Here is a 50,579-nt window from a genome sequence, read left to right as displayed (position 1 = left end):
GAGAAGCACACGTCCCCAGAAGCCACTGCCCGGTGCCACTACAACCCTTTCCCATCCCGTTCCCTCACGGGGGAGGCGGTACATTCGGAACCGCAAGACAGCGTGGGGGCAGAGTATGTACAGGAATTACAGCGGGTGTGGGCAGGAGGGCTGGGGTCATCTTCAGCTTTTTAGGTTCTTGACGAGAGTATCAATTTTCCCCTGTTGGGCAGGTCTAGCATCATGAAAGGGAGAGGGAGATGAAGCGGATGTGGCAGCCCCACACTCCTCAGGAGCTGGGAGCCTGAGATGAGATCGGCATTTACACAAAGACAGTCAAGCGCCCTGACGCAGTCAGCCATAATTTCCCTCTCACATTTTATTTCTCTGGCCTTCCCAAGGTCCTTAATGCGGGAAGAGGCGGGCGCCTGGGCAGCATGTTTGTCCCAAATCCTGTCGCTCCAGAGGCAGCCATTTTGTCTACTCCCCATTGTTCCCCTTCCCCCAGGGATTTACCCCCATCGGAGGGGTAAAGGTCAGAGGTCGTTGGTCAGGAGCCTCCATGGTCTTCAGGGCTCCCTGGAGGTCACTGCCGAGGGCACCAGCCCAGGGGCCATCTTTACCAGACAGTGTTAGGAGCTTCACAGTCAGACCATCCAACACTGTACTGGAAGATGGACCCAGGGTGGTGGACGCGCGGTCCGGGCCAGAGCTGACCGCCGTACGGGGACCCTGGCAGCAGGCCAGGTGAGGTCTGGAGAATACGGGAGCCAACGCCAAACTCAAGGTCACAGTGGGTTCTGGAGCCACCGGACAAGTCGCACTGGATTGGGGGAGGGGTTCGGGGCCATTGTGTCCCTTCAGTGGGCAGACAGCCAACCGAGAGCCACCCCTTCTGCAGCACCCTCCGCTCAAGATGATGGGCTTCCCAGTGTGTGGGAAGGGGGTGCAGCCAGCTGGAGACTGGGGGCCTGAGGCGACGGGTGCCGCTGACACAGGGGCAGGGGCCTCCATCATTACCCGGCAGTATTAGAGACTCCCAACCAGCACCCAAACACTGCTGGGTAAGACGGGGGCCCCCACCCAGCCTGCCGGCCTCCAGGCCCCACTGTCCTTGGCCCAGACCCCTGAGGAGAGGCTACAGCACCCTGGTTCCCATCCCCCATGCCCCGCGTCCCCAGGGACACTTCCGGGTGAGTCCTGCAGCCCGCCACCAGCCCCACCCTGAGTTGCTATCCACTGAGGCCCAGACAGGATTTCCGCAGCCCCCTGCCCAGATGCCCCTTCTCTGCCTCTGAGACCCTTCCCGCACCAGCACCCAGCTTGTCCCAGCCCCCACACACCAATTTCCCGGCCTTGTCCCCCCTCTGCAGTCCTGAGCTCGGCCCCAGAACCCCTCTCCCGCTGGCTTTTACCTGTCACCAGGCCGCCTGCCCCCCACCGAGCGAGGGCCAAGGAGAAGAAGGGGAGTCCAGGCCCGGGATTTAAGGGCCTGGAGCCCGCCCTGGCCTCTGCTCTTCCTTCTTCCTTCCCCACCGACCAGGCAGCGCAGGCTCCTCACCTGGGCCCCGCCCGCCGCCCCTGCGCACAGGTGTGTCCTGCTGCCATAGGCTGCCCCCCCACTGCCTTAACCCCTGCTCTCCCGGGGCCAGCGGCAGGCGCCTCCACGGAGGCCTGGCCGCCACACCAGGCCTCCCACCCTCTCCCAGCTGCTCCGTCCCTCCTGCCGGCTGCCTGTGCCCCCTGGGCCTAGACTAAGGAACTAGTAGGTCTCCAGAGGAAGAGGGAGGCCAGGCCTTTGGGCCCTTTGCCTCTCCACCTCTCCCTGCAGCTGCTCCTGTCCCCAGCCAGCCCCTTCCCCAGAGGCCTCACACCCTGTCTTTGGCCAGAGTTGGAGGGCCAGAGATCCCAGAGGTCATCAAGAGGTCAGCTCTCGACAGGGATTGGGTTGTGCCCCACCTGTGCCCGGTTCCTGTGGAGGGCAGACAGGTCCCAGCAGGCACCTCCCTGTGCTCGGCCCTAGTGTTGGGGTTCCCACGATTCGAAACTGAGCTGCTCTTGAGAGGGACTGAGCACCCCTCAGGCAGAACTGCTCCTGGGCCCACCTCAGTACCCTGAGTCCAAGTCCCAGCCCACTGGTATTAGCTCAAGGGCAGTGAGAAGGTGGCCCCTGTCTTTCTTTTGTGTGGCTCTAGCTGGGTAGAAAGGGCGTGTCTGGAAGCGGGGCCCCAAGGCCCACAGGTGATGCTCCACCCCCCCACCCCCTCCAGGGCACAGCTCCCAGGAGTTATTGTGTTGCCCAACCCCTGCTCTCCTCTCCCTCTCTCTCTCCTTTGTTTGCAACCCTCTTAATATCCGTACATTTTGTTTGTGGACGGTTTCAAGATCTGTCTCCCCTACCAGTCTCCCGAGTCCCACAAGGACAGGGACTGACGTGCTCACCCAGCCCTGCTCAGTGCCTCTGTCACAGCGGACACCCGGCAGAGCGCATGCGCTCTGAGCCTCCCCTGCAGCAAGGAACCGGCTCTCCCAGGAGCCTCGGGCTTCCCTCCCCAGGGGAGGCATTTGAAAGCAAGATAAAGCCCTAATACAAAGTAGGAGAGTAGTCTACTCTGGACCTGGAGAATGGGAGAGGATCCAAAAATAGAAGCCTGGCTAGGAGCACATGGGCAGAGTGCCCCGGTGAAGGGAGGAGCAGGTGAGCGCTCAGGAGCTGAGACGGGAGCTGGAAGCCACATCAGCAGTGCTAGGCAGGTGCTTCGGCTTTTACTGAGCTGCTTAGCTCATGGATCTACAAGTCAGCACCAGGTATGACTGTGTACCCCTCGGGGTGACCCCAGCTGCATCTCCAGGACTGTAGGTTCTGGGGCTTCACTGCTCATTAGCCCTGAGATGTTGAGCAAGTTATTTAATCTATCTGTGCCTCAGGTTCCCACACTGCAAAACATGATGAGACAGGTTCCTAGACTGAATTAATACTCAGTCTTTTGCAGGGTACCTGACCCAGGGCAAGTGCATAATTACTGTGGCCAGTTATGATCGTGTATGTCCCTTAGCTCAGTGATCTTCACAACCACCCTGTTAGGATCACCCTCCACTTTCAAGGAAACGGAACGTGGCCCCAAAGGTTCCTAGTACATTAAGCAGGAACCAGATCCAGGTCCAACTGGGAAGGCCCAGCCTTCAAGCTCCCTGCCACCTTCCCATCACCTCTGCCCTCTCCCCAGGCACACAGAGTTAGAGACCCGCACACAGTGATCCTAGGGCTTTATTTACAAAAGTAGAAGGTCCTTGCTCAGCTATATACAGGGTCAAGGCCAGGGAGGTGCAGACACAGCCATTTAAATTACAGTGGAATGGGGGCGGGCTCCCTAGGTTTGGGCTGCAGGTCAGTCCACTGGAGGCCTCTGCAGGGATCGCAGCTGAGGCTGCAAAGAAGGGAGTGAGGGAGTGAGGGACTGGCTGGACCCTGGGGTCTCTGGGAAGGGCAGAGTGAGGCTGCAGCTGCCCTCCACCCACAGCCAGGGGACTTGGGGGGCAGGCAGGCAGGAGCTGGGAGCAGAGGGCCGTACCATGGCCACCTCAGGACCTGCCCAGCTCACTTCCTCTTGAGGGATCCCTTGCTCTTCTCCTTGTCCGCTGACCGCTGCTTCTTCACCTTTTCTTCCTTCTTGTTCTTACCATGCAGGTTCTCGTACAAGTCTTCCTTGTGTCTGCAGGCGGGCAGCAAGCACAGGCAGTTGGAGCAGGTCACAAGACAGTGCACAGTGCCCGGCACCTGCCACCCTAGGCTGCCCATCTCACAGGTGAGCCACCTGAGACCAGGAGAGTGAGGAGCCCTGGCCACTGTCATCACACTGGTGTGGGTGCTCCCTCGGGGCAGAGGCTCCCCTCAGGTGTTAGTAGACTTCAGAACTTAGCCCAGCCCCAGGGACCGGGCACTCGGGAAATCCTGTGACTACAAAGAGCAAGAACCAAGCTTGCACTTGAACCCGGGTCTCCCCCAGCAGTACTGTCCTCTCAGGAGAGGGTCAGGCAGGGGAGGAGAAAGGCGCAGATGCTGGGAGGTGGCAGGCAGAGGTCACTCACTTGGAGGAGGTGCGCGAGGCCTTGGCATGAGCATTCTTCATGGCTGGGGGGTAGGTGATGTTCCCGTACTCTGACTCCTGGCCTTTCTGGGACTGAGCAGAGGCATGGTGGGAGGGCAGTGGTCCCGGCAGGACCAGATGATGCCTACTGCCTCCTGCCAGCCCACCAGGCCCTGCTCTGCATGTACCTGCATGACCTCCAGCTTCTTCTTGGTGGTTTCAATAAACTGGGCAATGGCCACATAAATGAACTTGTACTGCGCCTCCGTCTGCACCATGCCCGAGCGCTGGGCGCGCACCATCTGGATCGTCTTCTGGATGTCGATGTCACAGTCCAGCCCTGGGCAGGCATGACAGTTGGACTGCAGGTCCAGAGAGGTGGTCCCAGGGGCCCCCCCGTCTCCCACCCCGCAGGCCCCCCTTACCCTTGGTGGAGATGCTCTCCATGAGCATGTCGATGACAATGATGGTGCCTGTGCGGCCAATGCCGGCGCTGGGGAGAGAAGGAGGCACCATCAAGGCCCAGCCCAAGCCTCCCCTTGGGGCAGCCCCCTACGCTCAGCTCTAGGATGGGACGCACAGGGAAACTGCCCAGGCTCCCTGGGCAGGCTAGCCAGGGACAGAAGTGTCCAGCTCTGCTCTCTGCTCATCACTTCAGCCAACGGATTTGCGGGGAAGGGCCTGGTTCTCAAGCGCAGGCTGCTGGCTGCCCCTGCTGCCACCATGGCTTTCTTGCCAACACCACAGTCCCCACCTCCTGCTATACCCTCGTTCCTAGCTTGGGCTGCTCCCCACCCCAGAAAATCCAGGACCCCGACCCACCACCATCCTGCCTGCTCCCCAGGCTCACTGGGCCTCCCTGGCCCTCTCCCCACCTCTCCAAAAACTTCATCTGGATCTTCTTTCTGCAGGGCTTCATTTCCCTTTTTATGCAGACCCCACTGTCAGGGAAAGGGCAGCCCTGAGACAGCTGGGTGGGGGGCGTGGGGTCAAGAGGAGCCATGTAGTAGTGTGTCCATGCTGCCCCTCCTGCCACCACCCTTGGGCAAACAGACCCCAGGAACCCTAGGACTGCACACAGACCCCAGTCCCCACCCTTGGCTGGGCCTGGCAGACTGGTGCCCTGAATGGTGCTGTCTAATTTCAAACCCAGATTGTCAAAAATACCCTCCCCGCACCCACTTCCTTCCTGTAATGTCTAAATAAAGGCCATGGGGATTTCAAGAAGTGTGTGTGGAAGGGGGCAGCAAAAGGGTCGTTCTTGCCGACGGGCCTGTCCCCGGAGGCCTAGCGGAGTCCCTGAGACAGCCTCCAGACCCAGCCCACCCGGCCCTGCCCCAGGACACACGGCCACTGGTGGGCAGGAGGAGGAATTCCAGGCCATCCCAGCCCAGGGGTCACAGGGAAGGGAAGGGAAAGGACAAAGCAGGTTCCCATTCCCTGTTCCCTGCCAGAGGTGATATTAAACCATTAACAGCCCCCATTTCTTGAGGGTTGACTGTATTAGACTATAGTATTAATGTCTCATTTATCCCTTAAGACAGACCTATGAGATCCTGATTTTATAGATAAGGAATCTGAGGCTGAGGGAAGTAAAGTAATTTGTCCAAGATCACACAGCCCATGAAATTAAAGAGCTGGTTTAAACTGGCAGCCTCTGTCCAGGAACCTGTGCCCACTGCCTCCCACCCACCCGGGCCAGGCCAGCTGAGTGGGCCCATCTGTGGGATTCTGCCCCTCAGGCCTGAAGGGACCCCTGCTCCTCCTTGCTGATGCCACCTCCCCAACTTAGCAGGAACGAACAGGGTCTCCTGATCATGGGCAAGGGTCTCCAGTGCAGCCAGTGATGCACATGCCCTTCCTGAAGACACCCATCCCTACCCAGCCCTGGGAGCCAACTTCGGGGACACTCACTGGGAAGGGAGAGGCACGGGCAGCGGTGAAGGAGCCTCAGCCCACTACAGGGCTACGGATGGAAAGAGAAGGGATGGGGAGCCATGCTGACCCTGGATGGAAGGTGTTGGATGCCAAGAAGACACACAGGCTGCATCTCCCTGAGAAAACAGGCCAGGACCCAGTCTCTCCCACTGACCAGCTGGTGAGTGGGCAAGTTGCTGGGCCTGTTTTCTCATCTGTGTTTGGCAGGGCTGAACGAGATGGTGCATCAGGGACATCTCTTAGGAAGCCACCCAGGGCACAGGATCTGACAGTGGAGCCGGTTCCAGTTAAGTCCACCCACGGGTCTGGAGCCGTCAGGGAACCCAGGGAGGGCCGGGGATAAGGAGGCACTGAACCAGTTAACATGTAAACTGCTTACAGTAGTGCCTGACAGGCCTTAGCCATGTTTCCTTTCTAGCAGCGTTTGTATTATTGCTACGTCACTATTGTCATTCTTACCTGCAATGCACGATGATGGGCCCCGCATGAGGCAGACTTTCCTGCCGCTGGTTGATCTGGTCCAGGAAGCTGAGGACACCCCCAGGCTCACTGGGGACTCCATGGTCAGGCCAGCTCAGGTACTGGTAGTGCCAGATCTCCCGAACCAGATCCCCCTGGGCCAAAGACAGAGGGTCAGTGCTCCTGCACCCACACATCACCCCTTTCCACCCAACCACAGAACAGTCCCAGGAGGGTCCCTGGGCATGGGGACCCTTACATTGTCCAGCGGGGAGACCTGTAAGGTGCGGAGTTTGTACTCAGCAGTGTCGTGTTCCCTGCAGTTGGTGACAGCATAGGGCCCATAAACGCGCTGAGAACCCACCTCTGGCCAGTACGGGACACACTTGTTCTGAAAAGGGAGGGTGGAGGTGGGGATGAGCACAGAGGCAGGGTGCAGGGCCCAGCGTGGGCCCAGTTCCGGGTCCAGAGTCCCTGGGGCTGGCCCAGTCGGCCTCTGTTGGATGAATGGATGAACTGGCCACATCAAAGACTTAGGCTCTGTTCTTGGGTCAGCCACCAACAGGTGGTGAGGCCTGACCAGCCACTTAACCTTACAGTTTCTTCAACAAATGTGGGCTGGCACACGCACTGTAGCTGAAGCTATGCAAACCAAGGCAGAGTTAGACGCAAACAGATGCATGCTGTACCCCTGGGCCTGCAGGAGCTCACAGAGAGGTGAGCCAGCAAGGGGAACACAGAGCTGCTCAGGGGCGCAGTGTCAGAGAGACTCATTCCCCCCAGAGGTTGTGGAGGAAATTAGAGACAGCTTCACAGAGGAGGGAGCCTGTGAGCTGGGTCTGCAGAAAGGAAGAGCCTACCAGGCAGAGTAGTGCAGACAGAGGAAGGCACTTGTCACAGAAAATGAGCTTATGTGGCCGTAAGTGTTACAGGGAAGCCACCAGGCCTTCGGTGCAGTCTTGCATGTGAATTTATCCTGAAAGCAACTTGGAGCCATGGCGGGTCATCAGGAGGGAGCAAGCTGGTGCCGAGTGTGCTTTGGCAGCCACCTTGCTGTAGGGACTAGGCGGGGGGTCTGAGGCAGAGGACTGGGGGTCTGTACTGGATGGGGACAGGGGAGGGAGGGATGCTCTAAGGAAGAAAGCCCATTTAAAACCCGGGTCTGGTGCTCAGAAGAGCCCCAGGCAGGAAGCCGGGAACTGGAGTCAGAGTGCACCTGAGACTGTCTCTGTGCCAACGAGGGTTGGACACCAGCCCTCTGAGGTACCTTCTGCTCTGGAGTCCAAAGTTTCTTTGGTTTAATGCTGGTGGACAGCAAGTTCTGGGGAGGGGGTGAGGGGATTGGGGGCAGAGTGGGACTCGGCCTTACCCGGCCTTTCTCCACCTCTCGGGTGGTCATGACGATGACTCGGGTATTCTCCTGCCATACCATCTGCCAAAAGTCATTGACTGTGGCCTCCAGGCAGCCCTGGCTGGCAATGTAGGTCTTAGTGTTCTCATCAGGGCTCAGCAGCTGGTTCTGAACACAAGTGCAGAGAGAGACAGGCCAGGCCCATGAGCCCCTGCCCCCGCCCCCCTCGCTCACCCAAGTCATCAGCCTTGCCCACATGTCCCCGGACCCAGTACACCCACGAGACAGGGCCTCCCCAGGCCGGCCTCTCCTCTGACCTTGACATAGTTAGCATTGATGTAGTCGGACCCAGGGATGTTGCTGTCACGTCCCTGCAGGATCACTCGGCTGTGGTCAACTGAGAATGGGCCGAGAGGAAACAGAAAGGGCCTGGGTCAGCCGGGAACTCACTACCCTGTGGGTCAGACCCTTCCTAAGCTCACAGGCCATTGTCCTCTCAGAAGCCCTGAGGCTTTCAGAGCTCTGTGTGTGGGCAGGGGTGGAGGCTGCAGAGGAAGGAAGGTGGATGGTGGGGTGCAGGTAGGCTCCCCTGGGAGGAGCAGGGGCTTTGGGGGAGAGGGAGACTCTGTTTTGTGGGCAGGGGGGTGGGCCCTCCTTGAACTGGGGTAAACCCTATGAGATGCGGGGTGCTGTCTGGGAACAGGGCGGGATGAAGGCTGCCCGGGGGCGGGGTGCTCACACGGGAGAATGTTCTTGTAACGGTTCTTGCTCTTGTTCTCTGGCCGCTGCCCTTCCAGCCGCTGGTGCAAGTTCTTCACCTCCTGCTTCTGCAGACTCTGAGGGATGAGAAAGGGAAATGGAACCCCGGCCCCAAGACGGGCAACCTAAGGCGGTGATGATGAGGGGGAGATCAGTATAAGAGGCAGGGAGACTGGGGACAGGGTCTGCCTAGGACCCCACACCCATTGCCGGGCTGACCCCATCACACACCTCAAACTCCTCCCAGAAGCCGGCCTTGGCTGTGTCCTCTGACTCTTGCTTCTTGTTCAATTCCAAAACCCGGTTCTCAATATCAGCCGCATTCACCCGAGTGGCATAGTATGGCTGGGGTTGGGGAGGGCGAGAAGTCAGAGACATGCAGGTCGCAGAAGCTCCCAGGTCTGAGGGGCTGCTGAGGGGAAGAAAGGAGGCAGCCAGGCCCACCCCTCACCTGCCGCAGGTAGACGAAAGCACCTGAGGCCTCCTCAATCCCTGTCTTCTTGAAATGCTCCACAAGGTCTGTGAGGCTGTCAAAGGTCTCCGAACCACCCACCGTGTAGCGTCCACCCTGAGAGGTGCCAAGTCAGACCACCCTGCAGGACCCAAGTCTCCCTCCCTGGGTCCCTGGCCTTGCACAAAGCCCAGGCTGCCCATCACCCACACCCACACCATGGGTACAGACAGGAGCCCCAGCAAGATGCCTCCCCCCTGGCCAGCACCTTACCTCACACATGACCTTGATATGTGTGACTCGGAGTGGGGAGCCCAGGCCGGCCTTGGGCTGGTCGCTGAGCACGGACAGCACAAAGTCCCCGGGCTGGCTGAGACTCTCACGCACGAGAAATGTCCACGGCTCACCCTTGGCCTGCAGCAGTGTCTCTGCCTGCCCTCCAGACATGTGACCATGGTACCACCTAGAGAAGGCAGCATGGGGGTGAGACCTGAGCCAGGGGCAGGCATGAGCAGGAGGTCACAGAGAGGGGCAAGAAACCGAGTGCCTACAAAGTGCCAGACACTTGTTGGAGATGCTTTCAAATGCACCACCATATTTAGGTCCGTTACTATCACAAAAATGCTGAGGAGTAGGTACCATCCCCATTTGACAGATGAGGAAACTGAGGCTGCATGATTGCATACTGGCCCAAGGCCCTTGCTAGTAAGAGGTAAGTTCTAACCAGACCCACTGCTCAAAGTTTAAGACAAAGGCAAAAGGCAGGCCACGTCCAGAATATTTGCAGAATATTTGGAGAAAACAAAGAAGGGTCTCCATGAAAGAGGGCTGGGCTGGGGGAAAGGGGACCAGGAATAATGCAGACAGAGGCCAAACCACAGAGAGCAATGGAGATGGGGCTAGGCAGTCACAAGGGGGGCCTGACAGGGAGGACTCCCCCAGGGCAGCAGTGAGGCAGGGGTAGGGAAACAGACAAGAATGGTTTGGGGGGCTCTGGGTGCCCAGGATGAAGGCACTGAAGGGAAGGCTGGGGCTCCGAGGGGCTCAGAGGGGCAGAAAGCAGAACTAGGACCTTTCCCCAAAGCACGCCCCCTTCCCAGGAGGAAACTGTAGCCCCACAATGCCCAACCCCACAGGAAACCACGTGATGGAAAAAACACAAAACTCCTTCTGGGGAGAGAGTGAGAAGTGAGGGTGTGAGGTTTCCTCAGCCCAGGGACCAGGGGAGGGGGCATTTTCCAACCGCAGGGATAGGGGAGGAGGAGGGGCCAGTCTGTCCCGCCCCATCTCACACCCCATCTCACTCCCGCCTGGCCTAGGAGCCCTCTGGGCCACCCCATCCCACCTATCAGTGACAGGCCAGGGGCAACGGGAAGGGGGCTAGCCCTCTTTCCCCAGGCCCCAGGATGAGGAAGTTTCCATGCAAATGTCAGGCTGACCACAGGCAGAGGGCCTGCCATTAAGGAGACAAATGTAAATTCCTGCAGAGGAGAAGGGGCAGTTACCAAGGCAGGGAGGCACAGACGGAGGTGTGGAGAATGAGCCTCCCACCCCCAGCAGCAGGAGTGAACCCAGGGTCCTGGCACTGGCAACCACAGGGCCTCACACGGTCAGCTTCCCCAGTCTGGATTCCCCTTATCCACAACCTACTGCTTTTCAATGGTCTCAGGCAACCGCTCCTCCAACAGGGCGGATCCTGGCTTGGGCAAAAAGGAAGAGAGGACAGGAAGAGTTGAAGAGGGTCTGGTGGCAAGACTCCCATGCATGTTGCAGGCGGGGCTTTAGGAAGAGGGCAAGAGGGAGCAGACGCCGAGACAGCGCAAGCAGGGCAGCCATGAGCCAAGCCACCTGTGCCTGGGCTTTACTCCTTGAAGAGCTGGCTTCAAAGGAAGTGGAGCAATGGCTTCGTGTTAACTGAAAGAGGTGTCTAGTGGTGGCCACACGGCCTTTACCTCAGCCTCTTCCAGTTCTAAGTTTTAATTAGTGAACAAAAATGATACAAGTTGGAAGGCATGTATGTGTCTCAGAAAGACTGAAAACTGACAGAATCAAGGTCCAGAATTTCAACTATCAGTATAAACAAGCAAATACAAGACAAGAGCAAGTTGGCCCCAGGAGCGTGGAAAAAAAAACCCTAGAGTTATTCAGCGGCCCCTCACCCTAACAGAAACTGTCACTGAGATGTACCTGCTAAAAGGAGTCACCATGTAATGCTAGGGGTTCAGGTTCCCCGACCCCGTGCCCATGCTTTAGGGAGACCACATGGGGAGTAGCTGGACCAGTTCTGGGGACATCTTTAGAGCCAAAGGGACAGGAGAGAAATGCCTTGAGTTACCTTATGCCCAGGTACCACCTGCCCCTTACACAGGACCACAGCACAGAGTTCTAGTTAGGAGACTGGTCAAGCTCTACCCAGCCCCAAAGGGCAGACCCATCGTCACTGGGCTGCTGAGATAAGGCTTTAAGGGTCCTCATAAACGTCAGTCGGTGCTCCTCCTCAATACTGTCCTTTTACTGTACAAACCTATGCTGACAGGTAATCATTATAGGAAGGCAGACCAGTTCCACAGAAGGAAGAACAGCTTTCTAGTAAAAGACCTGGCCTGCCATGAAACGTAGCCATGAGAAGGGGCCTCTGTTACTACTGATGGGGCCTGGGTTGCCAGCTGACAGAAACCCTGGAGAAGGGCAAGATGCCCTTCTCTTGCTTCTCAGGAGTTGATGGACAGGGGTGGGAGGTTAGTCCCCTGGATGCGGGCCCCAGGATCACATGAGGAAAGAAGTCCACAGAACCACGAGAAGGAGCAGCGGTGGAGAAGGCGCGGACAAGTTGGGGGAGCCAGCCTGCCCCTGCATCGGGTAGGTCAGATGAGAAGCGCCTCACCTCTCACTGGTGGGGTCAGAGCAGTTGAGAGGGTACTTGAGGTGGATGACGGTGCCATCGCGGTCCTGCAGGACGCCCTGCTGCTGTGTGTAGTACTCCACCAGCTCCGTGAGCGTTGCAAACTTCTCCCCTCCATACAGGTCATAGAAGTCCCCAGAGTTCTGGATCCGAATGTGGGTCACCTGATCCCCCACCCTGCAGGGCAGCAGGTGGTGAGGCCACTGGGGTAAGGGGAGAGGCAGGGACAGAGTGGGGGATGGGCCGCAGTCTTGCATGAGGGCCACACAGTGGGCTGGACACAGATGGACAGGGGCCATTCTGGGCTGGGGGCTGGGAGTTAGCACTGCCCAAAGGAAGCAGGAATGGGCTGCCAAGATACTGGGCCTGGCTGGAGCTCACCTACCTGACAGAGAGGGAGAAATCACCCTGGTTCTTGCGACTGGGCCGAGCCAGGAAGCTCCCGTGGACACCACGGCCCTTGAGCAGGGTCTCTGCGTCTAGCCCGCTGAGGTCTCGGTGAAACCACCTGGGAGGCGCAGTGGCAGGGGTGGCAGTGAGGGAAGGTCCCACAGGACCCTGGGCACCTTGCCTGCTGCCTACCTTGGGTCCCAGGCCTTACCTCACCATCCTGGGGGCTGCCCAAGAGGAAGGGGGTACAGGGAACGAGGTGGTGCTGGTGAGTCCGGGCAGCTGGGCGGGCGGATAACTCTGGGGCTGAGCCTCAAACGCGGAGCTCAGCGCCCAGGCCGCCTCACCACTGGCAGTCCTGGTTCTGGGGCTGCCACTCCACTGGCCTGGGGCAGCCAGCAGGGCGGGGACAGGAAGGGGCGCGGCCGACCCCTTGGGGGAACTCACTTGTACTTCTCGTTTTAGAGCAGAGTGAACAGAAGCAGAGCAGGGTGGCCATGGGGGTGGGGATGGGGCCCACTTCCCACATGACTGCCATCAAAGGCTTCAGGAGCATGGCACTCCGCAAATGTGAGAACACACGAAATAAGGACACGAGTGTGCCTTGAACTCTCCAGGTGAAGATCATGTCTCATGCACAGAACCCACAGTCACATGCCATCTCTTCCTCCTCACCAGCTGCTATCACACAACCTTCCCCAGTGTTAATGGTGACAGTGACAACTATCATTTAATGGAGTCTTACTGTGTGCCAGGCACTGTGCTGTCACATCCTTTATCTGCCTTCTATGATTTATGCCTCACAATAGCCCTGCAAAGCAGGTGCCATCTTTATCCCCATTTTACAGAAAAGGAACCTGAGGCTCAGGGCATGAAGGGAACTTGCCAAAGGTCACCAGGCGGCAAGTGGCAGTACTGGGATGCAGACCCAGATGGTCGGGTTCCAAAGTCAGTGACTTTAGCTACTATATGGCAGTCCTCTGGGCTTCAAAGAACAGAGGTCAGATGACTGGGGCCTGTCTCCTGGGGGCTGGGGCTTGGGGCCGAGGTGGACCTTGAGAGGTCCTGGACACTACAAGCCTATGATGCTAATTATGTGTGTAATTCCAAGTACAAACACAAACACCACCAAACCAAAACAGGAGTAAGAGAACCCAACAAAGGATATATATATACCAGAAATTCGTATTGGTGGCTTCCCCTAGGCTGGGAGGCTGGGAGGCTGGACGAGAGGGCCGTAGGGACATTTACTTCCCTCTCACGCCTTTCTGAATGTTGTAGCATGGGCAAGTCCTGGGAATGCTCTACACCTTGATCAGGGGGTGTGTACAAATGGGATGTTCATCAAGCCGTATGCTCAATACTCAGGCAAGCTATGTTTGCTGCATCTCAGTCAAAAATAGGGAAAAATAAATCACAAAGTGTTAAAACTCAACGGAAGTCTATTTTCCCTATGATGACTACTTTACCATTTTTGAAACATCAAACATCAATTTTTACCCCAAAGAAGGGCTTCTTTTTCTCCCTCTTTCTGGCACCCTGGGGGAACTTACTTGGTCTGTCTATTGCAGGGCCTAACACTGACCACCCCTTCAGTCTTGGACAACCGCATTGAAAGACCATGAACCGCCCCCCTCTCCCACAGCAAGGGGCAGACAGTGTCTAAAGTTGGCTCTATCTCAGCGGGTCCACTGCTGGCCTGGCCCACCTCTGTATGTTCAAACCTTAACACAATGCCTCTCACAGAGTAGGTGTCCAATAAGCAAGTTCCTCCGTGCCCAGGCATATATACGGTCACCAGCCCAGCTTCAGATCCTGCACATACGTACCTTGCTTATCATGTACAGATGAGTACATATGCACACACAGCTATGTGCACCTCATCATCCATGTCCATCTGTACACAGACACCCACTCAGGGACAGATCATCTTGATCACACATGATGCTGCAAACCTGTGCTCAGCACTGAACACTGGCTGCGCCCTGGCCACAGGACACTCTCCTTCCAGGGTTCAAACCCACTTGGTGGGAAGACACTACCTAAGCATCCAGAAACTCCATGGAAGAAGGAATTGCTCTGAAGGGTGTCAAGCCAGCAGACAGATGACACTAAGATGTGTGGTCTCTGCTGTCCCCTGGCAGGAAAACAAATGCTAGCCACTTCCCTTATTCTGGCATAAACGCTCAGTTTGTAGCATATTTGCACAGACACAACCTTGTTTGGGCCTCAGACATCCCTGAGGTAGGAATTATTTTCCCCATTTTTTAAAGGGAGGAAAACAGGCTCAAGGAAACAGAGGGCTACAAAAGCAAGTGTCTAAAAATTCAGAAGTGCAGGTTGTTCACTTGGGAAGCAGGGAGATAAAGGTAGAGATGAGATCAATGATGATGCAGAAAGACAGGTAGTCTAGAAGAGAAGACAAGATGAAATAACCTCTAGAAAGTTACTGAACTTCCCTGAGCCTCAGTATCTCCACCTAATAAATGGGCTTAACAATATTTCCCAAACACTGGTATGAAAAGCTGATATGTAGTAGGGTTTGGGTGCCAACAGCTTTTACAATGCATTATTAATCCACAAGCCAACCCTATTTAGTAGGTCATCTCAGCCCAATTTTGAAACAAAAACCAAGGTTCAGAGAAGTTATGCAATTTGCCCAAGGTCACAAGCTTGTGTGTGGGAAGCTGGACAAATCAAGGCCATCTGAGCCACAGCCTATTGTCCTTTCTACAACATCCACCACACTGCTGGAGAAGGCTTGGGGTTGGGGGCACGGGCACAGCCCACAAAGGGAGCCCAAGGGAAGTACCTGCAAAGGCACTGAGGTGCCAGGCACAGGGTGCACTCAAGCAGTGCTGGGGTGAACAGAGCCGTGAGGCTGGAGCAAAGTGGCTCTGAGAGGCTGAGACCCGTTGCAGAGAGGAGGCCGAGAAGCACCAAGGAAGGATTCTGCACTGGGAGAGGCCTTGCCCAGCCACCTGGGAGGAAAATGACCACAGCGGGAGGGCGGAAGGGATCAAGGATCAAGACTCAATAAGAACTTGCAGGTGTGCGCATGAGAAGCAGGAACCTGTAGGGCTTAGGTGGTAGGCCCACAGATTCACCAACACCCTATACCCTGTCTTAAGCACACTGAACTTGCAATCTATTCCCTCGGCAGAGCCTTTGCACTCTCCATCCCTCTGCCCAGGGGCTCTGGACTCTTCATCACCCTGGTGTCAGCTCAGGCGTCCTGCCTCAGGAAAGCTTTCCCTGTTCCCTCCAACTAGTGATGCCATCAGCACTCCACGCCCTCACTGGCACATGAAGCCATTTCACTTTCTGCTTAACACTTCTAAGAATCTGAAATCTACTTGCTGGATCCTCTGAGTAGTCTGTGGCCTCACCGGCATGAAGTTGCATGAGAGCAGAGACCCTGTCTGTCTTGTTCACTACAGTATTGCCAGCACCTTAAAAATTAAAAAGTACCTGGCATATAAGACACTCAACAGCTATCTGTTGAATGAGTGATGCAGGGGAGGGGAAATAAAGGGAAACTGCAAGGCCTATGTTAGGAAGGTGAGGGTTGTAGGAGCTTTCCCAGGTTAGCCTTCAGACATGCTATTTCAGCTGATGTGTGCTATCCAGTGGGCAGATCCTAAGCAGAGGGCAGAAACAGGGACCAGAGGGTGGAGGGAGAAATGCAATGGTAAGAATAAATACACATTGGGGGTAAAGTGCTAGAGAAGAGCGGTGCAGGCAGAGGGACATGACCTGGCCTGGGGTTCCTTGCATCTTGGGAGACAGGAAGCAGAGCGAGTGGCAGACCACCGTGTGTTCACACACCTGTCAGGAGTGAGTGTGAACCCCGCCCCTCCTTCCCAAACTAACAGGTGGAGCAGGGGACTTACCCACTGGACAGCATCTCCCCAGAGGGGTGGGGAAGTCACAGGCAGAGGGCCACAAGGGGCAGGGCGGAGCCAGGACGCAGCTGTGCAGTGGCCCAAACCAGGTGAGGAAGAACGCTCCAAAGAACGCAGCCACTTCCTCCTCAGTGAGGCCCTCCAAGCCAATGGCACCACAGAGACAAAAGCCCCTGGACTAATGGTCCCCAGAAAAGGACAGGTGGGGAGAGGCTGGCCTCAGACCGCTCACAGCAGCCTGCTTCAAGCTCCAGCCACACTCGGTAGTCCAGGACCTGCCTGCCTGTCCAGGGCCTCTTTCCCTCGGGAGGGGAGGAGCCACCTGGAGCTCCAGCTGACAGAGCAGTGGGAGAGCGGGTGGGGGCAAAGACCAGGAAGTAACCCTGGCCAAGGGAACACCAACCAATGGGGGAACCTCTCTGGGCACAGAGGCCAAGGGGCCTCAGGAAACCCCGCTCCTCAGAGGAGGTGCTGAGGAGCTGCCTGCGCAGGCCCACCCACCCAGGGGGCTGTGGAGCCAGCCCATCCTCCTCCTGCCCTGGAGCAGGGCTGGCTAAGCAGGAGCACAGAGAGGATCTGGACAGAGACGCGGAGCAGCTTGGAATGGCAGGAGGTAGAGGTTGTCAGGGTCACAAAAGACTGACGCCAAGGCTGTGTCACAGGCTCATTTATTATCCTCTAGAACACTGAAGGCCTCCCTCCCTGGGCAGTGTCACAGTGGCAGAGCCAACCCTCAGGAGGCGGCCACACTGCCACCTGAAGCAGGTCCGTGGGGTGGCAGCGTCGTGGGCGGCAGGAACAGCGCTTTCAGCTTGCCCGACAGGCTAGCAATCTCGGGATCCTGGGCTTCATAAGACTTGACCAATCGGGCAAACTTAAGGACACCTGCAAGGGGGAGTGGAGCGTTAACCCACACCATGGGGGACGGGTGGGCCTGAGACACAGAAGGGTGGGTTAAGGGCCTCACTAGCTGCTCCCCCTCTGGCCAAATAGTTGTCTGCAAAACAACACACAAGCAGGCCTCTGCCCTGTGTGGTTTGGATCAACCACTTCCCAGGGTACACTGGGCACAACTGAATCGGATGCAGTGAATGAAAATATTCCAAAGCTTCTCACTATCAGGTGAACCATGTTAGTCACAAGAACCCGAAGCAGGATCCCAAGTCTATAACAAGGACACAGGAGGGCCATGGGTCAGCTAGGCTGAATCAGTAAACACCTTGGGGAGCATCATGATCTCATCTAGGAATGAGATGAATAAACTCCCAACTCTCACAGATTAGCTCGAACACCTTGGAGGGGCTGCAGATGCGAGCAGTCATGCAGACATCTCACTAAAAGCCAGGAGAATGGGCTTCAGGTCCAGCCGTGCTGTGACCTCGGGCACTTAAAATGGGAAAATAGTACAACGAATGGTAACTACAAAATGCATTTGGGACGTCCGCTGGTACAAGTTCAAAGTAGAAGACCCTGAGCTCTGAGTGCCAATACTGTTTGTTAGATTGTGGCTGCCGCCGTGTGGTGAGCAGGGGGACGACGGCTGAGGGACCCGACGGATCCAGAGCCCTCTCCTAGATCCACTCCACCCTAGACACCGTCCGACCCACCTTCCCCGTCGCAGCTGAAGCCATAGGCTTTGATAACCTCCTGCTGAATCTGCGTGGCCACGGGAAGCACGAATTGCAGCATCTTGCCCATGTCGTTGCATGCGTTGTCCCGCGCCTCGTCCATGCGCACCGCGTTCTCGGGGGCGGAGAACGCCTGGATCACCTCGGCCAGGACCACTGTAAGGCAGATGCATCCCAGGGAGGCGTCCCGGGGCAGGCGTTGGAGCATTGGGTGGGCCCAGCAGAGAGCGCAGGGAAGAGGGCAGGGAATTAGTGGACGGAAGCCCAGATAAACTCGGCGCTGAATCCCTCGCCCTAGCGGGTATGGACCCCTCTTGGAAGAGGAAGATTGGTAACCCGCGCCCGTTTCGCGGCGACACTACCACACCTCTGGCTCCGTGTGCTCCACCTGAACCCGCCAGCGGCAAGCAGCCCACCCCGTGACTCAGGATGCGTCTCACCCTTGGCCTGCTCGGCGCTTAGGGCCGCAGGTTGGGCGGAGGCGGACGCCATAGGACAACAAAGCTGCACGTGCAGAACCCAGGAAATGCTCAGGAGGAACGGGCCGTCTCTTGCGACACTCCGAACTCCTGGGAGGGGAAGGGAAGCAGCCTCAGCCGGAGCCGGAAGCTTCTCGCCGTAGCCAACGCCGCATTCTGATTACACAGAACAGAAACTACCGCGGGAAGTCCCGCTCATCCCACTATACAGACCCACAGACATCACGTCAACTTTAGTCAAAACAGTTCTATTGTTACATACTATACTTGTGGGGGTTTTCCAGAAAAATACTGGAAAACCTACTAGACAAATTCGAAAAGAGCTGTAACACTACCGATTATTGGCTGGAGGGAACATGGGATCCAATAACGCCACTATTGGTGAGGGTGAGCTCAGACCGGAGTTTTCTAATTCCTATTAACGAGTAAACAATGAGGTACACTCTAACTTTCCAAGGGTAGAACAGTATTGTAAGGAATTATTTATATCATTCATTTCTACAGTTTCTGAACGTGTTTCGGTCCTATGCAAATGAGGTCAATGCTGATTGGCTGAGAGGCCAGCCACACCCCTTTTAGTTTTTAAGAACCGACCGTGATTCGCAGCAGTAACAGCTGGAGCTAAAGGTGTTCTAGCGTTTTACTAAAATGGCCTTGTGTAGGGGCGTGCGCTGCAGCGTAATGCACTCATTTCACTTCTAGGCGTTTCAAATTGTCACCCACTCTCCTCAAACCGTAGACTAGTTAGAACTCCAGCTCTAATCGCTTTAACCGATTGAAACCATGTCTCTGCACTTCCTCGTCTTAACCATTTCTCAAAGTATTCCATGGAAATAACAGGATTGGCGGCTCCTGGCAAGGGGAGCAGGGGCCGGAATGCCTCCGAAGTCCGAGTCGTTTCCTAGACCTGACCAGTTAGAGGCGTGCCTGTCTAGGCCTCCAGCATCCTGATTTCCCAGCCTGGAAAGAAGGCGGGGGACGCACCAGCGGAGCGAGGGCCCCGGAGCCCCGAGCTCTCCAGTTCCCTTCTCCAATTCTCCAGGGTCCCTACACGCAGTTTCTTCTGAAGGTCCGTCCCTTCCTTCCTCAAGAGTCCCCCACTCCCATCCCATCCCATCCCCGCCCCCACAGCCCGCAAGAAAACAGTCACAGCCATCTTCCTGGGGAGTCGTGAGGATGTTTTTGTTTGGTTTTGGTTGGGATGTTTTTTAAAGAGCGTCATATAGATATTTATATATATAAATTATTAATGTTGGGGAGGGGCAGGGGCATACATCGCAAAGGGAGTGCGCACACAAGGACTGGGAAGGGGCAGGGGCGGCACGATGCTACACAAAACAGCCACATCTAACAGATGAAATAATCACACCAACGGGGTGGAGGAGGGGCGGTGGCCACTGGGACTGGGCACGGGGGAAGGAAGAAAGCCAGGGGACAAGAAAGAGGGACCTGGTCCAAGATAACTGTGCGCTTTCTGCCCCCATCCCGCCACCTCCCCACCTCCGCACACCACGCTAGCCTTGGCCTTCCATCTGTCCCTTTCTCCCTCCGCCCAGCCGCCAGGACCCTGCAACTGAGCAGCACCCCTCCTGGAGTCTGGCTGGCAGGCTGGGCAGCAGGCCTTCAAAGTCCAGGTGCAGGGGCCATGGTGCTCTCTTGATTGCAGGTTCTACAGCGGCTTGTCGCTTTCCTTCTTCAGGTGACTGGGGGAGAGGAGGCAGAGCAGAGCTGAGAGACAGGTCGACCCTGACCTGGCCCCTCAAGTGGAGAGGATGGTGAAGGAGGGCTTCCCTCCCCAGGAGCCTAGTGCGCGCATAGCGTCCAGGGTGGCTGAACTCACGCCCTCACTCCTGGCCTCGGGGCGCCAGAGTACCTGTAGTAGTCCTCCTGCGCGGGGAGCGGCACACTGTGCAGCGGGTGGTGGGCGTGCAGCCACTGCTGCTGCTCGAGAGCCAAGCGCTGCAGCTCAGCCGACTGCGCGTGCATGGCCTGCAGCTGGTGAGCTGCTGACATCGGGGCAGAGAGAGAGGCTGGCAGGTCCCGGTAAGGAGCAGCTGTGGGCAGGACAGGCAGAGGGCTCATGGCTGATGGGGTACTGAGTACTTACTCTGGGCCGGGGAATGGCCAGCCACTTTATATACAGAGGAAACTGAGACTGAAAAAGCTAGGTAGCACCCTTTCCTGCAACTGGCCAGTGGCGGAGTTAGGATTCAAACTCATCCTGGCACTAAAACCTAATATGCCTCTCTTGGGCAGGACCTGTTCTCCAAATCCCCTTCCCAGTTCCTCTGGGCACTTCCTCATGCCTCCCCAAGCCCAACTAGGCCAAGGCCACCACCCAAATTATTTCTTTGTGCCCTTCTCTTCTCACACCTTTCCCAACCCCAACTACCATCCTTACCAAAGAGCTGGTGACGAAGAACTTCGTTTTCGTGCAGAGGGTGAGGAAGAAGTGGGTTAGGGAGGGTCCCAGCTGGGTAGGGGATCCGGGTAAGGTGAGACCCTGAGGCCAGGGGGTCAATGAGAGGGTGCACTGAGGCAGACGCTGGAGGACAGAGAAGGAGGTGTCACCAGAATGTAGGTTTGGGGAAGAGCATACATTTGGTGAAGGGCTCCAAGGCTGGGAAGAGAGATGGACAGTCCAACAAAGGGAGAGCCAGAGTAGAACAGGGAGGCAAGAGAACCAGGGGCCTGGGGCCTGGGGGATGGATGGGATAAGACCCTACCGAAGCAGGGACATATGGATGGCAGAAGACAGATTGCAGTTGTCAGAAGGGTCTGAGGAAAAGGAGAAGAGTGAACTGCTTGGAGATGGAAAACAGAAATTTTAGGGGACAAGACAGGACAAGAGAGGTTAGCAGAGAGAGCGCACAAGGGAGCCTGCAATGAACACTGACTGTAAGGCTAGATTGGCAATGTTCTGGACAATAAGTATGGTGAAAGGATAATAAGTAAAGCTCATTATCACCTATTATACCCACAAACAGAGCTACATCGCTTTTTCTGGAAGGTCATGGATCTAGAGATGGAAGGAACATGAAAGGCTTCCACCTGGAGGGGAGGAGATGGCAAGAAATGATGAGAGCTGAATCCAGAGGAGCAAGAAATTGGTAGGTGAAGGGCTGTGAGGATAGAAATGAGGGACCTCCTATAAAGGATTCTAGCTCAGGCCTCTGTCATAGGCAGCGTGCCAGACCCTAGAGAGGACTGGGATATGGAAATTAGTCTCTGCGGCAAGGCTGGGCCATGAGACAGGCTGCGAGGTGACAGGGAAGCAAAGATCAGGGCAGCAATCCCAGGCTTGAAAGTCTCTGCTGGAGGAATAGAAAAGCCCAAACACCTGACAGGGAGCAAGGCTGCCCCAGGGGCCCAGGCCAGGAAGCAGGAGGCTCACCTGCATGGATGGCATCCTGCTGGTGGAGGTGCAGGTGAGAGTGAATGTGGGAGTGCTGGTGGTGATGGGGAGTCACATTGAGCATCTGCAGCCTAGCCAGCGGGTCATTGCCCAGAGCAGCCACCCTCTCTGCATGCTGCCTCTCAGCTGCCAGGCGCTCCGCGTAGGACATGTCGGGCCGCAGAGCAGGCCCAGCTGCCAGCGCTAGACGTTCTCTCTCCAGGGGCCCCAGGCTTGGGTGAAAGGGGAAAGGGTGCAGGCCAGGTGGGCCAGGCTGCAGGGCCAGGCCCCCATGTCGAGGGAAGGGATCCAAGCCTGGCCCAGGGACCCCATGTAGGGGTTCAAGCTCACTGGGCTTCACCTCGAAGCCAGGCTTGAGGCGGTCACGGAGGTCTCGTTCACGGGCTTCCCGCTCCCTCTCCCGGGCTGCTGGGTCACTGCTGTACAGGGCTGGGACGTTGTAACCCAGGAGTCCTGGGTCCACTGCTCCCAGGGGAACGTAGAACGGATGGTTGCGATTGCCAGGAGACATGACATGGGGCCGAGCGTATTCACTCAGAGTGCGCAGGGCTGGAGTGTCAGGACCCAAGTAGGGGGGAACTGTAGCCACAGCACTGCCCGGCTCAAATGGAGGGCGATGGGGCACTGGGCCGAGAGATGGGCACTCCACTGGAGCACGGCCCTCCTGAGCCAACTTCTGTGAGATACAGAGAGAAGCAGAGCCAAAAGGTCAGGTCTGGAAAGTGGCTAGTTTGTCTCAGCAGATGAATGCAAAAATGCACCTTATGGGAACTCAGCTTAATGGAAACTTCCCTACCTGCCTCCCTCAGGCACTGGCTCTCCCTACAACGCACAGGTAGTTTAACCTGAGCTCCCCCAACCCAGGAATGCAACAATTCCTCCCGCTGCAATCTTTGGTTTTGCAGAAAAGGATGCAATCCATCTCCTGGGCTGCAGTGGTTCCTCCTCTGCGAAAGGTGGCGCAACGACGCCCGTCGGGACCGCCCGCCGCGGCGCACTAGGCGGGGGGCGCCTGCGCGAACGCACTCACCACGCTGCGTTCCAGCTCGCGCTCCTTCTCGCGCTCGCGCTCCTTCTCGCGCTCCCGCTCGCGCTCGCGCTCCTTCTCTTCGCGCGCACGTTGCTCAGCCTCCCGCCGCACCTTCTCCACCAGGTCGGCCCGCTTCTTGGCCAGCTTGGAGCCCTCCAGCGGCACGAAGTACAGGTCGCTGCGCGCGCACGAGTTAAAGCCGCGGTCCAGGTGTTTGTTGAACCTGCCGGGCGCAGAGGTGGTGCGCGCTCAGCCCCAGGCTGACCTGCCCCGACTCCACCCAGGACGTATGCGCGAGGCTGGGCTCTGCGGCACTTCAGAGAGCACCCCGGAACGCACGCCTACTGCGGTGCCTCCGCCGGCTCCCAGCCCAGGGCCAACCGCCCCCGCCCCTGCTACTCACCTGGCTGATTGACTGGCGTGACTGGGCACGTCCACCACCTTGGGAGGGGGCGAGGGGCTGCGGGCCGGGGGCACTGGGCTCTCGGGGGTCTCATACTCCTCGGCTGGCTCCTGTTTGATCTGTGTGGCGCTCAGGGGCGGCCCCGAGGCAGGAGCCGCAGGTGGCTGGGGCAGGGACGACAGACCTGAAGGTCCCGCAGGTGGCACTGGCCCGGGCCCCACAGTGGGCGAGCCAGGCTTGAAGGTCCCAGGGCCGGCGGGCGGGGAGGTGCCTCGGAAACCGGGCGGGGTCCCCGTTCTAAAGGAGGGCGGTGATCCAGGCTTGTAACCAGGTGGAGTAGCTGTTTTGTAGGTCCCTGGGGAAGGGGCTCTCTTTCCATACGGTGGGGGCCCAGGTGGGGAGGCTGTTTTGTAGCCTGCTGGCGAGGAAGCCACTGTGGCAATGACGGTGGAGAGTGTAGCTGAGGAGGTGGTGACTGGAGGCCCTGGTGGGAAGGGGTAGGGTGCCCCTTGGGGGCCCTGGGAGGGAGAGGGGTGTGAACATGGGTAAGACCCTTGAGAAGAAGAGGAGGAAGAGGAAGAGGCTGGGGGGCCATTGGGGCCTGCTTGGCTGTAGGACACCTGGCTGTGAGGTGGGGGCAGGTGTGCTGGCCCTGGTGGGTAGGGTCTCAGAGATCCCAGGGAGGGAGACATGGCATAAGGGTGTGCGTGGTGGGAGCTGCTGCTCTCCAGGGGATGGGGATATGCTCCCTGTGGAGGGGGCCCGGAGTTCCCGTGCTGCTGTGGCTGCGGCTGCGGCTGCTGCTGGTGGTGATGGTGGTGTGCTGGGGCTGGTGGGTGGGCACTGGACTGGCCGCCAGTAGGGGGGAAGGAGCCTGGGTGGGCACTGCTGTTGGCTAAGAGGCGGCCATAGGGAGGAGGGGGAGGGGGACCCTGGCTCCACACAGCCTGGGATGGGAGAGAAGGCTGTGTATACTTGGGAGGCTGGTTGGAGACGGAGAGGCTGGTGGGGGGAGGGAAGGAGTGGGGATAGCTGGGCAATGCCTGGGAAGCAGGGTACTGGGAGGCAGAGGCAGAACTGGAAGAGGAGGCTACTCCAGTGCTGCTACCAGAGGATGAGTAAGGATACCTCATTGGGGGTGCTGGGGCAGAAGAGGATGAAGCAGGAGGCAGAGGGTGCGGTGAGGGAGCAAGAGTGGGGCCCTTCTCTGGGCCAGGAGGAAGTCCACCCATACCCTGCCCCATGGCATGGGGAGAGGGCATATGCCCAGGCAGTGGCTGCGCCCCCAGGCCAGGAGGAGAGGCTGATGCATTGTTAAGGGGTCTCAAAGCAGGTGGGGGTGGCAGGTTTGGTGTCACATGGGGGAAGGCAGCTGGTGGTGGGGCAGAGGATAGGTTTCCACCACCCACTGGAGTGTTAGGTGGCTTTGTTGGGGGGGCACCACAAGCCCCAGAGCTTGATATTGAAATGGGAGTGGTGGGTGGGGGGTGCTGCTTACCCCCACTAGGACCCCCAACTGAAGACGCAGCCCCTCCGCCCTTGGGACCCATCGGGGGTCCAGACAAAACTCCTCCAGTGCCCCCAGGGTAAAGCTGTGGATGTGGTGGGGGGGCCCCAGGAGGAGCCTGGAACATTCGAGATGTGGGGGACTCCATGGGAGCATGATATCCAGAGGGTGTCACAGAAGGGTGGGGCTCAAAGCCAGGCTCTGGCTGCCGGGGTGTGCTATCTGGCGGTGCAGGGGAGGGAGGAAAGAGTGGAGGTGGGTGGTAGGGGCGGGCTGGACCCTGGGACAGGCCAGAGGATGAGTCGGAGTCATTCTCCACGCTTCCAGGGCTGTAGATGCTGGGGGACGTGCTCCGGTTATCCTGGTCGATGTCTCTAGGGTCACTGCTGCCATCATCATTGAGGCTCCGCCCATCTAAACTGTCCAGATCCGAAGGAGACCGTGGCCGAGGGAGCTCCTGCTGCAGAAAGGGAGGGCCATTTTTCTGCTTTCTTTTTTATTTCTCAATTCCCCTAGATTTGGTGCAAAATCATTTCCCCCTCACAGCACACCACTGTCCCACGTTGTGATGAATACTCTCGCTCAAGCCCACCTCCCTGCCATCTGGGGATTCCCTCATGCTCTCCACATTCTCAGCTGTTCCCTAGCAGCCAGTCTCATTTCCCTCCCTGTAAACCCTATTCCTTCCCCAAGTGTCCATCTCAAGTACCTTCTTCCCATTCACAGCTGAACCCAAATCCCTGTCTTCCACCAGCTCATACCTGCCCTTATCTCCTTTACTCCTTTAAATAAATATCCCAGAAACCCCTGGTTCTTAAAAAGAACACTTTTGCATTTCCCTTGTGATTTATTCATTCCTTCCACAAAGACTTCTCACCCTTTAACCTCCTCCCCTACCCCTTCATGAAAATCAGGACCTAGAAAAGAAGAGGCTAGATAGAGTCCCCCACACTCTTCCAGTCCCCTCTGGCCCTGCCTGGTCATCCAGTGGTGTGGCCAAACCCCAAAAGATCTGTCTGACGTATTACTGACAGGGCTACTTTAATAAGCACTTTTCTCTCATAGACCAGGCAAGATTAAAGTAGGAATTGTGAATGAAAGGGGAGTATGGGGGAAAGAATGGTCAGAAAATGGGTCAGCATGCCTTCAAGCATCTCCCACCTCAGTTTTGGTCTTTTTGGGTGCGTTGGTCTCCTCACTTTCACTCTCAGAGATCTCCTCACTCCGGCCCTGCTTGCTGACCTTTGGGGTGGAGGCTTCCTCTATACGGGCCTTCTGTTAAGAGTGATAGAGAAAATACCTGTCTTAGGTACCTCCCAAGCCTCCACTGTACCCTCTGCCAGACAGAAAGTGCCCCCACAACACACAAATACACCCTCAGCCCCGGTGCCTGGGCATCCTGTGGGAGGACCTGAGGATAGAATACCTTGGCTATCTGCCTAGACTTCTCGGCTTTGCCATCACTGCTGGATGTGCTGACCCCTCCAGGGGAGGCCCGGCCCCTCGATCTCAGTTCTTCCCGGGGCCCAGGGGCCTCTTTCTTCCGTCCACTCCTCATTGACATCTTAAGGTAAAGGAAGAAAGCCTGTCTTTTTTTTTTTTTAATTGAAGCACAGTTGACATACAATCTTATATTGGCTTCAAGTATACCACACAGTGGTTCAATAGTTACCCATATCATTAAATCCTCACCCCTCACCTTCCAGTGCCGTTACTATCTGTCAACATAGAAAGATGTTACAGAACCACTGGCTATATTCCATCGTCTTGTTTTTTCTCATTGCACCTAACTTAATGATGAGCATTAATTCTGCTCCTCCTCTCCAGGCCCTCCCGGCCCCTGCTCTTTCATGTCTCTCATTTTAGCTGTTACTCACTGAGTCTTTATTCTGTCGTGTCTTCATTCTTCAGGCTGTGGAGACCCCATTCTCCTCTGCCTGGGCAGTTGAATAAAGAAACTTCTCTGCTTCACCCACGTTCCCCACAGCTATGGCCTGGGAAGCAGGAAGCAGGACCTCCCAAGTTTCCAGAGTAGACACCTGGAACTTGCAGGATCTGTTTTCAGTGAAGCCTGTTAGGAAAAGACCATCAGTCTCTCCAAACTAGGCAATAGAGTCTCAAGGGGATACTACACTGTGTCAAGAAGCCCTAAGTAACCCAGCCCTAGGGCTTTGGGCCAAGGGTTACAGACCCCATAAGACATTGCTGGCTTGTCCCATGGGCTACCCCAGCTATCTACAAGTAAGGGATATGCTCTCAGCTCACAAAGTCTTCTCTTTTATCTCTGGAGAAGGCAGACAACTCAGATGTACCTATGAGCCCCAATTCAGAGAAATATTTGTGCACACAGAGAGTTCACAGAGCCTTACAAAGGAGCATAAAACAATGTAGCTGAATTATTAGCTAATTTATTGAGTGCCTTCCTTATGTCAAGCCCTTATATACACAATCTCACTTAATATTTACAAGCAACCCTTCAAAGTGGGTGTTCTTCGTACTCTCATTACATAGGTAAGGAAACTGAGACTCAAAGATTGTGATTGTGATTGGCCCAGCTTCATGTAATGAATACACAATACGGAACTAGTGACAGCACCAAAGTCAAACCCACATGTCCCTGACTTCAAAGCCCCTGCTCTTTCTTCTATACTTTGCTCTACTCTCATCAGAAGTTAGTGGGGAGCATTCTCAGAAGGCCTAGATCAGTCCCAGAGAAATGAAAAGAATCTTTATACACATCAGAGTAGTGGGAGAAATATCCCACTCAACAGTGCAAAGGCACACAGCCCTACCAATTCTAAGGCCAAATCAAGGTATCCCTGAAGTGCAGAACTTCATTTTTGAGAATTTCATAAACCCCTACCCACCCCCACCCCATCTAGTGCTTGGTGGGAAGAGAGTAAGCTTACCCACCTATTCTAATGAGGCCTGGCTAGGTAAATGGTACTTCCACACTCTATAGCATATTTTTCCCAAGGAATACAAGAGCAATTACCTCTCATTCACCTCCACTGAACTCTAAGGCTAGAGGAAAAGTCAGGGCTTTCACTTTATCAACCAAGTCAATGAATATCTATCAATAAGCACACAATACAAGTTTACAAACTTGTAAGCCTATCCTCCCTCTTGGGCCAGATAGGGACACATAACTCCTCACAGCCTATCTGTGTATCTAGATACAATTTTCTTAGTGTCTACATCTATATGGTCAGCTATATTTTTTTGCACTGTTTGTATGTCCTGATAAGTGTCACATCTCCACATCACTGACTGTAAGATCTTTTAAGAGCAAAAAAGAGTAACTGTTTCCTTCCTTTCTATGTCCCCCACTGAGGTCATGAAATAACGTGTGTTCTGTCCTGTTCTCCTTAGCGACCTTTAAACCCACTAACTTCAGTAGGTCTTCTTGACTGAAGTGCTGCTGGCCTTGGTGGGAAGAGAGTAACCTTACCCACCTATTCTAATGAGGCCTGGCTAGGTAAATGGTACTTGCACATTCTATAGCATATTTTTCCCAAGGAATACAAGAGCAATTACTTCTCATTCACCTCCACTGAACCCTAGTGAGGCAGGCAGGGAGAGGGCAGTCTAACCCCTCCTAGAAACTTAGTAAGAATGTACACATAGTCACAAAATAGCTAGGACGGAGCCCCAGGTTTTCTGAACTTACAACTGATGCTTTGCTCAGTTAGTCAGCCATTTTCCTTCAACTATAACTACTATCACATTTTTTAGTTGTTCTGTAGACTGGTTTTAAAATATTGTCAACATGAAAAAATCCAAAGAACAAAACCCAGCATAACAAAGGGGGAAGACAAACTTAACAAAAGCACAGCAAAGGTGACTGTTGGTGATGGGTGTGTCTCTGCCAGCTCCTCTAGGGGAAGGCTGCCTGTCTCCTCCCCACCCCAGAACCTGTTCACCAAGTCAGGTAGAGCTAGGGGATCCCAAAGGTCAGAGAAATGCAGGAATGTACCTGAAGGACTGAACAATCATAGTGTGACCCTCCCCCTACCTCAAATTTCTTAATCAGTTGAAATCTGATAAAAGGAGAAAGAGAAAAGCAGTCATAAAAGGACAGGTAATCCTGGGGATAAGGAGTGGCAGGAGTTCAGGGTGGGTCTCTGAACCTGCGGCATGTTTAGCACCAACAAGCTAAGCTACACTCCATCTTGCCCTAGTGGCCTGTCACTGTAACTAGTATTTACAGAGCACCTACTGTGCATCTGGCAATACACTAAGCACATTCCCCTTCACTGCCTTACTGCAAAAGGGAAATGGCAAAGACAAACTGGGAAGGTGGAAAAGTGAAAAATAGGGGAAGAGTCCGGTAAAGAAATTAAGGGGGAAATATGAAAAGAATGCCAAAGAGAGTATCTGACACAATCGAGGTGGGAGGCTTTCTGGGAAAGAACTGCAGAGTGAATTTTAGGATCACTGGCCCAGCCCCCATCATCATTCCAGACCAGCCAGACTAACAAATCAGTCCAAAGTGACTCCTAGATAACCATACAGCCCGGACCAGCAGATAACAATGCACTGGCCTAAGCCTTCTTAGAATCCAGCATTGTCAGAGGGGCCTCAGAAATCATCTCATCTATCACCCCTTAATCTTACAATGAAGCCAAGGCTCAAAGAAAGAAGTGACTTGCCCAAGGTTACAGTTAGAGGTACAGGCTGGACTAGACCAGGTCTCCTATTCCAGAGTACTCCCAGTGCACCAGGCTGTTCCACAGCCCTCTCCACCGGGCTACCCTCACCTGGGATGGGCGGGGAAAGACCTGCCACTCCTACAAGGTCAGTGAAATAGACGGTCAAAGGTTAGCTGAAAGGAGTTATCATCCCGGTGACAGATTGGGAAAGAGGAAAAGGGAGACTTGGAAAGGGAGACTCAAGTTTAAGAAAATGGAATATCAGTGCAAAGAAGCAAAAAGACTATACAGAAAATCCATTGTAATAAGAAAGGTAGAGGCCAGAGAGAATACCAAAAGAGGGTACAACTTAAACATTTCCACCCTCCCACCCCATGCCTAGGGGGAGGGACTTGGAGAAACATCTATGACCTGCAAGTAACATGTCCACCTGGTCTAAGAGACTGCTGAATGGAAGAGGGGGATCCTCTGGGGAACCTCCTATCCCCACTGCAGCACCAGAAACATCCTCCGGAACCCAGCCAAGAGTCCCAAGGACACAGCCAAGGGCTGAGGTCCAATCAAGATTCTGAAACCCCACCTATTGGACATCCCACTGGATCATTGCCATGGCAACGAAATGGCCCCTCAAGGGTCCATCCCAGGGGTCCACCTGCCAGCCACTCCCCCTCCAGTTGCCAAAGCAACCCCTACTCTCCTATGGCACCCTCAGGGAAGGGAGCTTAAGAGTACCTACCCCATTAGAAATAAGCCCATGCACAAAAGGAAATCTGAGCTCAGAACAGTAATGAAGACCCACACACACACTAAACAGCAGCTAGAGGGGCAGTGGGTGCTCTGGGGATTTGAGGGTGGAGGTCACAACTTGCCTGGAGTGCCTAGAAGATCTCCCAATTCTCTCCTGTTTCCACCCTCCCGGAGAGCCTTTCTCCCTAACTCTCCCTTCAGTGTTCCCGGCCTCCTCCTCCCTCTAGGAGGCCCCACACCACTGGGCCTCCGTGTGCCCCTCTCCAAGAAGTAACTATATCTGGGATTGGGAAAACGGGGTCAGAGGTGACTGGCATAGGGGAAGGAAAACCGAGTCACAAAGGCATCGCCTTCCCACTTTGACACGGGAACACCTCAGGTTCTTCTCAAAGATGGACCTCTCCGTGGCCCTTTCCCAGCCTCCCTTTTCCCAGGTTCCATTCTCCTCCCTCATCAGCCACAATCCCTCTCTTTCCACCTACCACACCCCTTCCCCATTTCCCACTCCCTCCTATGCCCAGCGCTCCCAATCCCCGGCTCTGAGGCCCGGGTTCTGGGCCTTTGGGGCTTTTCCTGTAGCCCTCGTGCCCCACCTCGCTGCCATCTCCCCATTCCTTTTTGCCTTCTCCCCGAAACCCCCTCACGGGCATCCCCCGTTTTGCCTCCGCCAACCCTCCACCTCGGTGCTCCTCTTTAGGTCCCGGGGTCCTGGCTAGCCTCTTGCCCCATCAGGCCTCCTCCTGAGACCATCCCACCTCCCCCCACCTTCCCGATCCTCCGGGTGCCCCGGCCCCATCCCTCCTCTGGGGCCAGCCCCACCCTCTGAGCCCCCGGCCTCAGGCCGGGCACTGCCCGCAGTGGGGGGCCCGGATCAGGAAAATAACAAATGGAGGAGGCGGCAGCGGCGGGAGGGGGAATTGGAAGGGGTGGGGGTGGGGGTGGGGAGCCGCGGGCTAGAACCCGGGCGGGCCCGGGGCCCAGGCCGTAGCAGATCCTACCTGGTTGTAGCTCGGGACGGCTGGCTGGCTCCGAGCGGGATTCGGGGCTCCCCCGCCTCTTCCCAGCTTCAGTCGCCGCCGCAACGGCGGCGGCAGCGGCCCCGGCGCCCCCGGAGGGCGGCCCCCATTCCCCGTTTCCCCCACCTGGCCCCGATCGTCCGCCGGCCCGTGGAGCAAGGCCGGATTCCTGCTCTCGCTCGGCCCCTCCCCGGGCCCGCCGCCTCCCCCGGCCGCCGGAACGCCCGAGCCGCGCCGCCGCCCCCGCGGCCCGGCCGGCCCTTTGCGTGGCTCTGACCCGCCGCCCGCGCCCGCCCCGCGCCCCCGCACTCGCGCGATCCCCGGGCCCCTAGGCGGCCTCCGCCCGAGGCCCCCGCCCCTTTCCGGGCGGTGGGCTCCCTCGCCCCCTCCTGGCCCCTCCCCGAGGCCGGTGGTCCCCCCCAAAAGGGTCCCGGCCCGAGGCCCCGGCCCGACGCGGGGCTGCGCACGGGCTGGGCGGCGCGTCCGGCGACTCGCACAGGAAAGCGGACGGCGAAGGGAGGGAGCTCGGGGAGGGGGATGGGAGAAGGGAGGAAGAGGGAGAAGGAGGGAGCGCGGAGGAGCCGGGGAGAGGGGCCAGGAGGGAGACGCGAGGGAGGGCGCGCGGCGAGGGGGGAGCACGGGGGACCCGGAGTGGGGGAGGCGCCGTGCGAGTTGGCCCCGAGCGGGGCCGGGCGGCCGGGGCCGGGAGGGGGTCGCCGCGGCGAAGGTGGGAGCCCGCGGGCCCGGCGCCGGAGAGGGCTAGAGAAGGGGGGCTGCGGTTGAAAGGGCAGATATGGGGGAGACCGGAGAAGTTAGGGCAAAGGGGGTCTGTGGAAGATGTGAGGTGGGGGCTGTGGGTGTGGGCAGAGATTGGGGTAATGGGGTGGTCTGGGAAGATGGGGCTGCGCGGGGGCTTTGGGGGAGTGTGACGAGAGGTGAAAAAAGCTTGGGGTGACAGTCTGGCAGACTTGTAGCGGGAGAGGTTGGGGGGCAATTATGGGAGAATTGGGATGGAATTGAGAACTGGGGTCCTAAAGAGGGTAAGAAATGGAGCCGAGGGAGACAGGATGGGTTTCCAGAAGAGTATAGTTTGGGGGTGGGGGTGGTTGGTGTTGGGAAAAGAATACCGAATACAAGAACTTGGGGGTGATGAAGAAAAGCTGGAAAGAACGGAAATGTCAGTGTGGAAAGGGAAGGGAAAGCTGCGGAGTCCGTAGAAATGAAGGTGGGGCCTGAGGAGGCTGGGGGCCGGGTGGGACGAGGGTGGAAGGCCCTGGGGCCGGTACTGGGAGGGCCTTTCCAGGAGAGTCTTAGTAAGACAAGGCAGATAGAAGTGGGGGGGGGGGGGCATAAGAAATGCAAGATAAACAAGGCTTTTGAGGGCACTATGGAGGGAAGGCCAGTGATGGGCAGATGGGAGAGCAGGAGAAGGAAATGGTGGACATGGGGGAGGGCAAGCCCGAAGTGGGGAAGCGAAGACTAGGCGTGGGACACCATCCTCAGGCCCTTCTGGCTGGTGGTATCTCTATTTTCCTTCTCAGATCTACTTGAAGATGGTACTTGGGGCCACAGGGAAGGGGTTGGGTGGGGATCAGCCTCACAGTGGAGCCCCACCCCTACATGCCTTGGGTCCCCGATCATTCTAACATGGAGATGGTCCCCATACAGACCACAGGCTCTGCCCTTCCCCAGACAGACTCTGACACTCAGTTCAGTCCTAAAGGCAGCACCCTACCCGTCCACCACCAGTGTCTTCTGGGCTCCCTCCCTGGCCCCACACCAAGCAGCAACATCTCCCAGGACAAAGGACACCAAGACACTGGGTGATTTTTGGCAGCAGAGATTGGGAAGGCCAGAGAATGGGAGGGAGGCAGGCAGGCGGGGAAACAGGAAGAGCTGGAGCTGGAGTCTGGATTGGGAGTCCCCAGTAACTCTCCAGATTTGGGGTGGGGGTCGGGTCAGTGTGGGGCCGGGTCAGCTAGAGGCCAAGGGTGGGCCCTGAATGGCAAGATCCCACCAGCCTCCTGGGAAGGAGGTTGGCTCTGTAGCAAACTCAGTAGGTTTTGCCCCTTATTTCCTTGGGCCGGGCTCAGCCAAGTTCTAGGAATAACCAAAAGCTCTAAAACGGATTCTAAAGCACTAGGGAACTCGAGCGAGGCTTCTCACTCGAGAATGTATCATTCTTTTTTGCTCTCCTGAATTGGTTAGCACTCACTCTACTACCCCAGGCCCACCTACTTCATCCCTCAGGGTCTTCCAGAGACCCCCCCCCTGCAGCTTCCGGGCTCCTCCCCCAGTGCTCCCCTCCCTGTCCTCAAAGCCCTAGGATGGCCCCCTCCCCCCACTTTGTTCCCAGGCTCCTCCCCTCCTCCCTCCCTACCGCATTTCCTCTGCATTTCTCAGCCCAGTCTCCCACTGGGCCCTGGCCCAGGCTCTTACCAACTCCCTTCCAGCCTGAGCTTTTCTCCCTGTTTTTTCACCACTTTGATAAGCTGATGTATCTGAGCTTAAAAGAAAAATTTAGGCACAGATAGGAAAAGGGCATGGGAAGAGTCAGAAGAGAAGCCAGGGCGTAAACCAATTCCTCCCCTACCTGAGGGCCAGGCTCATAGTTCCCACACACATACACCCCATCATCCCTCACCCCAGCTCCCAGTCGGTCCCGGCCCCCCACAACCTACTGGTCTCCAGGCAACGGCACAAAGGGAAAGTGGAGAGGAGAGGGGCCTAGGAGGCCCAGGCTGAGCTAGTTGTAACCCAGTCCAGCCCAGTACCTGAGAGGTCGGGGACAGAGCTGCGGGAGTGGCGACCTAGGTGGCAAGGAGGGAATAAACGGCAAAGGTCAGGAATTGTGGCTCCAACCAGAATCGTCCTGATCCGTACATAAGTTACCAGATAGATATAATGGACCCCAGAGGGAAAAACAAGAGCACAGAGAAAAGGACAGTGTGCCCCCATGGGAAACAGCAAGGGGCACCAGGAGACGTACAGAGGAGGGGAGATGAGGTGCCCACACTGAAACTGAAGCACAGAGGAGAGGGGACAAGGAGCTCTTTGAACTGAAAATGGCTGAGGTGTCAGTGACACAGGAAGGGGAAGAGCAGTGGGTCCTGCCCACACAGAACTGGAATCCCTCTAGTCTTGGCGCTGGGCAGGTTGGCGCAGAAGCTCAGGACCAGAACACAAGAAGCTGAGTGGGAGACCCACTGAGGAAACCACCTTGAAATTCCGCCCATCCCCTCATCGCTAGTCCAGTGTGGTGGCCTGCGGAACTGTGCCTCCCCCTAGTGGTACCGCTCCCCACGTGCAGCTCCTACCAGCCACGGCACTGCCCCCTTCTGGAGCACTGTAAAGGTTTCTCCCCCCACCCCTCAGCAAGGGGCTCCACTGGAGCTGAAGGGTTACAGGGGTCTCAGCCCTACTCGCAGGCTGACCCAGTCAAGGTGCCTGCTGAGCACTTCAGGTCCTGAATCTCCAGTTTACTGGAAGACTCAGTTTCCTCAGGCCACCTTTTTATCTACTGGTTGGTACCATTTGCCCTCCCCAGTCCCCCATCTTCCAGGGATGATGCAAGACTGTTGCAGCCCACAAGTGGCCAGGATTTTGTTTGGAAGAGGCCCTCTCTACGGGAGCTACTCCAGTCCACAGCTTTACCCCTCCTTTGGTCAAGGCCCTTTGGGAATCATTGGAAAACACTTGGACTCCTTGCCCCCAAAATGCATATGCACACAAAATTTTTGAGACTTTTAGGAATTCTTGGACCCCAGGTTAAGAGCCCCTAATTCACCTAGGTCCTGGGTCCAGGCTTGCTGCTGAGAAGGCAGGGGCAATATGGTCCCTGCCAGGCCAGGGTGGGGTTGGCAAGGCTGCCATCCTGGCCATATTTGCCTTCTTCCTCATGTGCGTCTCACCAGCTCTGCTACCCAGTTTCACCAACTTCCAGGCGCTCCATCTTCTCTCCCCTTACCAGAGTAAGACTCCTTAGACAACAGCGCACTGTGACTCAGACTTTAATGGTGGTGCTCATTTCAGCACCACAGAGGTGGTGAGGACTGTGGAACGTGGCCCTGGTGGGGTAGGGGGAGAACAGGCAAGCTGGGGCTGGGGAGAGAGTTACTGGGAAGAGACCCCAGGTGCACAGCCCACTGCTGGATGGAACCAGGCTTTGGTTAAGGGTTGGTACACACAGAGAAACTGCCAGCAAAGGCCTGACGTTACCCTTCCCATTTCCAGAGAGACCTCCCACCCAGACAATCTCAGAATCTACAGCCACAGGATATACAGACACACAGTCCCTTCTAGTCAGGCCAGTTTTGGGCCCTGGACTTAATGGGGAAATGCTTAAGTAACAGGATGAGTGAAAAATAAATAAATGAGTAAATAATACACTGAAGTTGTAAACCAGGTGTGATCACGCAGCCACCACTCCCCTCCACCCCAGCACCATGCACTCCCTGGCTGGTGAGCAACATGGAAAACACAGAACCGCCCAAAGCACAAGCACCACGTGGACCCTCTCTAAACACCTCAGCAACCAACCCTGAGGCTCCCATCGCAGACTCTGATGGTTCTTCCATGCACCCCTTATAACCCTCAGTCCCATGGCCAGTTTTTGAGGAAAGAGACTAGAAAGGGAGAAGTGGAGAGTGTGGGATCCAGAGGGTGGAAAGCAGAGGCAGCAGGGCCAGGACAAGCCAAGGAACAGCGCAGCAGCTCAGCCGGGGCATCGGGGTGAAAGGTCACAGAGCAGGACAGGAAGAAAGAGGTCCCAGGAGGACAGGAGAGGGGTTCCAAGTCTCCAGGCAAGTGGAGGGATCACAGCACACTGGGATTGCGGAAATTATGTCCGGCGAAGCGAGCTTCATCCCCCAGCTCTTCTTCAATTCTGAGAGAGATGAGCAGAAAGAAAAGAGTCAAAGAAATAGGAGGATCCTGCTTCTCTTTCTAGGAGGCCCCCATCCAAGCCCCTCATGCCACCTGCTCCTGTGTCCAGGCCCAATAATGGGCATGCCCTGGCTTTCCCAGTGACCTGCCCAATCAGGCCATCAGCAAACCCACCATTCAAAAACCAAGAAATACTTCCTGTGCATTCACTGTTCTCCAGGCCCTGGGCCCTGGTGATGGAACAGCGGACGAACAGAGCTTTAAACCCTCTGGGCCTGGGGCTCCCCCCTCCCCAGGTTCCCTCACCTCATAAGCTGGTTATACTTTGCCAGACGCTCAGAGCGGCATGGGGCGCCAGTCTTGATCTGAAACATCCCCAAAGATAAGCAGCTCACTGGCTGCTCCTTCACCCCCTGAAAGAACTTATAGTCCCTTGAAATTCCCCGGACACCCACAAACACCTGGAAGGAGAGACCCACCCGAGTCTAGAACCCAATTCCACAAAGGTCTTCCTCGCACTCACCTGGCCTGTGCACAGCCCCACCACTAGGTCAGCAATGAATGTGTCTTCGGTCTCTCCTGAGCGATGGCTCACCATGACCCCCCAGCCGTTCTCCTGGGCCAGCTTGCACCTGCATCCACACACCAGCACTGACCCCCAGACCCTCACACTGAGCGCTCTTCCTAGCCCCAACATTGGTCTATGTCAAGAAACCTCAGGAGGAAAGCTGTCTGGGAGGGGAGCAGAGAATCAGGGGTGGAAGGAGCAGAATTAGGAGAGCTGTGAAGGTGACTCCGGCTCCCCACTCCCTGCAACATCTGGGGGCAGGATCAGATGGGGAGCACTTGCAAGGGCCAGGGGGCACTCACGCTTGGATGGCTTCAGTGACTGAACCAATCTGGTTGACCTTGAGCAGCAGACAGTTGCAGGCCTTCTCCTCCACTGCCCGTTCAATACGCTTTGGGTTGGTCACAGTCAGATCATCACCTACAATCTGGATCCCTACATTGCCTGTGAACTTCGACCAGGCAGCCCAATCATCCTGGTCAAAGGGGTCCTCAATGGAGACCACTGTGGGGAGACCAGTGAGGGACTGCTGAGCCTCCCAGGGTCTCTGCATCAGTCAGGAACTCCCCTTGGGTCCCCTGAAACGGGTAGATGCCCTGGCTCGCTGGGCCCCCTCATCCTTGCTTCACTCCCTTGCAATAAGCCCTGAGCCTTACCTTGTTTCTCATAAAACCCTTCAAAACACAAGGGTTCAGAACCTTTCTCACAACCTCTCTGTGCATTCTCCTATTTTCTTGACCAAGAAGCCACTCCTCATGATTCTAAATCCTCCACTGGGCAACTTATGTCCATTTTTTCTTGCTCTCTCAGGCAGATGGAACCGCTGCCTCCATGCAGAGGTAAAGCCCTCAGCAGACCTGAGAGGGCAATTCAGCCCTCCTCAGCCTGCTCTCCTCATACATCACCTCCCTCCAGCTCCAACCAGCAGCCACAAGTCCCTCAGTCAAAAATATCAAAATGTGCTAATTCCCTGCAGGGTCCAGTCACCCTCCTACCTTGCCTGGGATCTTCCAATGCCCATCCCATGATCCCAATTGCTTCAGAGCCCAGGATTTTAATCAGGACCCAGAGTAGACGGAGCAGGACACCACAGGTACCTAAGCGTACACTTACACCAAGACAAAGCCATCTTGGCAGGGGGTCCCTGCACTCCAGCCCTGGTTCTCAGCTTCTTCTTAGGACACCTCCACCTGGCACCTAAGTTGACACCCTGTAAGGTCCAGAGCTATCCCAGCACATCCCCGCTGCCCCTGCCCCTGCCCTCTCCCCCATGCCCTGTGCTCTCACCAGGATAGTCCCTGACAAAGTCCTGATAGAGGGCCCCCAGCTGGTCCCCGGTGATGTATCGGGAAGGATCAGCAGGAGACTTGAAGTCCAAGTCATATTTGCCATCACGATAAAACTCCGAGGCAGCGACATCCATGCCAATGACAATCTTTTCTGTGTAGCCAGCCTTGTCAATGGCTTCCTTCACCAGTTCCAAGGCTAGGGATGGAATACAGCAGGAAGGGTGGGCACGGAAGAAAGAGAAAAACAAATTCAGAACAGACGTGGAGGCCTGCTGCTGGGGAGAAGCAGGCTACGGTGTTGGGGTTACCCCCAGGTCTGGGAACAACAAGCCATCTTCTAGGAAGGCAGAGGAGGAATTCTTTCAATGATGTTTCATTAAAAGATAATAGTGATAATAGCTATCATTTATTGAGGGCTAACTAGGTCACCTAAGCACATTATTTATGATTTCATTTCATCCTCACAGCGATGCTAGAGGTAGATACTGTTACTCCCATTTTAAAGATAAGAAAGACAAGCCCAGAGAAGTTAAGTAAGAAAGATCACCAGCCAGGAACAATTCAAGTCAAGGTTCAAATCCAGGCAGCTTGGCCCTAGAACCTCAACTCTTTGCCACTACCTGTATTGTTTCTGTCCACTATACAGCTTCTCCCAGGACAGAGAAAACTTTGGGATTCCAAAGGCCTAAGAGGATGGGGTAGGACTGAGATAGACATGGATGGAATGGATTCCCTGGAGTTTCATGTATGTCATCAAACTGAGAATCCTTCAGAGTTAAGAGCCGGTATGGAGCCCACAGGTCACCTACATTACCACCAGCGGTCTCAGAGGACCCACTGAGAACTTACAGTTGCTGACAGATCACTGGACAGGTGAACTGTCCTCCTGGGCCTGCATGTGAATGTAGCAGGCCCTCTGGAACCCACCCTGAGGATGGGTACCTCTAGCTCAAGGGCCCTGCCCCCCATGCTACATAGGACTTGGTGAAGTGGTCCTGGGAAGGAGTGAGACTTGGCTGGGAACAGGGCTCCCGGCCTCACCTTCACTGTTCTCCAGGATATTGGGGGCAAAGCCACCTTCATCTCCCACATTGGTGGCATCCTTGCCATACTTGTCCTTGATGACCCCCTTGAGCGTGTGGTAGACCTCTGCCCCAAGTCGCATGGCATCCCGAAAGCTCTCAGCACCCACTGGGAGGATCATAAACTCCTGCATGGCCAGCTTGTTCCCGGCATGAGAGCCACCATTGATGACATTGAAGGCCTAGGAGCCACAGGACAGAAAAGTCACAAAACACATCCTTGTCTGCCCCTGGGAGTGTTAACCCAAAACCCTGAACTTCCCCCACCTTCCCAAACTCAGTATCCCGACCCATCCTTTCTCTTCAGATGCCCCAGTCCTCTCTCCTGGCCCCCAGCCTCATTCATGCCTCCCCAGGTGCCATGCTCCCCACCCACCCCAGGAGAGGCCCAGGCATGCACAGAGCTCACCGGTACAGGCAGGATGAGGTCTGAGTTCCCGGCCAACTGAGCTATGTGGCGATACAGGGGCAATTCCTGCTCTGCCGCCCCTGCCTTACACACAGCCAGGGACACACCCAGGATGGCATTGGCCCCAAATTTGGCTAAGAGATTACAGAGGAAGGCACTCAGCAAAAACGCCTCCTGCCCTTCTAGCCTTGCCTCCACCTCTACTCCCCAAAAGGAGACCCCCTCTCCTCCCTCTCCATTCCTGCACCCCCATCCACCCTCTCCTGAAAAGACCAGGCGGGGAGGAAGTAATTATAAAGGGCAGTGAGCTACACCTATTTCTAAACACGTGGAGACCACAGACTACCTCCAGCTAACTCCCCCTCTTCATGCTGCGGAGTTCCTCCTTCCATTTAACCTCACCCCCTTGATTATTGTTAAACACATCTTTTCTTGCCCTGGCTTTGGGTGAAGGATGGAAGAAGCGCTAGTCCCCCAACAGTCTGCCTAAGGAAGCCCCACAGCACCAGCCCCTCCGGGGCTCTGTCTGTCCCGCTCATCCCCCACCCTGGCACCCTCCCACCCCCAGCCTCTGCTTACATTTGTTCTCAGTCCCATCCAACTCCAACATCAGGTTGTCGAGTTTCTCCTGCTCCACTACAGAGAGACCCTGTGGGCAGAGCCGCCATCACCCAGGGCCAGGATGGACGCTGGGCCCTAAAGCAGAGCCCCCCACCCCCTCACACACAGGCTGGCATCCGGCGGGGTCCAATCAGGTTCCTAGGACAGTGGCCTGTCTGCATTAGGGGACCTGGAGCCCCATGGCAGCAGGGGGCATACAAGATCTTCTCTCCACCCTTCCTTTGGTAACCAATGACTACCAAGAGATGAGCCTTTCTCCCTCGTCTTCTTCCTCCCCTAATCCAGGATTCCTTCCAGGACCCTGGTCCTGCCACCCCCAGCAAAGAGCAAGCCTCACTGAGCTGATGAGGGCTGGCGCAATGGTGGTGTTGATGTGGTCCACTGCCTTCAGGACACCTGGGGAGACACGGAGAGGCTGGATAGGGTCAGGTGGGGCTTGAGGGGGGCAGAAGGGAAACAGAGGAAGGCGTGCAGGAAGAGGGTCGGGGACTGGTATGAGGTAGGAGTACTACGCTGTGGGATGAGACAGCCTAGAAAAGAGACAGGGCCTCACCTTTGCCTAAGTAACGCTGTTTGTCCCCATCCCTTAGCTCCAGGGCCTCATAGATACCAGTAGAGGCTCCACTGGGTACCGCAGCCCGGAAAAGACCTGGAAGAGGAACATGGAATGAGAGGGAGAAAGAAGACACCACAGGGAGCAGGAATTCCTTCAGCCTTCCATCTCTGACTCCGGCCTGCCACATGCCCTGCTCACTAACATGGCACGCACACGCAGAGAGGCAGGTGGACAGGCAGTGCCCTCCTCATCTGCCCGGTTGAGGTCCCACAGGCACCAGTAGGAACCCACAGAAATGGAGCCATGCAAGAAGCACACATATGCACGCACACACACACACACACGCATGCAGAGGGAAGCATATCGCATACACTGAACTGGAACACAGAGGCCACTTAGCCTGGTGCCCCTGGACAAGGAGGATCCCACCCCACAATCCAGGCTTGGGAGCCTGGCCCAGCACCCTCTCCCCACGGGGAATGAAAGCAGCTTCCCATCCCAGGCCAGGACAAACCCAGCATGGGGCTGTGGGATGGCCCAGGCCCTGACCATTACCTTTGCCAGTGTAGAGATCCACCTCCACTGTGGGATTCCCACGGGAGTCCAGGATCTCCCGAGCCCAGACCTTCTCTATGGACATGATAGCTGGTATCTCCTTGGGTGGAATGGAAGGAAGGAGAAAGATAAGAAGCTTATGGGGGTGGAGCCTGAAATCAGTAGGAGGGGCCGGAGGTGGGAGGAATGGGAAAGAGGTTACTGCAGTGGGTGGGGGGTGGGGAGGAGCGGACTGCAGTCTCTGTCTCTGGAAGGAATCCCCCACCACCACCACCAATGGGAGAGGAGAAGGTCAATGCAGTGAGGAAGGGGAGGTCACTGCGGTGGGGGGCAGGGTGACATCAAATGGTGAGATGGGAGGACACCGCAGTGGGGAAGGGAGGGGCACAACAGGGTTCCCTCGCCCCCTTGGCCGGCTGGTGGGGTTCCCCAAGATCGCCTCAGAGCTTAATGGCTGCCAGGCTTGCATTTCTCCTTGGAGCTAAGAAGAGGAGAAGCTGTTAGGTAGCTAGGGCCTCCCCTCCAGAGCCCCCATCCCACCCCAACTTAACACCCAACCCCCACTCCAAGGTCCCAGTCTCTCTCCCAAACGCCCACCCGTCCCCTCCCCAGAGTTATACAGTATAGAAGTCTGGGAGAGGGTCCTGGGGAAGGCCCTCTGTCCCTGGAGGTTGCAGAGCCCGCCCTCACCCTGGCCCTAGACAAATTATCCCCTCCTCCCACCCCTCCCAGTGCAGCAGAGAGAAGCAAAGTAAAAGGAGAGGAATAGATGTGGGGCGCAGTGGGGGAAAGGGTTTAGAGGAAGTCGGGATGCTGAGGAAGTGGGGAGAAGACATTTCCTCAAATCCAAGGGACGTGCCAGGATAAAAATGTATAGCGCGAGGAGACCCCGAACTCGACACCAATATTAGTGGAGTCGCAAAGGACGCGGGGAGAGGGGAAAGCAAGGGTGGAGAAAGGTGCAGTTTGAAAGAAACAGGTGCGGAGAGGCCTGGCACCCAAAAGAGGAGGGAGCGACAGCCACACAAACCGAGAGGAGTGGCCCGAGGGGACAGGGAAAGGAGGGCGTCCGGCGGAGGTGCGGATGATGGAGCAGGTGCGCAGCGCCGCGGGCGAGAGATGCGCGCAGGCGGGGAAGAGGGGCGGGAGCGCGGCGGCCAGAGCAGGGGACCGGAGGGGCGCAGGGGCCCGGCCGGAGCTTCACCTCGGGGATGCACTCAGCCGGTGGCGGTGACGATGGCAGTGGCGGCGGCGGCGGCGGCAGCGGCGCAGGGAGAGCGAGGGTGGCGGTGGCGGCGGCGGCGGCGGCGGCGGCGGCTGCTGCGACTCCCGGCTGGCGGGCGGGGGGCGGGCGGGGGGAGGCGCCGATAGGGCCGGGCGGGCGCATGTGACCCGGAGCCCCCGATGAGTCAGGAGCCGCGGGCGGAGGCGCACGTAGCGGCGCGGGTGGGGGACAGACTGGGGATGGAGTCGGGGGGAGGGGTGGGGGGACGGAGGCGACCCAGGCCCTGGCCCCCCATTGCCCACGCGCCCTCAGACCCATGCCTGACCCCCTAGGAAGTAACAGACACAGCCTCACACCAGTCATCAGCCAATGAAGCCCATGACAGTGTCTCACAAACCTGGTCAGGCGCAAGAGTATGAAAATGTCTCTTTATTCAGAAACTGCACTGTTCGCATCACCCTAGCCCGCGGCCTCCGCAGCCAGTTCAGCAGGTATCCGCCCGCCACCCCGCCCCAGCCCATGCAGGCCTGAGTGCTGCCCCTGCCTAGGCTCCACGCAGGGCCCAGGCCCACCCGCACGGCTGCCCAGGCACCCCTCCCAGAACCTGGGCAGGAGGCTGTGATGAGTTCCCTGGGCTGGAGCAAGAGAAGGCATCCTCTGCTTCTGGATGAGGGCTGTGAATGTGGTGGCCCCTCTAACTGGGAATCTTCTCAGGTCTTGGGGCCAGGGTCTTGCTCTCCTGGAGGAAGAGGGCAGAAGTAAAGCCTCCCAGCCCCACCACACTGGCTCTGCTGCCTCTGCCACCCGTCGGAAGGGCCCAGCTACCACACCTCTCTGGCCTCATCTCCTTAGTCTCTTTCTGCCTTACCTGCCCTCTTTCTTCCCGCTACCTGTGTCCTGTTACTTTTAGCTTCAGATTTTCAGTGCAGGATCTTCCTCTACTGCCTTCTCTCCTAGGTCCAGCTGCCATCCTCATACACCAACAACTTCCCCCCCAGGCCCCCCACCATGCCCCAGATCTGTCCTGTCCAGCTGATCTTCACTCTAGGTCAGGTGTGGCTGCTCCCCCACATCTACATCTCTGCCTGCTACCCCAATTCTATTCACCTACTCTTCTGATGCCGGGGTTCTTGTTTGCGGAGCCAAAGAATGAACTTCGCAAACACTCAAGGTAGGAGAGCAAGGCAGAGGCTTTTACTTAGAGAGAAAGGGAGAGGACAGAGCTCCTGCCTCAGGCCAGGAGGGGCAAGAGAGCCCCGGGGTGGTGCATTGTCTAGGGGTTTTATAGGCAAGGTTGAGAGACAAAGGTCTAGGGCTGTACACCTGCTAAGCGGTCTCAAAATGTTTACCTTTGAAGAAACTCTATGTTTCTTATTAGTCTACCTGGTTATTTACAAGAATTTTACTGCTGATTTCCTCCCAGGATAGCAGCTTCCTGGTCTGGAAGCATATCACCCAAGACTGCTCCCAAGGTGGCCTGAGTTATTGTCTGTTTGTAAAAGAGTATGTTAAGAAAGTTACTTTTTAACAAATTGGGTTTTAAAATGCAATCTTATTTTCAAGATGGAATCCTTCCTGTTTTTAGTAGTTGTTTGAGGCTTGTTTGCTACATCGCCCAGGTCGCAAATCATTTGACTAGGGCTGGAGGAAGAAAAGCAGCACCTGGGTAAAGTCAGAAAAACAAGCTGGGCCCCCCAGCAGGCCAAAGCAAATCTCACAGTGGATTATGTTGCTTTGTTTTTCCCAGAGGCCCTCACCCTACCCTGTCTAAGCCCATGGTCCCTGTCTCACTTCCAGCCTCCTGATGTATCTCCTAAGCCTTTTCTCCACTCCCCTGAGGCCCTTCTGGTCCTTTCTCCTCACCCTGAGACACCCCCAGGCTCCTAGCCCTGGTCTCCCCAAGGGTTCTCCTTGCCTTACCCCTTCCTCACCCACTGCCTCCTATAGCCATTTCTCCCCATCTGCCAGGCCCTTGGCCTCCTCTTCCTGCCTCCCTGTTGGCTTCCTTAATACCCTGGGAGGCTAGAACTGCTGCTAGACCAATGGCTGGTCCCCTTCTGAGCCATGCTCAGGTTCAGCCTCCTGCTCTTGCTCTTCCTTCATCCTCTGACGGATTCCATCAGCCTCAGCCCGCTCCTCCTCCTCATAGAAGTCCTTGTCCAGGCGCTCGAGGTGTGCCAGCTGCACCAGGGCCTCCTGGCGGTAGTCGTTCTCATTGGTGCACGGGTTGTCCAGCAGCACCAAGGCTCGCAGCTTGGGCAGGTCCCGAAGCTTGGCTAGCTCTCGCAGGTCGGCCACCATGTTGCCCCTGCCAGTGTGGTCAGGAGGGGTTCACTGGGGAGTAACTGGCTTTGGAGGTCAGCTGCCAGGAATGGGGCCTCTGGGGCAATCTCCCAGTTTCCATAGCAATATGTGCCGCAGTGGGTTGGCCTGCCAGGCAACGCCAGACAGGCAGCAGAGGCATTGTCCAGCCCTGTCCTGCCCCTGCCATTCAAGGAATCCCTAAGCACCATAGTCTTTTCAGTAATGTGTTGTGTTTATCCTTTTGGAACAGCAAAGCTAGGTCACAACCCTGTCCTGTAGCTGGGGGAAGGAGGGAATCTCCCTGGCAGGGACAGACTTCGGTGTCAGCCACACCTACTCAGAGGTCAGAACTTAGGACCCAGGTCGGTAGAGAAGGACCTAAGCTTGTGGAGGTAGCTGCTTCCCACAGGAAGAAGCCGAGAGCTGGGGAAGCAGCCTGAAGCAGCAGCTGTCTCAGGATGCGCCTCATTGTACAGCACCCAGTGTCTGGTTTCCTGTTCTTGCCTCCTGCCTTTAGAAACCAGGTTTAAGTGTCTCAGCCTAGTCTCAGTGGAGGTGCTGACCCTTGCAGTGGTTCTCACAGGGAGCGCTACTTGCACCGCATGAGGTTTGGCATCTCTAACCCCAGAGGCACCTCCCAGGCAGTGAGACAGCCCCTTCCCCCTCACTTACTTCCATACAACTCCACTCAGTGGCCATGGAGGAGGGTCTTCCACTTCTGTCTAGATCATCAGTAGGAAAACCCTACCAGACCACAGTGGCAGAGCTAATTAGAGAGAGATTACTCTAGGAATTGGGGCTTCAAGGTACAGCCACCTCTCCCTGCTTGAAGATTCTCTTTCCACTGCCAGCCTTGTTGATTAAGGAGGCAGTTGCCTTACATCTTGCTTAAAGAAACACACAAAGGAAATCTTCTATCACACAAGATTTGCTGAAAGAGCCACCCCCCCCCCATCCCCAATCCCCAAGTGCCTTTCTATCCAGGGATTTTCTTTCAAATAACTCTTTTCTCCTCAAACCTAAACACATCTTGTGTTTTCTGTCAGTGAGGGAGCCAGCCTTTCCAGGGCGGGCCCAGGAGCAGAGAGTCAGGAAATGGAGAGGGGGTGGGGGCCCAGGAGACGTAGAAGGGCAGTGGAAACTTGTGTGCCATAGGACCAAGAGAGGTGGCTCCCGACTGGGCGTCCCTCAAGAAAAAGGACCATCTGATTCCTTCAGATGTTCCCAAAACACAGCACAAAGCCTGGCACATGGCACATTCTCAAATCTCACTGTGAATTGAATGAATAAGAATCCAGGGGTCTGGGGCTATAAAAGCCTTAATGTTGCAATTAAAACTAAATGCCGAAGAAAGTAAGGGAAGGAGGCGAGGGTGGGGATGGAGGATGAGGGGAAAATCTGGGAGTGGGCTAGGACTCGTGTTGGGACTAGGGAAGAACGGGGTCACAAGCTGCCCCTGGTCAGGGGCAGGGGCAGGTTGGGGCCTGGAGGGGGCTCATACCTCAGGTTGAGGTACTGCAGTGATTTCATGTCCCCAGAGAAGCCACTCAGAGTTTCGATCTGGTTGTCCCGAAGATGCAAGGTAGTAAGATTGCTCAGGTTCTCTAAGCCTTCCACCTTCTTCAACATGTTCTGGGCCTAGACCCCAGGAGATACAGTAGGTAGACTGGGACGGGGAACAGGGCTAGGGAAGGAAGAGGAGTCAGAAGGCGAAGCAGCAAAAGAGGAGGTCCAAGAGGCAGCTGGGGAGGGGTGAAGGAGGGCAGTGGAGGTTGGTAGAGATGGGTGTAGAAAGTAAAGAGGAGAAGCTGCCAGCCCAGAGGAAGGTCACCAGTAACACCCCCTACTGCTCATCCCACCAAAGCCACCTGTGATCCAGGAGGAGATGCTTCCACCCACCCCCAGGCCCAGGGCCCCCACTGCTCCACTGAGGAGAAATGGCGTCAGCACCATCCTGGCATAAGGAAGGTCAAGAGTCTAAAAAACTAAACATTTAAGTGGCCTCCTTAGCTTGATTTATATACCTCTGTTACAGCAGATTATGTGGCTACCTGTATCAAGGCAAATTGCCTCTGTTATCTACACACTGTGTAGGAGAACTTATCTGCTTTAACTTTGCACCCCACAGCATCTGGCACCAAGTAAGGACTCAATAAATGACGCCAATTATTATGATGATAAAGTTAGTAGCTGAGCCTACTAGAAGCAGGGATCCTGGCCCTCAGGACAGTGCCCTGTTCCCTGCACCAACCACCCTCTGACCCAGTGAGCTACCAAGTAGAGTTTCTTCAGCTTAGGAAGGTTGATTCCCAGGGTGCTGTTCAGCTGGTTCCCCCGCAGCTCCAGTGTGTGCAGGCTGATCAGCTTTCGGGGGTCCAAACCTGTCACGGTGTGGATGAGGTTCCCTGAGGAGCAGGAGGGTGTCAAGAACTCAGAGGGCCACTCTGAATGTTCAGCATAGGGCCTGGATTTTGGGGGACTCTGCATCATCCTCTTGCTCCACTGACAGGAGGATATAAAGAAGGGCAGCTCTAGACTTAACATCTCCAGGAGCCTGGGGTACATGGTCTGGTAGCCCAGGAGCCTGATGGACATATCATCCCAAGCGTTTGAGGAGTGCCTCCTTCAAGTCCTTGCTCAAATGGCAGCTTCTCAGTGATGCTTGTCCTAACCAACCTGTTTGGATTTGCCACCTGTGCCCCCGACTCCCTTTACCCTGATCTGTATTTTCCGTGCACGTATCTCCTTTTAACATACTTTATAAATTTGCTTTTTGTGTTCACTGATAGCTGTCTGTCTCTCCTAACTAGAATGTAAGCTATGAGAATAGGAATTTTCTTCGTGTAGTTCACTGCCGTATCTCCAGCACCTAGAACTGTCATACTGAATCATGATGAGTGAACAAATGAATGAATACATGCACACTGCTGTGTGGCTCAGCCAAGCACCAAATTGCCCAATTTTATTGGCCCCACACTAGGATGGAAAGAATCCTGTGTACCCCAACCTAAGGACGCACCTTTGAGATCCAGGCTGCCCAGACGAGGATGAGATATGCCCTCCGTGTCAGTGATCTGGTTATAAGCAAAACTGGCAATCTGCAGGTAAGGCAGTTCATTCAGCTGGGCACTCCGCAGCTGGTTGCCATCAGCCTTGAGCCAGAGCAGGTGGGTGAGGTAATTGAGTGGGGACAAGTCCGTCAGGTGGTTCTCAGAAATATCCACATAGCGCAGATGGATGTAAGAACGCAGCAAGTGGATGTCTGTCAGATCCCTGTGAGATGGCAGAGGCTGGGGTTAGGATAAGAATCCAGCAGGGATAGAAGGGAAGAGGTGCTAAAGCAGAGGGCAAAGTGGAGATGGCTTATGATAGGGAAAAGAATGGGTGATAGATTGGAAGCAGGGGGATGGGAAGAGAAGGTAGGTGTGTTCTTCACAGCAGGCAAGGAACCTTGTGTCTGAAGGGCCAAGAACTGACACTCTGCAGGACAAGAGAGGGAGTCCAGCAGGAAAGCCCCCAGGCCAGCTCTGATGCTGGGAGTTCTCAGGGCTCCTGAAAAGTAAATCCCATCCTTCCCTCCCACTGGCCCAGGAGGAGAGAGGTCCAAATGCTCAGCCAAAACACCCAGGAATGGGGGTGAGAAAGGAGATCAGACCCACAAGCTCAGTCCTCTTCTGGTCCCCGATGAACGCACCTCTCTTTAACCTCTAGCTTGACATAAGCGTGAGCCAGTCCATTGCCCGTCTTACAGAGCAGAGAAAGCCCTTCCTTCATCATGTCCGCTGTGAGGGGAGTGGGTATCCACTGCAGAGAAGTGGAGGCGGGTGTCCCTTTCCAGCCCAACCCTGCCCCTCAGCTCAGGGCCCCTGGCCTTCATGCTCTCACTTTCTCCGAGATGTCTTCTTCCTCTTTCCGGTCATCCTCCCACTCCTCTGTCTCATCATCATCTTCCTTTTCCAGATCATCCAGGTCTGGCTCAAAGTCATCCAAATCATCTTCATCTGACATCTTTCTGAAGAAGAGCTGAAGGCTCTGGAGTCAGACCAAGCTCAGTACTGGACCGAGAAAGAGGTCTCAGCATCCACCAACCCTCAGAACATCACCTCCATTAATAGGGTAGCCCTACCACCACCCCATCACCCAGACCTCCTCCCAACTATACTTCCCTCCTTTTCCCTGTGAGCATCTCATTCTGACTCCCAACTTCCACTTCATACTTCCCACCAAGGACCCCTCTCCCTTTGGGATGCCTTCCAGACCTTTCCTGCCCTTCACAGGGGCTCCAAAGCTCCTTCTGCAGCTCTGTCACCCTGCCTCTTGGACACCCCTTCCCCAGTTCTTCCCACCTCCCTCTAAACCCACGTTCCCCATCCATCTCCCCTACCGAGCCCTCCTCTTCCCTCCATCCCTGACCCCTATGCCACCCATTACTGCTAACTCTCCCACCCCGCTTAGCTCCACTTCCCTGGCCCCTTTGGGGCACCAGCCTGGCGCAGTCTCCAACCCTCCCACCTAGTCCTCCTTCGCAAAGGGGCGCAGCCCTGGTTCTGCTCAACTAGAAGCGGTTCTGGAGAGGGTCTTGGCCCTGACGAAGGACTATTTTGGAAGAGGGCAAGGTGGGTAAGGAAACGTTGTGTACTGCTGCTATGGCAACGGGGGGCGGGGCACGCAGCAGCAGCAAGTGGCCGTTGAGAAAGGAGCGGGCGGGCTGCGACTAGCTGAACTGAAAATCCGCAGGAGATCTGAGCTGGAAGATTAGTAGTTGCCTGGTTACGAGGCCGATTTCCCAGTCCTAGGAACCCGGATGCAGCTGTTAATTGGCTGAGGGCCTAAAGCCAGTGGTCAGAGCTTACAACAGTTCGCGGGGGCGGGGGGCGGGGGGCGGGAAGGGGCGTGGCTATAGTTACTCCACCAGAGACCTTAAAGGGACCCGACGGCTCAACGCAAAAGTACAGTGAATTCAAAAGAAACTCATCCTCTGAAACAAGGGGAGAAGAAAAAAAAAAAACAACCAAGGTCAGTGGTCTTGTTTCTCCCCTCCAAACCCTCGAATAGGTCCCGCTCATTACTTATTTTCAGGTTGACCTTTGGAAAGGGCTCGGTGGAGTGGAAGAAGCCCAGACCCAAGGTATCTTAAGACCTGGGTTGGAGTCTCGGCAGATCAGCATTTCACTAGCAACTTACCTAAGACTCCACTTTCTCATCTGTACAATAGGCTTAACTATACCAATAGATGGAGTACTAGTGTAATCTATACTAAAGCACACTGCCAAATCCAGTTTAGGAGCATTTCACTCCTCAGGTACTAGACTGGTTGGATGCGAATGTTTTACAGGATAGTAAGGAAGAAAATCCAACATGTGCCAGCTAAAATAGTCCTCATCCAAAATTGTTATGTAAATAATCAACAAGATCTTGTACAGCCACACCCAGGCATCAGTGTGACTTGTTGGAGATAAAAAGAAAGAATGAGATGCAACAAATATTTCTGGAGAGTTTGTGCCAAACAGTGTACAAGTGATACTTAATTTCCACACCGTCCTATAAGATACATATTTGAAAGAAGAGAAAACTAAGGCTCAAGAGAGGTTAATATTTACAACACTGGGGAAAGAGATATTGCCCATCTTGTGGAATCTAATATAAATAAACAATCAGAAAACGAGGTGAAATATCATAGGATTATTAAATTGTGCATTACAGACTTTATATAACATGCAAAGTGGTCTGATGGAAGATGTGGTGGGCTGGCAATCAGGAACTGGTCCCTCCTGTCCTGTCCAGCTTGGGTAATATAATTAATAGACAAATCTGTTCACTTGGTGTAACTCCGGGGGGAAAAATCTTTCTCCCAGCCCAGGGCAAATTACCTTTGAAACCAAAATTAACAAAAGGGAGAAATAAAGTGGGAGAAACCCGTTTATTGCTTAGAAGCGGTCATCCACTTAGAAGTCCGGCTGCAAAAAACGGGACCCCACCGAGCCTCT

The 50,579-nt window shown here is 55.9% G+C and overlaps 5 protein-coding genes and 1 non-coding gene across 15 annotated transcripts; all 6 read right to left on the bottom strand.

Moving 5' to 3' along the window:
• Window positions 1–3,233: 3,233 nt before the first annotated feature.
• Window positions 3,234–16,506, bottom strand: PTPN6 (protein tyrosine phosphatase non-receptor type 6). Of its 3 annotated transcripts, none has more exons than XM_036909970.2 (16): window positions 16,211–16,506; window positions 12,313–12,435; window positions 11,910–12,104; window positions 9,299–9,488; window positions 9,026–9,142; window positions 8,806–8,919; window positions 8,555–8,651; window positions 8,133–8,212; window positions 7,834–7,983; window positions 6,724–6,855; window positions 6,465–6,619; window positions 4,493–4,560; window positions 4,256–4,407; window positions 4,069–4,160; window positions 3,582–3,692; window positions 3,234–3,407 (listed from the first exon to the last, which is right to left on the bottom strand). In XM_036909970.2, exons 1-16 carry the CDS (start codon window positions 16,222–16,224, stop codon window positions 3,326–3,328), a joined length of 1,872 nt encoding a protein of 623 aa, XP_036765865.1. In that variant the 5' UTR covers window positions 16,225–16,506; the 3' UTR covers window positions 3,234–3,325. The 3 variants fall into 3 exon arrangements, with proteins under 3 accessions (XP_036765865.1, XP_036765867.1, XP_036765866.1); XM_036909972.2 differs by having other exon boundaries at window positions 3,552–3,692; window positions 16,211–16,504; XM_036909971.2 differs by lacking the exon at window positions 16,211–16,506 and adding an exon at window positions 12,529–12,693.
• A 367-nt stretch (window positions 16,507–16,873) lies between these two features.
• Window positions 16,874–18,509, bottom strand: C14H12orf57 (chromosome 14 C12orf57 homolog). Of its 2 annotated transcripts, none has more exons than XM_036909976.2 (3): window positions 18,291–18,509; window positions 17,830–18,006; window positions 16,874–17,107 (listed from the first exon to the last, which is right to left on the bottom strand). In XM_036909976.2, exons 1-3 carry the CDS (start codon window positions 18,340–18,342, stop codon window positions 16,956–16,958), a joined length of 381 nt encoding a protein of 126 aa, XP_036765871.1. In that variant the 5' UTR covers window positions 18,343–18,509; the 3' UTR covers window positions 16,874–16,955. The 2 variants fall into 2 exon arrangements, with proteins under 2 accessions (XP_036765871.1, XP_057348475.1); XM_057492492.1 differs by having other exon boundaries at window positions 18,218–18,357.
• Window positions 18,510–18,600: 91 nt separating this feature from the next.
• LOC118924889 (U7 small nuclear RNA) lies at window positions 18,601–18,663 on the bottom strand. The gene has a single exon (XR_005029777.1). It is a non-coding gene; the product is annotated as a U7 small nuclear RNA (small nuclear RNA).
• Window positions 18,664–19,510: 847 nt separating this feature from the next.
• On the bottom strand, window positions 19,511–31,213 carry ATN1 (atrophin 1). 3 transcript variants are annotated; one of them, XM_036909968.2, is made up of 10 exons: window positions 31,082–31,213; window positions 26,562–26,755; window positions 26,111–26,248; window positions 25,846–25,959; window positions 23,178–25,144; window positions 22,775–22,997; window positions 21,724–22,420; window positions 20,731–20,874; window positions 20,203–20,383; window positions 19,511–20,032 (listed from the first exon to the last, which is right to left on the bottom strand). In XM_036909968.2, exons 2-10 carry the CDS (start codon window positions 26,586–26,588, stop codon window positions 19,999–20,001), a joined length of 3,525 nt encoding a protein of 1,174 aa, XP_036765863.2. In that variant the 5' UTR covers window positions 26,589–26,755; window positions 31,082–31,213; the 3' UTR covers window positions 19,511–19,998. The 3 variants fall into 3 exon arrangements, 2 of the variants coding, with proteins under 2 accessions (XP_036765863.2, XP_036765864.2); XM_036909969.2 differs by having other exon boundaries at window positions 23,178–25,141; XR_005029762.2 differs by lacking the exons at window positions 19,511–20,032; window positions 20,203–20,383 and having other exon boundaries at window positions 21,724–21,956; window positions 22,085–22,420.
• Window positions 31,214–35,093: 3,880 nt separating this feature from the next.
• Window positions 35,094–42,395, bottom strand: ENO2 (enolase 2). The gene is made up of 12 exons (XM_036909977.2): window positions 42,268–42,395; window positions 41,064–41,163; window positions 40,506–40,601; window positions 40,290–40,348; window positions 39,911–39,980; window positions 39,332–39,465; window positions 38,882–39,104; window positions 37,839–38,036; window positions 36,854–37,055; window positions 36,507–36,615; window positions 36,290–36,348; window positions 35,094–35,984 (listed from the first exon to the last, which is right to left on the bottom strand). The coding sequence occupies exons 2-12, from the start codon at window positions 41,146–41,148 to the stop codon at window positions 35,915–35,917; spliced, it is 1,305 nt and encodes a 434-aa protein (XP_036765872.1). The 5' UTR covers window positions 41,149–41,163; window positions 42,268–42,395; the 3' UTR covers window positions 35,094–35,914.
• Window positions 42,396–42,893: 498 nt separating this feature from the next.
• Window positions 42,894–49,210, bottom strand: LRRC23 (leucine rich repeat containing 23). 5 transcript variants are annotated; one of them, XM_036909982.2, is made up of 8 exons: window positions 49,105–49,210; window positions 48,478–48,647; window positions 48,287–48,396; window positions 47,612–47,865; window positions 46,867–46,997; window positions 46,094–46,230; window positions 44,302–44,596; window positions 42,894–43,027 (listed from the first exon to the last, which is right to left on the bottom strand). In XM_036909982.2, exons 2-7 carry the CDS (start codon window positions 48,598–48,600, stop codon window positions 44,323–44,325), a joined length of 1,029 nt encoding a protein of 342 aa, XP_036765877.2. In that variant the 5' UTR covers window positions 48,601–48,647; window positions 49,105–49,210; the 3' UTR covers window positions 42,894–43,027; window positions 44,302–44,322. The 5 variants fall into 5 exon arrangements, with proteins under 5 accessions (XP_036765877.2, XP_057348472.1, XP_057348471.1 ...); XM_057492489.1 differs by lacking the exon at window positions 42,894–43,027 and having other exon boundaries at window positions 43,043–44,596; window positions 48,478–48,624; XM_057492488.1 differs by lacking the exon at window positions 42,894–43,027 and having other exon boundaries at window positions 43,043–44,596; window positions 48,478–48,615.
• Window positions 49,211–50,579: the final 1,369 nt, after the last annotated feature.

This window comes from Manis pentadactyla, chromosome 14 (assembly GCF_030020395.1).
Source record: "Manis pentadactyla isolate mManPen7 chromosome 14, mManPen7.hap1, whole genome shotgun sequence".
Taxonomy (NCBI): Eukaryota; Metazoa; Chordata; class Mammalia; order Pholidota; family Manidae; genus Manis; species Manis pentadactyla.
Note: the sequence above shows the minus strand (reverse complement) of the source record. Positions and strands in the feature narration are given on the sequence as shown.

Bases quoted from the DNA above. Each gene is read 5' to 3' on its own strand.
- ATN1 (XM_036909968.2), bottom strand. From the start codon at position 26,588: ATGAAGACACGACAGAATAAAGACTCA. The intron at 25,960-26,110 runs GTATTCTATCCT...CACTCTTAACAG, and splicing joins AGTCTAGGCAGATAGCCAAG to AAGGCCCGTATAGAGGAAGC. The intron at 20,875-21,723 runs GTGAGCCTCCTG...TCTGTCCTCCAG, and splicing joins GCAGGATGCCATCCATGCAG to CGTCTGCCTCAGTGCACCCT.
- PTPN6 (XM_036909970.2), bottom strand. The intron at 9,143-9,298 runs GTAAGGTGCTGG...GGCACCTCTCAG, and splicing joins ATATCAAGGTCATGTGTGAG to GGTGGACGCTACACGGTGGG. The intron at 4,561-6,464 runs GTAAGAATGACA...TTCTCTCCCCAG, and splicing joins CCCATCATCGTGCATTGCAG to CGCCGGCATTGGCCGCACAG.
- ENO2 (XM_036909977.2), bottom strand. From the start codon at position 41,148: ATGTCCATAGAGAAGGTCTGGGCTCGGGAGATCCTGGACTCCCGTGGG. The intron at 39,466-39,910 runs GTAAGCAGAGGC...GTAATCTCTTAG, and splicing joins GGATGGGACTGAGAACAAAT to CCAAATTTGGGGCCAATGCC. The intron at 38,037-38,881 runs GTGAGGCCGGGA...TTCCATCCCTAG, and splicing joins TATCCTGGAGAACAGTGAAG to CCTTGGAACTGGTGAAGGAA.
- C14H12orf57 (XM_036909976.2), bottom strand. From the start codon at position 18,342: ATGGCGTCCGCCTCCGCCCAACCTGCGGCCCTAAGCGCCGAGCAGGCC. The intron at 18,007-18,290 runs GTGAGACGCATC...TCTGCCTTACAG, and splicing joins AAGCGCCGAGCAGGCCAAGG to TGGTCCTGGCCGAGGTGATC. The intron at 17,108-17,829 runs GTGGGTCGGACG...TCCCCCTTGCAG, and splicing joins CTTCAGCTGCGACGGGGAAG to GTGTCCTTAAGTTTGCCCGA.
- LRRC23 (XM_036909982.2), bottom strand. From the start codon at position 48,600: ATGTCAGATGAAGATGATTTGGATGACTTTGAGCCAGACCTGGATGAT. The intron at 48,397-48,477 runs GTGAGAGCATGA...ACTTCTCTGCAG, and splicing joins AAGAAGACATCTCGGAGAAA to TGGATACCCACTCCCCTCAC. The intron at 47,866-48,286 runs GTGCGTTCATCG...GCCATCTCACAG, and splicing joins AAGCTAGAGGTTAAAGAGAG to GGATCTGACAGACATCCACT.